The sequence below is a fragment of the Macrosteles quadrilineatus genome, unplaced genomic scaffold (genome assembly GCF_028750875.1).
Source record: "Macrosteles quadrilineatus isolate MER2022 unplaced genomic scaffold, UCM_ALF_1.0 Scaffold_3__2_contigs__length_128488019, whole genome shotgun sequence".
NCBI classification, from domain to species: Eukaryota; Metazoa; Arthropoda; class Insecta; order Hemiptera; family Cicadellidae; genus Macrosteles; species Macrosteles quadrilineatus.
Genome location: NW_026542596.1, coordinates 92,921,676 through 92,993,764, shown reverse-complemented (window position 1 = coordinate 92,993,764; position 72,089 = coordinate 92,921,676). Strand labels below are relative to the sequence as shown.

The following is a 72,089-nucleotide window of genomic DNA, read 5'->3' as shown; positions in this document are numbered from 1 at the left end:
CCACTATAATTAACATGTAGATAATTTTTTAGATGATATAAAATATAATTTAGGTTATGTTTATTTTTCAAGATTGTGTTATTTGCTTACCGGTTGTTAACTAACGTAATATACCGGGTCCTTGTCTGTGGCTGGTGTAGAAATGACAACTGTGCTAATCAGCTGATTAGCGAGTGGGAATTATCCATTTCCACTCTAGAGCGGCAATGAGCTATTTTGGGTATCGTATTGTGTTCATTTCCATGCAATGGTAGGAATAATATGTTTTAAAATAGTAGGTTTTATCATAATACGTATAAAAATACAGAATGCTACAGTTATTTTATAACAAATTTGGTTCGCAATTTGAAATGTATGCACTGTAAATATAAATAAATATAAATATAAATTGTTTATTGAATTAAGATTACTGAAAAAACGCTTACTTTGAATTTTCCCTTTATACATACCATTGTATCGAGGAAGGTTTTCATTCTAATTAACAGAGTTTAATTTATCTTGAAACGTTTCATGATCATTAGAGCGTAATGTTTGATTATCATTGTATTTAGACTGTTAGAGGAAATAGTATTGTGTTAATTTAGGCAGCCTTAGTGCAGACAACATGTATCTTGAATTACAATATTCAACAATGACATTTTGAGTGAAGTCCTCGATATGCTAAAATAGCGTTTCATTGTCATTAAATAGTAAATATTTGATGAAAAAATTACCATTTCATGTATCTTATTACATTTTTAGTAAAGCAGGTTAGCAAAATTGCCATAATGGGTTTAGTTAAAAAATGCATATTTTATTAAATATTTAGAAGGGTGACCTACAGCTTTGGCTGGTCACCAATTACACCAAAGGTTCACACCCCGAGGCATAGTATTTACTCTTAACTAAGATCTGTTGGTATTTTGAGGTGTTATAACCTATGTCACTACGCCTAAAACTACACTCCGGGTAAGAAGTTATTTCAGTTTAGTACGTGTTTTTTCTAAAGTGATTTCTGTAAATAATTCTACTCGGATTGCTTGTTTAATATGTTACATAATTTGTTAAAAATAATTTTGAATGGTTGAATGGATTTAAGAATTGTGTTGATGTTAAAAAAGTATTTGTTTGAGTTTTATAGTATGGTCATTTAAATTTCTATTGGTTTCAATCCCATTTTTTTTATCTTACAAAAAGTTTCTCTGACATTTCATAGAAATATTACAATGATGATAAATTCTTACACATCGTAACAGCTTAACTACGAGGAATTAAGCTCTCCAACATAAACTTCCGTATGAAGGAATGTTTACGAGTTTATTAGTTTCCGATACAAGATAGCTTGATGTCAAATGGCTATATCAAAACTCATAAAACACAGTTATTGTTGCTTCTTTCAAGATTACAACCCAAGTTTAGACATTTCAGAAACATTGAACCATCCTGATATCAAAACGTAAACTGACGTAAAATACATTGAATGGAAACAGCTTCCAGTTTAACGATAATGTGATAATTCGAATAATTATATTGTAAATATATGATAAGTTATATATGATATTTTAAGTTATTTTCACTACTTTTATTACGTTTTACGATTTGTTTTGAATACAGATTTTCCAAACATACGTGTTACATCTCACTCAAGTTTTGGATTTAAAATATTAAACTTCACAGCTACCTACGTCGCCTAAATTGATCTAAATTGCACGTATAAAATCACAATAATTAATACCTGAAAGCACAAAAATAACACTTGTAAACACTTTGCAAGGGCCTATTTGACTTATTTTTGTGCTTTTAGGCAATTTTATAACACGTACAATGCTAGTGAAGTAGTTAGGATTTGTATTGTAATATTTATATAAATTAATTATTATTGAAGTTGATGCCGACTGTAAACCTACAATGTGTGCTTAAATCCAAAAAGGTCGACGTTAGGACCAAGACCAGGGTTTGGACCGTTCCCTTTTAAAACGTAAAAATGCCACTGGCGATAAAAAACACAAAATAAAAAAAATCTAAAAAACGCACATTTTCTTTAACCAGCCTAAACCAAAGAAGCTCATAGAAATTTGGTCTAAAGGGCTAAAAGCTATACATTTTGTTTTTTCTATTTCTCTATTAACATGATAAATTTATTTTTTGATGATAATATTAAAAAATTATATAACTTTTGTTTATACTTATACTTTTGTTTATTCTTTCTTCCTAAGCTATTTTAACTAATGCGTCAAGGATTTAACAATGTGTTTCTTTATCAGTATCGACTCACCACCGAATTCCTGAGTACTTCACACACATACTTTCATCGATCTTCGTGTCGGATAAGTGTCAGATGTGACAAACATTGTTACACTCCACGTGCATACTGCTATTGTGTTGGCCAAAAAATCCCGGTAAATCTAGTAAATATCTTGCAAAAAATATTACAATATTTCATTTTCTGATATTTTTTTATAATTTTTAATATGTATTGAAATTTAATATTTTTTTGGTTGGACTGAACGAAAAAAAATATGTATGCAGTCTTTAAGACATGCAATCTATCATAAATATTGTCTTTAAATATAGTGGAATTGTTATTTTCTTACGACTAATCTTTCAAACAATTAATTTACCATTTACAGTTAAGATAAGCTGTAGTATAGACAAAGGTTTTCCTCTAACTTCATTGAAATTACATAATGACCTTTAAAAATTTCACATAAAAATAAATATTTTCTCAAACCTCTTTTGGAATGTATAATAAACCTGTAAAAAACTATGATTAATTAACACAAGAGTTAGTTTATTTTTCAATTTTGAAATAAACTTTCAAAGCCAGACTTTTTAAAAGAAACTTGTATAAAATTCTGATAAAACATTTATGTTATATACGAGAATGGCCTCATGTCAGGCCTCACATTGTCGTTGGAGTGTTGTTCGTGATAAGAATCAATAATTGATCGGTTTCAATATTCAGTGATGCTTTCAGCAAAATAGTATATTACGTATGCCATACTGACAACACATTCATTCTGTATAAACATACCTATACGAGTTTTATACACAAAACATTATTACATTTATATTACAAATTATTTTCAATTTCTAAGAAAAGTAGGAAATTTTTACCATATGAAAGTCATATAAAAGAGTCTTAACCGTAAATAATCATTCCATTCAACATTTCTTTCAAGGGTTAATCTAGACACATCATCCTTTAGCTCTCTGGCTACACTAATTGGCTACACTACTTGCTATTATAATTTGGAAAAACCATATATAAATCCTAAAGTCCCCTTGAACTTTTGAGAAAGCTACAAGTCACACTCCCATAAACCATATACTTAAAATGTTCGTCATGGTGAGAAACCCTGCGCAAAACTATCCATTACTTCATAAATTGCCCTTTAAGGTCGTAGTTCCTTTCTAAAGGGAACTTTCCATTTTATAATATTAAAAATACCTCTGCTGTACTTATTTATATGTTATTCTTACAATTGATTACCTTATTTAAATCAGGTGTGATTATTTGTTTGTATTACCTACTGTATTCTGCTTTGTTTTATTCAGCATAACTTAAACAATCAATAGTTTTATTTATATTTTATAAAGTCAAACGGGGAGAAGCCCGTGGGTAACAGCATAGACAAAATAAAAAGAATTAAATAACAGCTAGTTAATATTTACAGCTTATTATTAGTTAATATTTATTTAATATTTACTAGTTAATATTTACTAATATTTGCTACAAGAGTGAAGACCAAGGATAACAGCTAGTTTTAGTTAAATGATTTTGTGTTTCTGTAAGTTTTTGTGACGACTATCATAGTGACTTTTTATACCTACAAATAATATATGTTTTAACTATTTGGTATTGTTTAACTATTAATAAATTAATATCAATGATGAAAAATATACATTTTCCAGTGCAATCATACATGTTCATACCTGTAATGTACAAAATAATAATAATCTTATTTTAATTATTTAATTTTATATTTTCTTTTAGCTATGGAACAAAATCTCAATTTGAGAAGTTAGCAAATTGTATGGTTTTCAATATATTACAGCTGTAATGAAACCTTTAAGCAATATTTTATTTCTCTTGAAGTTACCTGTCATATATCAAAGATAACAGCAATATATCTGGTGAAGAAGTGGCTTAGAGGTTCTATAAATTATTGTGCTGTCTGATATGTTAAAAATAATATTCAACATTACATTCTAGGTCCATTGTGATGATAAAATACTGATGCAAATGTTTGAGCAAATTTCAAAAGTAAGATTTATTGTTTATTTCTTTTAATTTTGTTTTTGCTCTGCAGGAAATACTTTAAACAGCGGACAAATAATTCTATTATACATTTTGATGACATCATTATGTCATACTGCAGCGAACAGCTGTTTTAGTGATGCTTTGTGAGTCTAAAATAGCTCTTTTACTACCTAGGGAGTAAAAAGCCTGTTAGTCCCTAGGAAGTAAAATTCAGCTACAGTTGTAAACCTCGATTGTAAGAAATCGCATTTATCGAAACTAGGTTCTAGCTTATTGATGAGATTTGTCAATAGTTTGACATTCGGTAGTAAAACACACACAAATTCTACACAAACACAGACACAATTACACATGCACACACAACACAATTCTAATAGACGAAACAATAGAATGACAGCTTTTTGATTCAATCAGAAAGATTATTAATGGCTTGGAAGTCATTTTGAGAAGTTTATTTTTACATGAAAAGTATTATTTGTTTTCTAGCTTAGTAACACAACATTTATTAACACAATCAATGTTGCAATATGACGTACAAACATAGTTCATACTATGGGCAAAAGTGTCCTTTCAACCCTCGCAAATTTTCCGACGTGAACCTTGATTTCAGGTAAAAAAGAGTCACTTACGTAGCGATGAATTACACTATTTTTGATTAAACATTCTGGATTCAACCTATTCTTACATAGACTCATAAAGATTCGAGTAGAACTTACCTCTATTTACATACATATTGCAGCACGTTCAAAGTCTTATTAGTTGTTCTAGACCCCAAACCAATAAACAAGATAACCAAAACACTTTTAAATGGGTTTGATCTTTATTGAACCTTGAACATTGGTTGAATGTAAAAAAGTTCAGTACAACTTTTACATCCCAATTAAATACGCTATGACGTAATATGATAAATCTTTAACAAAGAGTGATTTTAAATTGGTAAATAGTAAGCGAATCAAATGCATTATTTACTTATTTTATACATATTACAGGTTTTTTTTACTTCAACAGTTTAAACAAAAAACATCATATACAATTAATGACTTGTTTCGTAAAAAACAAACGGTAAAGTCTGTCTATGTATCACGGTATATTGAGTTTAACTGATGTTTTACGGTCTTTATATAACCACAGTCACAGTTAATATGTCTAAATCAGATTAATATCATGTTTTTGTAAAATTCTAAAATAACAGAAAGTCTCCTACCAGTCCATTACTAGTCTGCGTGCAACTGATACAGTCACTTCAGCCACAAAGGGTGACATCCTAAAAGCTTTTCATTAACGATAAGCAACAAGTGCGTTGATGGTGTGTAAGAGTGATATTTAACAGCACGTCCTATACTTTAGTACACAAATTTCATTCACTCCACCCCACCTATCATTACAAATGGTCAATAAAATGCCTTTAAGTTAGATATAACCATTGTAAGGATTTTGTGGAAGGAAGTTCTTTTAATTTAGAGAAGGTCCTTATCCTACTCACGCCACTCAGCCCTAAAATTTGCCATTACCATCATCAATTCATTTAGGGACTTCATCTTGGGATGTATTGAAAGCAATGGGTTGGAAATGTGTGTAGAATGGAGTGAGATGCCTTGTGTAGCTTTGTTACTGACTAAGATCAGATGTTTCATTAGCCAGGACCATTTATTAGAAGCCCAATGATCAAGGACACCTGGGTTAAGTTTTCAACCATCAATTAAAGCTACAATCCTTTATCAGGACCAGATCGGCGAATATTCTAACTAGCAATACACTGTTATGATCATAAGTCTAAATCTCTTAGATAAACGCTCAGCCCATTGGTATTTCATAATTTTTTTAACAGAGTTTTAACATTTCAAAAGTTTTAATTTCATTTAAGTCAACAGTATAAATCATCAACTAAACTTTACCAATAAATCGACGACTCATGTAACATACCATATTACATACAGCATAGAAAACTCTCTCTCTCTTTCTATTGGTGTTTGTTTTTTCCTGCTTTTAGTAAACTGATGAGATGAAAAATAATCGTATGCTCCAACTCCCAATAGTATTTACTCCCATAAAGTCAAGTGTCCCTCAACACCACTGTTGGGATGACAATACACTAATGTTATGTGTGTATACGCAGTAGCTCGATGATTTCCTTGGAGTCGGGACACTTCAAATTATCTTAGTAACAAGTATTAATGTTTGGTTGCAAATTGTAATTTTAGTACTCATAATATTTTTTGACATTACAAGGTGATTTTCTCCATACATTATTTCAATCCCTTACAGTTTAATTGACATTCAATTAACAATCAAAATATATTAGAATAAAATTTATACATGTATTTCCACCCTTGAACGATTACTCTAATTAATTACTAATTGATTAATAGTTTTTTTCAGCTTTGATGGACTAAAATTTAAGTGCAAACAATAATAATGACTTCACTTAGTACCAAGATTAGGGAGTTTTAACAAGAAATGTATTAATTAGCTCATTGTAACACTGTCTATACCAATAAAATTACTAAGAAAGTTTCTACTGGTAATCCAATTTATATTGAAGTTGAGACAACACAATTTAGGTGATTGATGATGCATTTCTAGTGATAATAAAGAACTGTTAGTCGTGTGAATTACCTGTAAAATAAATTAGTTTAACTATATAAATGAATGTTTACTAGTATGTTTAGCTTGAAACTATGGGACATAACTCAATGTTTTCCTCTTAAATTATTAAATACTATATACATTTAGGGTAAGTAAGTATTGTTGTCTAAAATAAAACTGTATATATGATTTATAGTTAAACAAATCATTTTTAAACAACTTTCAAAACCTTTCCAATAAACCGCATTGACAGATTTAGTCGCACTTGAACACTTTATATGGATGGAATATTTGATGCGAGTGTGACGTGGTCCAGATGAGAGTTTGTTATTTACAATCACCAAACATGTGTTTATTTGTTGTCAATAAGTGACAGTTTTATCAAACCGACCTGTAATTGAAATTCTATTTTCTACTCGTTTGTTGCAAACCAACAATGAATAGCCGTAAGCCAATAATTACTGTAACTGCACTTAATTAATTTTACCGTTCTAATACTGTGGTAATTACTTTATGTGTATGTAATAACTTTATGTAATACACTTATGTGCGTATTTTAACCCAAATATGAGTGCAGAATGAGGGTAGAATGTTGTGAGACGATCCGTGTAGCTTTGTTACTGACTAAAATCAGCTGTTTCATTAGTCAGGACCGTTTATTGAAAGCCCAATGATCAAGGACAGCTGGGTCCAGTTTCGAGCCATCAAAGAGCTACAGACTTTTGTCAGGATCGAACCGGTGACCTTTTGATTACCAGGCCAGCACTAAAACCACTGAGCTATCCAGCTGTAATTCAACTGTTTGATTCAACTGTAAATGGGAACATTAAACGGTTCTTGAGATAGTACTTGGGCTAATATAAAATCATAAATTACTAATTTTTAGCCTCACAGTATTTTTTTCTAAACCATAAGAAATATATTAATTTGAAAATAGAATAAAAGTCACCTTTTAAAAAAATCTTTACAAATCTCTTATTAATAAAATCAATTTTTTATACCAAACTATGCAGTCAAAGATGTTGAGACCAATATGCTACCAAGAGCCCCGTGACCAGGAATGGGTAGGAATACATTTTCAACCACAACAAACCGGCTTTTCTCAGCAAAGCATTTCTCTAGATGTTGTTTCGTTACGCTTGAGTTCATTAATTATTATTTCACGTAAGGGTTGAGATTTCATATATTCTATTTGTATTTATATTCGTGCACAATTACTTTGATTAACTGTTTGGAATTTGTCTCAAAGGAGGATTGTTACAACACTGCCAAGTTCGATTACTTGTTCTTAGAAAACTTTTGGCAAGGTGTTTTAGTTACCTGAAGTGAACTATTTACAAGCATATTTTGGCAATTCATTATTATGGCTATTTGTGTACACTAACCTTTTGTGCTCGTGATCACAAATTTTTCAAACCGCTAGAATTAATTAACATTATATTAACACGTAGATTAACTTTTCATATGTATATAAGATATAATTTAGGTTATGTTTATTTTTTTAGATTATATTATTTGCTTACCGGTTGATGAATAACGTAATATACCGAATCCTTGCCTTTGGCTGGTGTAGAAATGACAATTGTGAAATCAGCTGATTAGCGACTGGGAATTATCCATTTCCACTCTAGAGCGGCATTGAGCTATTTTGGGTAGCGTATTGTGTTCATTTCCTTGCAATGGTAGGAGTAATATATTTAAAGTAGTAGGTTTTATTATAATACGTATAACAATACAGAATGCTACAATTATTTGATGACGAATTTGGTTCGCAATTTGAAATGTATGCACTGTAAATATATACGCTTACTTTGAATTTTCCCTCTATATATTCCATTGTATCGAGGAAGGTTTTCAGTCTAATTAACCGAGTTTATTTTATCTTGAAACGTGTTATGATCATTAGAGCGTAATGCTTGATTATCATTGTATTTAGACTGTTAGAGGAAATAGTATTGTGTTAATTTAGGCAGCCTTAGTGCAGATTAAATCTTGAATTGCAATATTCAACAATGACATTTTAGCGTTCCATTGTCATTAAATAGTAAATATATAATGAAAAAAGTTCCAGTTAATGTATCTTATTACATTTTTTGTAAAGAAGGTTAGCAAAATTTCCATAATGGTTATTCTTAAAAAAATATATATTTTATTAAATATTTAGCAGGGTGACCTACAGCTTTGGCTGGTAACCAATTACACAAAAGGTTCACACATCGAGGCACAGTATTTTTCTTAACTAAGATCCGTTGGTATTTTGATGTGTTATAACCGATTCCACTACTTCAAAAACGCACTCTGGGTAAGAAGTTATTTCAGTTTAGTACGTGTTTTTTCAGAAGTGATTTTTTTTTAAAATGATTCTACTCAGATTGCTTGTTTAATATGTTACTTAATTTGTTTAAAATAATTTTGAATGGTTGAATTGTGTTAAGAATTGTGTTGATGTTAAAAAAAGTATTTGTCTGAGTTTTATAGTATGGTACAATTTAAATTTCTATTTGTTCCATCCCATTTTTTTATCTTACAAAAAGTTTCTCTGACGTTTCATAGAAATATTACAATGATGATAAATTCTTGCACATCGTAACAACTTAACTACGAGGAATTAAGCTCTCCAACATAAACTTCCGTATGAAGGAATGTTTACGAGATTATTACTTTCCGATACAAGATAGCTCGATGTCTAATGGCTATATCAAAACTCATAAAACACAGCTATTGTTGCTTCTTTCAAGATTACAACCCAAGTTTATACATTTCAGAAACATTGAACCATCCTGATATCAAAACGTAAACTGACGTAAAGTACATTGGATACAGCTGCCAGTTTACTGATTATGGAAGAATGCGAATTATATTGGAAATATATGGCAGGGTAATATTTTTAGTTATTTTTACTATTTTTATTACGATTTACGATTTGTTTTGAATACAGATTTTCCAAACATACGTGTTACATCTCACTCAAGTTTTGGATTTAAAATATTAAACTTCACAGCTACCTACGTCACCAAAATTGATCTAAATTGCACGTATAAAATCACAATAATTAATACCTGAAAGCACAAAAATAACACTTGTAAACACTTTGCAAGGTGTTATTTGACTTATTTTTGTGCTTTCAGGCAATTTAATAACACGTACGACGCTAGTAAAGTAGTAATTATTTGTATTGTAATATTTATATAAATTAACTATTATTGAAGTTGATTCCGACTGTAAACCCACAATGTGTGCTTAAATCCAAAAAGGCCGACGTTAGGACCAAGACCAGTGTTTGTACCATTCCCTTCCAAAACTTAAAAATGCCACTGGCGTAAAAACAAAAAATTAAAATTAAAAAAAAACACAATATCTCCAACCAGCCTAAACATAAAAAGCTCATAGAAATTTGGTCTAAATGGCTAAAAGCTATACGTTTTGGTTTTGCATTTCTCTGTTACCATGATAAATTTATTGAAGAGTATATTTAAAAATTACTTATAATTTTGTATATTCTTTCTTCCTAAGCTATTTTAATAATGCGTCAAGGATTTAACAATGTGTTTATTTATCAGTATCGACTCACCACCGAATTCCTGAGTACTTCACACAAAAAAAAACACCAAGACTGTGTTTAAAGTATGCAACTTGTGAATACTTTCATCGATCTTCGTGTCGGATAAGTGTCAGATGTGACAAACATTGTTACACTCCACGTGCAAGCGGCTTTTGTGTTGGCCAAAAATACTACGGTAAATCTAGTAAATATCTTGCAAAAACCAATTACAATATTGCATTTACTGATTTTTTTTTAATCTTTAATATTTATTGGAATTTAATATTTTTTTGGTTGGACTGAACGAAAAGAAAAATATGTATGCAGTCTTTAAGACATGCAATCTATCATAAATATTGTCTTTAAATATAGTGGAATTGTTATTTCCTTACGACTAATCTTTCAAACAATGAAATTACCGTTTACAGTTAAGATGTCTTGCTGTTTAAAGTATAGACTAATGTTTTTCTCTAACTTCATTGAAATTATTTAATGACGTTATAAAATTGCCATATAAAAATAAATATTTTCTCAACACTCTTTTGGAATGTATAATAAACTTGTAAATGTAGGAAGAAGAACTGAAATAGAACAATTAGTGTACTGGGTGTCCATAAGAAACTTTTCAGGACATTAGTTTATGTAGGGCCTATTATCATGCCAAAATAAAAAAAACAGTTTATGTGAAGGAATGTCTAGTATTTTTATGACTTCTTTCATTTGTAATATTCACACCAAGTTTCTACATAATGATGCAGATAAAGACTTTTACGTATAAAAACAAAATGGCGGATATCTGGGTAAATATGAATTTTCAGACATGCCTTCAAATGAACTGTTTTCTTTCTTTAAGTATGATAATGTATTGCAGAATATGGTATGAGAATACTTTACCAGAGTCCTGAAATTTTGAATGGACACTCTGTATAATGGAAGGGCTTAAAAAAACTACTCGTTACAAAGCTAACACTTTATTTAGTATATAAATAGACTTACGAACAATCATGTGTAAACAGTTAGGCCCAATAAGGACTTAGACACAGTCCGTAACATGGAGGCAACAACACAATCTCTCTCGAGGACTTTTATAACATTCATACCTCCTCAAAGGACCGTCTCTTTGATTTTCTTCGGGCTTTTCCATTTCATCGTGATGCTGTGCATTTTTACCCCGATTTTTGTGATTTCCTCTGGAACAGAGAACACCTATACATCACTGTATATTTAAAACTCAAAGTAAGTTATAAACAATCCAATTTACGGTTTTAAACTAAACGATGTATATATAAATAAGTTGTTTTTTAGCTCTAGATTACCATATTTTGAAAACAATCTCTTACACGATTTTGTTCGATAGCCAATGTATAAAGAACCTCACAAAATGTCATTTAAGAAATTCTACATACTGTAATTATTTCTAAAGATTTTTTATCACAACCGATTGAATATTTATTTCTAGTATGCAAAGATAATAGTGATACCAAAACTATATTCAAACATATTTCATAGAAAAAGTAACTAATAATTTATTAATTTATTTTTTTTTATTTTTTTTTTACTAAACAGGTCTATTCTGAAAATGGCCATTGCAACTTAGAAGATTTAAATTGAATTGACTAATTTAACTTGTTGATATTATACTGTAACTATAGTTAAATGATAACGAATGTTTCAGATGAATATTTTATACTAACATCATTCTCAAAACAGGAAATATATGTCCCTTACTTATAAGTTCACAGTGAGTTACTTTCATATTTTCTTAAGATAATACATTTAGCATTTGCACTTGAAAATTTATTATTTTATTCGGTTGTACTCATTTGCAGAGTTTATTGAGACATACATACATAAGTAAATTAAACAATTACTCTAACAATATTAAAAGTTGAATTACTTAAGTCACTTAATTTAACATTCTAATACATCTATAAAACATCATTATAAAAGTTTCTAAAACAATAACCTCAATACATCACTAAATATCACATGAATTTCAATAGGTACAGCATTAAACATATAGTTTTGTCACACATAGTCTTATTTAAGCAATAATTATTTCTATATTACTTAATTTTAATTTTTACTTACCTGAATAACAATCACATAATTGCTAAATTATACATAGATATACCTTGTAAATGACAATAAATTACATTATCTATTAACATTTTACCATTAATACTTAAAAACTCTTTAAAACCCAAAACTGTAATGTAATAATTAATGTTTAATGTTGTCACTGGTGAGCCTAATGCAAATAAATATTAAACTGTACTGATGATAGAGACAAACGAATATTTCAATAACTTTAACGTTATTAACTTAAATAATTAATTTTTGGCCACAAAGTTAAGCCGCTGAGCTTCGAAGCTTTAAACAATAGGCTTATTCAATCTGTAATTATAGCTACATACGTACAAAATAGCTTACGAATAAGGTTCAATATTCTTGAAAACTGATTCACAATGAAAGTATTGATTAGTTGCGGGTTTATCAGTTTGTTTGTGTTAAAAATTCAGTACTAGTTTTTTCTTAAATATGCAAAAAATCTTTGCATAAAATTCGCTACAATGATCACGTAAAAACATTAAGATTAGTTAATTTTTTACGTATATTCATTTCTATAAAAAATCTTAGCTACTTCACTTTTGACTAGGAATAGGAAATAGTCTAGTCAACAATCTCTGCCTGTGGGATGTAGAGTATCACATTCCCATGTTTACAGTTACAGACAATTTAGAGTGCAAAAGTAGTTGAGTTGAGCCCCCCATAGAGTACACTAATGTCAATTCTATGTTCAAGTCCATGTGGACGGGCAGCAAGGTTAAAAGAGGCCACCAACTTCTTTCTAAAACAATAAAAAAAATATAGATTACTGATTTAAAGTTGAGTTCACAAACCAAATTGAATGGTGAACTTCTTGTATACAGCATCGACAAAAAATGAAAATATCGTAGTGCCAAAAGAAAATAAAGGAGGAACTTGAATTTTTACATCAACGTTCTCTGCAATTGGCTCAATATGCTCTCTTTGAATAGAAAACCTCTTACAGCTGGTTTATATAGATGGGAAATCTTCGTAAGAAAAAGTGTGTGGTTACTATATATTCAGTGGAGCACCAAGCACGGCACAGTAAAGGACTTGTGAACATATCTGAGCGGATCCTGGTCGACAGGATGGAACTTGCTCTTCTCAGGACGGATGACAGAGCAGGACTTGCTGGAGTCCTTGTGTCGCTTAACCGACCTTTGTATCTTCAGTTGGCACTCCTGGAAGATCTCGATGTCCTCTATGCGGGGGTTGCGGGGGACAGGGGTGGAGGTGAGGCGAGGACACGGCACAGGACACTGGCTGTCGTCCCCTGAGCTTACACTGAGTTCTGGGACGTTCAGAAGATACGGAGGTGCCGGTTGGGTGGTCGGTGGTAGAGAGCTCGTTGAGGTTCTGACACTTCTTCTTCGGAAGCTCACCACGAGTGGCCTCTTACTGAGGTCCGTCCCGGGGTCAACGTAGCTGCTGTTGCCGCTGCTCAGGCTGTTGTTGTTGTTGTGGTTCCTGGAAGAACACCGACCAAAGTGGAACCTACCTGCGCCGAGACTGCCACCTCCACCGCCTCCGCTGCTAGCCAACTCCCCGGACCTGTGGAGGCGGTCGCGACCCAGGCACTTGGTCAGGGAGCTCTGCAACAAACGATCGTGGTTATTATCTTACAAATATTACAGTTAAAAAAGTTATAAGGAGGATTAGCTTTGATGTGAGTGAAATAAATGAATATTCTTGACTGAATAGTATAGCCTTTCATTTAGCTAAATTTCTTTGATTGGACATGCCTTGGGGAAAGAGGTTAATATACCAACTACGGAATAATTAAGAAGTTACTGTGTGCCCTTCGGCTACCTTCGTGAGTAGATAATATTACTTCGTACTTGCATAGTATTTTTATGTTTGGCAAATTTTGTTGGATATAGTTATTGCTACCATCAAATTAGTACTGTAAGTTACTTTTTAAATAGGTTTTATGAATTTTGCTTCGTTCTATACAGTATAGCACAAAACTACACTAAAATTGGCTAATTATATTTTATTATAAATAGACCTAAATTACTTTTTGATCAGCATTTTAGTGCTATAATAAGATGTGCTGAAAACCACCATTAATGTACACTCTGACTTTAACTTTATAGTCTGTCCTTAACATGAATTCAGATACATATATACTACCATTTGAGAGAAAAAACAATAAATTAGCTATATAAATATTTGCATAAACTCTCTGTTTTTTTTAATAAATCTGGAGTTTAATAGTTATAAACTAACAGTCCCTAATTTTAATTTTAATAATAATTTAACTATCATTATATTAATAGAGGTCAGGTAGGAAAATTCTCATTCAATATAACACTGCAACAATTTGCAGCTTTCACTTCTCAACGACTGTTGCAGTGGCTGTGCTAATCGACAATCAGTTTCCATTCATAAAACGCGATAAAAGAAATCAATATTCTACTGGAGGTGATTCTTTCAGTATTTTTTTGTCGTCAACTTTTTTCTTAAACGATTTAAAAAAAATTCGCTGACTCGTGAGTTTGGACTGTGTAACATTGTCTAGCCATGAAAATGACCATTCGCTCGTTGTCAATTTACGTTAGTTTTGATTATTACTAAATCATTTTCTAGAAGAGAAAATAATAAGCTATTTGTGTTTCTACGCCAAGAAAAGTAAATAAGCTATTTCATTTCCTATAAATGTGTCATATGCTTTGCTTGACAGTTACATCTTATAATGATAACCTAAGTTCTGCAGTTTGGACGGTTTTAAAATCCTACAAAGGCAACAAATAAGTCATAAGTAGTTTATTCGGCGAAAACTAACAAAAAAAGCATTAACTAAGTCAAAAACATAATGAAATATTTTATTATGTTTTTAGACTCCTATAAAATAAATCCAATCAAATACTCTCCTATCAACTTATGCACTTAAAAACGGGAAACAGGACGATATATGTCTTGATTTCTGAATTCATAAATTGCTTTTTGAAAGGAACAAGGAACATGCTTGGGGGTGACCGTGTACAGTTTTTAATTAGTTTTATTGATTTAAAAATCAAAATCAAACTCTGCATTAAAATAATTTTCATTTAAATACATTAGCTTTATAAAAAAAAACCTCAAGTATTACAGTGGTTTAGTTAACATAATTAATTTTTAGCCTTATTATTAAGAAAACTGAAGACCTGAAATCTGCCGAAAATAATAACAACACTGCATATTAACATCACTTAATCTTAATCTTAACAGTATATGTGACACCCAATATTTACACCAATAAAACTAATGTTTATGACAAAATTAAATATAAATCAACCCATTATTGAACAAATATAACACAAAATTATGCAGTGTCAAGTTGAAAATTTTGAATATCATTTTACATTACTCCAGCACTGGAATCTTCCCTTGATGTAATATCCAATGTTGAATTCATACACATATTCTATTAATATAGCCACATTTCAAAATCCCGTTTGATGAATAGTCATAAGTGCCCACTAGAGCTTTCCATTAACGTGATTCGCCAATCTACAAATAGAACGATTTGCCAACCACGAAAGATTCATCTTCTACTATCGAGTATTTTTGTCCCTTCACAACTTTAGGTTGTAATATTATTTGGAAATCGTTATGCCAATTATTGTTGCTTAACCATTACTACGTAAAGCTTTTATATTTATCAAATAAATTCTGAATATAATATTTTTCAAGTGGCATTTGTTAAAAACAATTTGTTTACGAAATTTAGTAAGTTTATGTACCTATATAATCTTGAATTTGAAGTGATTCAATGACCTATTGCTTTAACTTCAAACAATATTTGGGAGATAAATTGATTATTTAATATATAGGCTTTTATTTTTGCCCTGATATTAACGTTAAACTTTTACATTTCGAACAATTACTTTTGCATATTTTGATAGCAAATTTAGGCTACTAATTCTCTTATGTTCTCGGATATTTTGTAAAATAAGAAGAAAACGGTGAATGAATGAGGTTGAGTTAGTTAATAGGCTGATCAATGACTAAGACAATATGGTTTAATGTGTAATTTATTTGTTGATTTACAGATTATTATCTACTTCATAAATCCTTCTGTAACAATAACTCAGCTATGTTGATTTAAGTGATGTAAAATGACCTTGACAATCATCATAAAGCTTAAAACTAATATTGCGATATTTTATATGATTTATAGTTGTTATGATACATTGAGTGGGTGTTTAGTTCAAATGTGGCAGTTTCCATTGAATATGATTCCAGCCTTATTATGTCCATTCCCATTCCATGCGACATTCTTTCACTCTGTATTAAGTATGGTTTATTTAAAAACAAAAGTATAGACCCTATAGGTAGCGTAAAATGATCAAAAGTAAGAAACAATGAGAGCAAGTAAAAAAAAAAATTGATATTAATCATTACAATTCAATTTTTAAAATCGTGTAAAGGCCTCGACATTCCAACACAATACCCTATGACATTTTAACAGACTGACCTTGAAAGCTTGACGGAACTTGAGCGACATTATGTTGTAGAGAATGGGATTTATAGTTGTGGAGAGGTAATACAGGAGGCCACTGGCGTAGGTCATGATCTTATAGACGAGGATCTCGGTGGCTGTGGTGTCTTCTCCCGCAAACCCGTAGATGGCGTAAAGTCGCTGCACTTGGAATGGTGCCCAGCAGATGAAAAAAGCCACTACCACTGCCACTGTGAATAAACATATCATGATAGCTACAGACATTATCTTATATACGAGGATCTCGGTGGCTGTGGTATCTTCTCCCGCAAACCCGTAGATGGCGTACAGTCGCTGCACTTGGAATGGTGCCCAGCAGATGAAAAAAGCCACTACCACTGCCACTGTGAATAAACATCATGATAGCTACAGACATTATCTTATAGACGAGGATCTCGGAAGCTGTGGTGTCTCCTCTCGTATGGCGTACAGTCTCTGCACTTGGAATGGTGCCCAGCAGATGAAGAACGCACTCAACAGCCACTGTATACAAATATTGCATGACATCAACAAACTGACAGCAGACCCAAAAGAGCGGAAACTACAGAAAATAAAAGCATGTCTCCAGAATAAACTGTTGCATTAAAAATAGAAATTGAGTGATGCAAGATTATAAACCTACTTGTTTAGTTAACCTTTCAATAGTATTTATCTAATTATAAAAGTCATAAAACGCATTATAAAGAAGAGAAAACGATTGCATTTGCAACCATTGCTAGGGATTATAATAGTTTAAGGTTTTCGTTGTGATAACAATAAATTGATTTTACTATCTTCTCATTTATTTCGCATCTACAGTATCTTTATATCTTACTTTTTTTACTTTTTTTTATTTGGATTGGTAAAAAAAATTTAAAAATCCAAAAAACAATATAAGCAGTCAACAATACTCCGACCCATTAAAGACATCTGACTAGAACGTTGTTCTTAATTAATTATCGCCATGTTGCTTTTAAACATGACGATAAATCAAAACATTTTACTGACATTGTAAATGTTTTTCTCGTGTTCATTACATCTGCAGTTGATGGTTCAATGCTGCTCTTAAAAACATGGGCTACCAGTCAGTAGTACTAACATGCTTGAATTAGTATTATGTTAGGCAGGATACTAAAAAGGTATTTCGAACAAAATATGACATACTACTGCCGAGGTTTGTTCACAATTCCGGAAGTAATTATCTAATTTATTTATCCCCACAAGATGACGTAGCTGTTTGAACTCGTATCGTCAACAAGAAGCTTATGCTGTGGGCTGATGACACAGACTGAGGGCTGGAACCACACCAACTGGTGAGTAACTACTTCGCTGTCGTCTTGTGGCAAAACATTATGTCACACAAACTGTCAACTAGGATGTTTTACTGGCTGTGAACATTTATTTTTTGACCTTGGTGAGTTTTGATCAACTGAAATCTTTTGCTGATGCTGGGAGTGTGTAGTGTTCTTGGTATTGCTTACGAATAATGAATACTCAATAAGTTGTTCTTGAACCTGATCAAATACCGTAATACAATGTAGGATAATTTTTCGTATATTAAAATTGGTATACGTTTAAAAATATAAATATTAACTAAGTTTATGTAAACTCCAGATTTAAAATAGGCCGCTTCTTCCCATTATTTTTCTCAAAAACAAGTAAGGCCAAGCTACGTAAGAGAATCGTTTCCCAGTTAATACTTATTGCCACTCATTATATTTTCCAGTTGTTGCTATTTAGATTTCAGTTATTCAATTTTTTTAAATATATAGTGCAGGCATCTAATTATATTTGCAACATGGATTATATAATTCTAAAGTTGTCTTTTTGCGTGCTAAAAATATTACTACCAGGTATAAGTTACAAGTATAATCTTTACGATAATAACATTGACCACGTTTACCTTTATAATATATCACAATGTTGGGTCAACCGATAGATTTTTGAAGATGACCACTTTCTGATTCTTTAAGTACGATAAGTTGCCAAGTGGAAATGCACATCAGCCTTCATATGTTACTTCAAGTTTCTGGCAGCCATAAGGTGGACTTACATAAATAATTGCTCCTCAGCGTGGAAATAGCACAAAAATTAATATAGTCACGGTATCGACCATTGATTCATTAAGATACACTAACCTAGCATTTTGACTACTCTCTTGGTGCTCTTGGAGTGCTGCCCGTTGCGTTGGCTGCCCCTCACGATGACATGGGTCTCCTTGTCAACCACCAGAGTTCTGCGACGTCGCTGGGAGCTGTCGTGGGTGATCTGGTTGGAGCTGTGCAGACGGACTCCTATCAGCACGTACAACACGGTGATCAGTGTCATCGGCGTCAGGAAGAACAGGACGGTGGAGATGAAGAAGGAGTAGGGGATGATGGAGTGTTTGATGGTGCACGAGGTGTACTCTTCACTGACTATGTGGCCATCCTCGTCTCTCAGGTAGACCAGGCCCATCTGGATAGCCTGCAAACAAAGTTCAGCATGTTGTAGATGAGCACCATTGATCCAACCATACATCGGTGAAATAGCACTGCACTGTTTTTAGTAGTGTTTTATGGTAGTTCACATTTTAAATTGAGAGTTTCTTTAGTTTTAATTGGTGTAGTATTAATCTATTTACGTGGTTTATTTTTGTAGACAAAAATATAAAATCTTTAAGTTCAACCCCTTAAACTAATTTGACTACAATGTTGTTCTTTCAAAAGTAAACGATAGATTATATCCGGTAAAAACTAAATATTTGCTACTATAATTTAATTCTACTATCACATAGCACTGTTTTACTTCGATAATAACTCGTCTTTCATCGTTTTGGTGTTATTTTGTTTGTTTATTATCAAGAATAAAAACCATATAAGATATCATTAAGACTCAATTTGATTAATATTTGGTACATTTGATAGCATTCGTAGTCCAGCACAGGCTCAAACATGTGTTGGAAAAGTAAATATTAGTTTTCATAACAAACAATTTCAAAATAGGCTACCCTACCTCGAATCATTGCCAAAGCTTGCATCTTGTTAAAACGTAAAAATAAATAAATAGAATCTACCAAAAATGTTACGAGAAATGAAAAAATAACAGTACTATAAACAGAGAAAACTATAACTATATAATTATTAACGATAACTATGTTGTTACACATCAACGAATCTTCGTTAGCGTATTAGTTTAGTTATCCATCAGATTTCTTTTGATGAAACCTTTACCTACATTAGATTATGAAGACATTTTTATTATAAAAGAAGTCAAGGAACTATAAAAAATATAATTAATGACTATTATTATTAAACTGTATACTTTAACTTTATAGGCTTCAGTGGTGCAAACTTAATGTGTATAAAATGCATAATATTATATAGTTTTACATTCATCAGCTTACAATAGCCAAAAACATAAAATAATTCTAATTTTTAATTTGTTTTTAATCTTTGTTTGATTTCGTAGGACCACGTAAAGATTGTTTGATGAATAAAAAATAAACTATCACTAACCTCTTTTAGTTTCACAGGAATATGATGTATCTTAACTGTAACTAAATTTTTTGCAGGATTGTGAAGCTTAATTAGAGCACATATTTAAATTCGCCTCGTCAACACAATTACAAAGACATAAAATCTGTTCCAGAGGAAACTATGAGAATGTACTCTTCATCTGCATTCATTACATTAGTATTCAAATGCACTCTAACTTCTACAGTTGGTTCTGAGTCTCTGAACACTTACATTATCTTTTACGGCATCCCTTTACACGCTCAAGAATCTGAAGGTCTTCATTAAGATCTGACTGATAAAACCCATATCGCAAATCAGATTCGTCTTCAGGAAGCCGTGATTCTTGAGTAATGTATACATGTTAGGGTTCCTTGTGAGCTATATCTTACTTGGGTGTGCAATATGGCTTCCCAAAGATGTAGGTATAATAACGTGCTAATTCAATTTTGTTTGAGAAGAAGGTGTTCTTTAAGTCAACTTCTTTTCCATACAGTGTTTCATCTGGTAACTTTAACTTTTAAACGTACAACTTTTACTATGGGAAATTAATGACCAAAACCATAAAGCATGATATTTTATGACAAAAGCAACGTGTCAACTTAATTTTACATCTCTCTACAATCACTCAAATGAAATCTGTTTTAAGGGAGTTATGATACGTAATTCTGGATTGAAACATGTTCCAGGAAAACACTTATCCGAGCCATACTTAAGTAATGGAGGGGCATATATTTAATCTGAGCTGCAATTTTTTACTGCGGTAAACCCTAATTCAATCGTAATCGAAACTATCTGTGACCAATTATATTTTTAGTCGAAACGCCACTTTATTTCTAGTACCGAGTTGGGCCTAGTGATTTTCAACTACTACTGTCAATGCCTGTCTGTTTTGCCAAATTTGGGATAAACATTTACATGATTGTCTTGTAAACTTCACGATATCTTTCCAATCTATTGAGCCGTGTCAGAAGATGTATTTAATTTATAGTAGCACCGGCCATAAGTACCATAATATCTTTTTTTTCTGTCCGTGTTTTTTTTTTTTCAGGGAAGTGGAGCCAGTGCCGTCCTATTTTTTGCCGTGTTGTTCATAAGATGTATGGTCAGTGCTGTCCTAATACCGATTCAATTAGTAATCCTTCAATAGTTTTTTTTCTTTATGAGCATGTTAGGTTAGGTTAGGTTAGGTTATAACAGTTTCATTTTATTCGACTATTCGGTCTAATTAAGGAGTTGTTTTTACAGATGCATACCTGAGGCACAGCAAGGAGCATCGAGAAGATCCAGATGGCCATGATGAACTTGACGGCTCTGGACAGTTTGCTGACCGTGTGAGACAGGAAGGGATGGCAGATGGCCACGTATCGCTCTACAGTGAAGGCGGTGATGGTGAGGACAGTCGCGTTGGTGGAGGTTTCCGAGGCGAACCCCGTCAGCACACAGAACGTCTCGCCAAACACGTACGGGTAGCTGGAACGTGTAAATGTATTGGATGGAAGAAATATATCAGAAGGTGGTTGGGGGGAACGTACTTTTGAATGTATAATTTTATGTTAAGTCCATCAACTTAAACTACCTAGTAATTACTTAAGGAAGTAATACTAGTTGGTGTTTTAGTTTTTTATTTGTTTCAACAGGTTGCTAAACAATAAAACTACTTCTCATAAAAATAGCACAGACACAGTATTAAAGCATTGCTGGGTACATTATTAGATACATTAGCGGATTTGGTAATGTTTTTGTAATAAGGTGAATTCACTCATGTAGCCTATTTGTGAAACCTACACATAACATAAGTAATTAATTTAATTACTACTTAGATTTGAATCTATAAGATCGGAAAATTCTTTTAAATTAGCTCAAATTCGCATGCTGAAGGCCTACAGTAAAATAAATAGTCTTTAAAAATAGCTAGGCCAATCTAAAAAAAAAATGCTTAAACCCTTGATACTGAAAACTCTTGGTTAATGATTGTGCGTGGAATAACATTAAGTTACAACAAATTCGTTAACGAATCACAAAATGACTCTTCATTACTTATTAATCAAGATTGTTTAACGGTCTTATTTCATTTATAACCAGCTTTTAAAATGCTTACTTGGACCAAATGTGATACATCTCTGGTGGTAGACCAGACAACAGCAGTAGTAGGTCCGAGATAGCCAGGCTGAACAGATAGTAGTTGGTGGCGGTGTGCATGTGTTTACTACGAGCGATGACGACACATGTGCTGACATTGCCGACTACGCCACTGATGAAGATGATGACGTAATATACTGTCACAGGCACCACTACCCACAGTGGGTCCCGCTTGGGGCCCCACAGGTTCTGGGTCCCCCCTCCTTCGGTGGACTCCCTGCCTGTTGCTGAGTGACTGGAAAAATATGACTATATCATTGATGTGAAATTGGGATGCTAAAAATATATATTTTAACCTTAATATTACTGATAGATGATTGTGAAATAGTAAGACAATGGTCGTAGCTTTGGCTCTAACTTATTACAGGAAGATTTACTGAATATAACATTTTTGTCCCACCTTCACATCTTGGGACGCTATATCTATCCCGGAACTGCTGTAACCACTTAAGGCTAGTCTTAGAGGGTTTCGACATTACCACGTGGATAAAATCCATTAGTGATTGGCGGAATTTGAACTCAGGACCTCGGACACCGAAGCCCAACGCTCTACCACTAGACCAGCTCGCCCCCCACTGAGTATACAATAGAGCGGGAAAGTAACGTCGCTGAGATATAAATAGGGCTGCAGAATTCGTGTGACACGCTGATCTGAGATTCGAGAGGATTAAGGTTCGTTAAGTTGAGAGGTAATAACATCTTTTGTTGGAATATTGAAACCGCAATTTTTCGTGAAAAACATAATGTAGGGAATGACAGCGTCATGCCAGGTCATTGGGTTTTAATTGTACATAACAAAGAAAGAAATAAGTGCTGTATTCTAGGACATTTGTGTACAGTAAAAACACATATTAGATAAAAATAAAACACACAAAACAATATTTACAAGTAATAAAACATTTTCTGAGGCACTTACTATGGAAACCTAATATTAATAATTTTTTCATAAAATATAGAACATACATACTTATCAGATTTAATTCACGCATTTAAAACACGCTTCCACGAAAAATGAATGGATTAGGCTTACATTCTAATGAAGTCAACTATTTAGAAATTAATGTATATTTTTTCGAGAATCTCATGAGTTTAAACCGTAAATTAGAAAAATATTGGGTTTCCATTGTCCAGACACATAATGGTATTTGGTTCTTTAGTTTGACAACCTACATTCATTAGTATTTTATTAAGTTATTTTAAATTGAAGTATATTTGGTAACACATTGTTATAAAAACACGTTATTACAACGCAAAATACACACATTTCCCTTAGGTATGTGATTTTTATATTCCATGTATTCATATACTTTAAATTATCCAATTTTGTTAATAAAAAATGGGCTCTGGATTACGTTTTTATGGTGATGTGGAGACGGCATTTAAAATTCAAATTTAACTCTCCAATCTCGATTACATTAAGGTTTACTAAAGCAAAATTACCCTTTTGTACTTGAAAATTATAATATCCTTAAATTTATACTTTAAACCTTTTGTATTACCAATTAATTATTTATGACACATTTAAGACCGAGAAGGTTAATAATGAACAAACAGAATAAAGAAATACTGAATGAAAATTACAAATAATAATGTCAGCATTTACTACAAATTGTTACATAGATAACTATGCCAAAGATATTCTTGTAAATCGTCAAAATGTTTGCAACATGAATTTTCCTTTAGAACTCTTGGCGGCATCCACCTGTGAGATTGAACACGTTTACAAAGAAACTCATTGCCATTTCAACTTTACACTCAACATATTATGATTATATTTTTCCTCTTTGCTGTTCTATCTACGTTAACATTATTGCAAATCACTGTTCGTAATTTACAGTATTACTTTTACTTTTTTACCGTTTAAACTATTTCTGTCAATACTTAACATTTTAGTTCAAACTAAAACAACTTATCTAGAACAATATGTCTGGTGTATTAAGCAGACAGGATACGTTTTTAAGTTATAAAATGTATTCCATTTTTAAAGAATCAATAAAGCAATGCAATATTTAATCGGCCAAAAAACAGTAACAAGAAAATTGTGAACACTTCCCTAATTACACAAAGGTGTAAACATAAAAAAAAACAGATTTCTGAGTTGAAAATGAATCCCTGACTGCATGAGTACTTTCCCTGTCAATAGGTAGTAGATGATATTATTAGTATAACATTGAAGCCCAAAGCAACATTTTCCCTAGAATTATTGACCTTTCTTATTCTGGTATTATCTTTTAAATCAATCGTCATTTAATACAAAGTAACAACACTAACTATTTCAAATTTAAACACTTTGGTTCGAAGTCATTTGACGTTAATTCAACCATCAATCGGGCATGGTAATGTTGGATTGTAAAGTTAAAGGGAAGCGAATCTCTAATCATCTTAAACGTTTAGTCATTTACTCACAGCTGTTAAGTGAAACTAGAACTCGAAGCTCTAAACGAGTTTAGTGGATGTTTAGTGCAACGCCCCTAAAAGCGTTGTTTTCCTTGCACTTTATGATGATGGCCAACTTTGCTTTACTGGTAAGTATAAAGACTCTAATAGAATTTAAAAAGAAAGAAAAACAATCTGTGCCCAAACAGAATGATTACGTAAAGCTACGACAATACATACTAATTGTTTTTTTTTCTTACCTGTAGAAAATTATTGAGCTACCCTATACATGTTATCTTTACCATACTGTTAGTTTAAATAATATTTAACTTCAGATTAACTTAAACTATTTAAATTGCCGAGTAAAAAGGAATATAGATTAAGTTACACCTGTTAAAAGTTGTTAAAGAAAAATGTGTTCGGTTCACTTTGTAAACTGGTTCAGGAAACTTTGGCAAGGATAGATTGCAGCTTCACGTGATTTTCCATCTCAGCTTGTGTTTTATTTAAATGGCTTGGTTATTAGTACTAACGCGTTTATTGTATAAATCAGGAAAATAGTCTTAATTTAAAGTATTTTCAATGCCATAATCTAATAAAACAGAGCAATTTCATTTGTTTATTCAACGTAAAACACTGTGTCAAACTCCAAATTCATCGAATAAAATTTAATTCTATTAACCTTAATATTTTTTAGTAAAACAGTGTACTACCAGCGTCAATCTCTTCAGTATTGCAATTCTTACTACTGTATACAGCTTTCACAAAACCAATGAATTTAGGATTTTGTTTGGAAAATTATGATATTATCTATTAAAAGATCCTATCTGGTTGTTTTAAAAGTAATTTGCAGAGTTAACCTTATATTATTACTTATTCTACTATGATTATTCTTACCTTGGTAAAGATGATGTTATATTTGTGCTGTTTCCCAACAGAAACACTGCAATCGGGACCTCAGCCATTGGGGAAGGTTAACACACACGTGTCGCTATCGATTGAATCCATCCCAGGTTCTGTCTGAAACAAAAATCAAATATTAAGTTTTCGCTACAATTTTGTAAAGGAGTAAAGGTAATACAAAATTTGGTAAAGCTAAAATAAAAATTTGAACTAACTAAGCCATTTTTTGAACAATGGGTTTAAACATTCAGGTATTTAGGTTTGTACGATCACAGATGAAAAGTACACCTTTTTGATATTTTGAAATATTTGGAAATATTTGTGTTTGGCTAAATGGAAATATAAGTGACCAGCGAATGTATTGGTTTCATACTAAGTAAAAAAACTAAAGTAATGCATAATGAGGTAAAAAGATTGGTTTTGTACAATGGTGAACAAAAACCTAATACTTCATTACCAAATTGCTCTAAACCCAAATCCAATGCAGGAAATTGGTTCTAATCCAGCAAAAAAAAAAACTTTATTTTTGATGCAATGACACAATTACTCCTTAGGTCGATATATCAGTTAAAGCGACCAAATAAAATTAAACTCACTTTCTAATATTATTTGGTAATTAAATCTCTCTTTGTAGGCCTATAAGCAATTAAGATTCATTACCTACTAAAAGCATATGGCGTAACGAAGTATTTTATTAATAGAACGAAGGTTCCTTGAAATATTTACTATGTGAAAGAGACCTTGAAGTCTTAACCTTGTCTTAAACAAGCTTATAACTCTTCTTCAGATGACTTTTTCAGATTGAATGAGTCTGAAACACCGCTTCCGCTGGTAATAAATCAGAACAGTTTAGGAGTTTCATAAATTCTGGAGCCACAACGTTGATACGACTTGAGATTTTAATCTTTGACTTTGAAGAATTATTTTTGACCTAATACACGTTTGCTTTTTGAAACTTTGCATTAAGAATTCAAATACTGTAATAAAGTTTAACAACAGCTTTTAAGAAGGTTGTGAACGGGATTCGTAACTAATTTAGCGAAACTACCTACTAACTTCTTGTTTTGAATTAAGCCAACAATAAAATAAATAAACTGGAAAAATGTTTAGAATCTGTATTAAAGAAAAGCAAATAATTCATCTATAACTAGTAAAGAATGGGAAAAAATGCTTCGTACTTTTAATATTTAAAAGTGCATATGCGTTTATAGGAATAGTATTGTAATAATTTATTTAACAACTGTAACCGTATAATTATCTATGAACCATTAATTCCATAATCAAGGCGAATTTGTTTGTAAGCTTATTAGAATGTTGGAAATCTGTTAGTTATATATGAACTTAGTTATAATTTAAATAATAATATAATATATATAACTAACATATTATTACATACACTAACATATCATTATAATTATAATATAAAATATATTACAGAAAAAGAATATAATCAGGCATTCAATAGAATGCCTAGTCATTCTATGCAATGACTAAAATGCACCAAGCAGAGTATGAAATGGAGCTCATTATACTTTGCCTAGTCATATTCTATAGAATGCCTGTCGGCACTATAAGAAAAGTATTAAATCCATTGTGGTTGGTCTTTCTTAGACTTTTGTACAATTATTTGGCATTAATTTATCGAATGTAAAATAATCTAACCTAACCTATCCATATACACAATATTTCATTATTCTAAAGGATTTTTTAGACATATTTTTCCTTTTTTGGTACTAGCCAAAACTTAAATTATTTTATTTTTATTTTTATTTTACTAATGTAAAATAAAGTCAAATTAACAAACCTGAACCAACCATGTGCAAAATAAATCAATCCAGTAAAATAAATGTTTTTTAACAAATATATTTAAATTATACTTTACCTGACACACCTACGAGCATTCTTTAAAATGACGATGCATTATATACAATGCCTAGTCAAAGATTATAAAATCCTACCGTTATTATTCTATTTACTACTTTCCCTAAGAGCTTCAGGCATTCTATAGAATTCCCAGTCATTCTGCATTATAAACTTTGCCTGTAACATATACACAAACGAATTTTAAACGCATGGTGCTTTTTAATGTCCTGGCACAGTGATAACTAGGTTACATCATTAAGAACATATAGATGCTTCGCTATAGGGAAATCTGCTAAGAGGTTTCAATTTATATTAAATTGCGTTGCACTGTTGCATGTTTTGAAAATCTACTTTCCCCAGTTGCCAAGGGAACCGAGAAAGTGTTTGTGTGTTCTGCTGGACCTGATTGCCAATAGTCGCACCTGCGCGTGTCTTAAAATGTAAACACAGTAATCCATTCCCAACCGACTCATAGATGGTCGAGGTGGATATACTGTATATCTACTAACATGAACTAAGCGCATAACTGTGGACATGATTGTTTGAATGTTTTCTACACATAGGAAATATCCAAGATGGTTAACCCACAAAAAATAACCACACATGGTTAACTATTTGAGTTTTACATTGAACATTTAGTCAGATAGAATATCAACATAATCCTTCATTGCTCAAACATTCATAAGAGATAATTTAATGTAGTTCTGCAATTTAAATGGGTGAAATCATCTTTTAAACAGCAACACAGTCTAGTAAACATAAAATGAGAGCCTCGATTTTATACAGCAATGGTTATAGAATCTTACTTATTTCCGAGTAAATAATAAACTAATCTCATGATTATATATAATATTTGTATTTTCAACCAGGTGTTAGTTAGCAAAAAATATATTGCACTAAAACAAACTTAAGATTTTATAGACTGCTCTAAAAAATAAATTAGACTATCCAAAGTTTTACTATGTATATTTAAATAATTAATATGTCATCCTATTAACGAATAAGTAAACGTATCAATTATTATAACATTACACATATTATAACATTACACATACAAAAGTTGAAATAAGTCATACTTTCGTATCATTTTATCCAAATGCGAAATTTGTGTCACATACGCTGAATGTTTACAGCTGTTACGTTGAGCAAATGATATTATGCCAAAAGCTATAGTGTAGAATGTTAGCGTCAGCTGCTAGACAAAAAATTAAAACTTAATTATTTAAAACCTGAAACCCTAAACTGAAATTATGGTTTCAATATTCCCTAGTTCTCAAAATTATCTCTGTCTTTCAACGCAAAGATCATGAAAATCCGTCAAGTGGTTAATTCAGAATCGTGAAATAAAAAAACCCCTGTCACGTTTTAATATAGGGCCTATATGATGATGATATTATACAATTACTTCCTCATAAAGTGAATTGAATAAAAAGTTCTTTGAAATAAAAAAAAACGATAAAACCAAGGCTTTGCCAAGCTTTGCCTTCAGAAAAGGAAAGATGCTTTGAACTAGTTAAGACCTGTCAATTGCCACGAGCACACACGCTCCACAAACAGATTTAAAGATAAAGGTTATAACATGTCTGACACCTCCTAGTTCTGCAATACATTCTTCTCTTAGCTGTACAGAACCAATAGTTGAAGGGAATTAGTCTAATAAATTGTTTACTTTTATACAGGTGTTCAAAAAATGTACAGAAATATTTACCGTAGTGATTTCGGGTGTCAAATTAAAGAGAAAATCTAAAATAAATTTTTTTTCTGAAGCCTGTTCTTTAACTAGAAATCCGCTATATTGTATTTTTTTACGTAAGCATTTTTATCTTTGATCTAACGGATCTTGGTATGTATGTTAAGGTAGAAACGACTCATGTTAGAAGAAATTTAACCTTGATTAAATTCAGAATGTAAAAATAAATTATATGATTTTATTTTCAGGGATTATTCAGATTTCAAGGTCACTTTTATTTAGTATTTAAAAAGCCCTAGGCATTATGCAACGAAACCAAGATAAAAAAATGATTACAAAATAGCTTAAAAATTACGATTTTTGGTCGTAAAATGATGTTGAATGGACCTTAGCCAGTCAGAATTGCCTTATTTTCAACCTTAACATACATACCAAGTTTAATAAGGATCGGTTGGATCAATTCAAAGATAAAAATTTGTATGTAAAAATGGAAATGTCAGATATCTGGTTAACGAAGTAATTTAGGAAAAAAATTGTATTCAATTTTTTTTATTTTGACCCAAAAAATCGTAATGAAAACAATGTCCCTACCTCTTTTGAACCTGTATATCCATTATCTACGTTTAAAATTGTTGTAAGCTAATGCAAAGTATTTATTGCTTGGTAATGTGTGGCATGGTGCTAATATGATATCATTATACAAATTATTGTACTTGACGCTTTACAATAAGTTTTGTAATGTGTTTAGTAAAAATAATATGACAATAATTAAGGCTTGTTAATATTTATTCAACGATAGCTCTATTTGGAAACCAGTCATTCGAATCAACAATATTAATGTTACCAAAGTGGTACCATATCAGTGCTAATATCGTTTCTATATTTACAAAAATGTCATGTCATCAAGTGGGTCCAGGCTTCAGACATATTTTATATTTTATTTTTGGGTTAATTTGTTTTTTAACATGTTTATTACATTGATAGGGTTTAAAGAGTATAGTTTTCATCATTATAGCCATTTAATATACTATGCATACTATTTTATTTATGTTTATGCAGTAAAATGTAACAGTTTTGAAAATTTTATATATTCCTAAAGTGATTGATAAATTTTTTTACTGGATGTCATTTTGTTCCTGTAACAGCTGACTGAAATTCTAGGTATTTTTTTATATTAAGGAGAATTATTTTGCATTTTATGGTAGTTTAAAAATAAACAAAAAATAATTTTAATTCTTGTAAAATAAATTAAAAATAAAATAAAACACTTTTTAACCTATATTGATAATTATACCCAACGCTTTTATAAATACAATGAAAAACATCTAGTAAATATTTCACTAGATAGTAAAATATTTGGCTGAGATGTCTCAATGTTTCTGTTACAAAACACTAAAAGAAAGGATTGTGGATAATTGTGATAGAAGTGCCTACTATTCATGCTGCCGTAGGTCTGCAGTATCATAGAAAAATTTCTTTTTAAACATGAAAACGTTATCAGATTGCTACAAAACTTATAATTTGTAATCAGAAATTACCAATTAATATATAAATAAAATTATAATAAAATACTATTTTTGGCCATTTTTCATTTTCTGAAGCCTGAATCCCCTCAACATTGGTGACAAAAAACCCTCTCTTTCTTTTGGTCTGGTTTGGATTTTCCTTAACAATAATACAATATGGAGGTGAAATATACAATTAGATTACATTAGTACACAAATCCCCAACATCAAACACAATGTTAAAATGCTTTTAAGCAAAAGTGAGCTGGAATAGTCTACATGTTTAGCTCTATAAGTACTCATAAGACAGATGCCGTGTTCTGGGGCCGTATAGGAATGTTTATGTGAAACCTTATGGTGTAAGCAATAGCTTAGAGTTGATTCTCACGAGGTAGCGTATCATAACACACGATATAAACAATTTACGTTGATCTATAGAACTCTTGTTGGAACGAAAATAGTTTCAAACCTAGCATTTAGTTTTAAGCTCAAAACGTAATACGCACTCACATAGGTCGTCTAAATTTGAAGTGTAAGAGATTGTTGGCAGTATGGCATTGATATAGAATTTTACTTTTTTATTTTTGTCAAATGAAATTAATTATAATCACACTATTTGCTGTTGCGTTTAAGTATATGAACTTATTTAACAATACTGAAATTGTAAGAAATACATATTTTATTCATGGGAAAACAATTTTAAAAACCTAAATGTAAAAGCATTTTCAAATTCTATGGCAGTCCAATATTATCCTCTGTGCTGAAAATGTTAAGTCTAAAAAGGAAAATAAGATGATTATAAAAATCCCCTCTGGAGCAAACCTGCAAAAGTGCATTTCCATTTGCCTTATTTCATGTTCACTGAAATATTTCCTGAACTTATGGAATTTATTCTCCTATTTAACTAACATTAGGTTAATAGAGTTCTTAGGTATGCTGCTACAAGGAAAGTAGTACAATTTATTTTCAAAAGCTCGGTATTAAATAGATACATTTACCAAATTTGATCAAAATATATCCATAAACAAGCAAATTATAGCAGTTAATACATCCTTTACAAGAGAAAGATAAGAATTTAAATTAATAATAGTATTTTTCTTATTTGTTTATTTATTTTGTAATTCCACCCGCACTATTAATCATACAATAACCTATTTATAACACCAACTAAACTTATTACACAAGTGTTGTGATGACGTTTTTAAAATAATTGCAGGAATAAAATATTTACTTCAGTGACTACATAATTTCAAAAGTGTATTAATTTATTGTAAACCCCTCTACGGACATATGGTAAGGGAAAGAAGAAAGCAAAAAATTACACTTTAAAAGAACGCGTATGATTTCTTTTTGGGAGAAATTCCTACTTTGCCAAATTTGTCGTTCATAAAAAAAATACTGCTTATTTTACATCTATATTTGAGAACTCACGTATAAACATATTCAACAGTGTAATAATTCAATGTGAAAAAGTGGTTTGTCAACACCAATTGTTGTCAATAACGTGAAATACATTTTAAATGCAGGTTTGTACATAATAATATAAGGGAATTCAAGGAAATATCATACTATGTTTAACCTTACCATTTATACACTAATTGAGGAAACCTTTGAAGGTAGCAAGGGGCCGTCAACAACAAAGTACAAACAAAGATAAAGGATTGACAGGTATAACACCTACGGTTTTCTTTGGTGGTAGTTTGTACCTACCTAAAAATTGCTGTAATTTTCTTCCCTATGTAGACAATTTTAAGTTGTCGTTTTAAACGTAGAGTGGACACATGTGAGGCAAAATAAATCTTTTCTTGGCTATGACAGAGTACTTGCTATATCACAGCTTTTAAGTTTATTCTGACAAAAGATTATATTTTATTTACATTCGGATACAAATTAATACAAGAAACTAGTGTTAAACTGAGAAATCACGATGTGCTACGGTACATCAACCCAGAATGTTTGGGTTTAAAGGGTATTAAAAGCTATGTTCAAGAACCAAACACATTCATATACAATGTTCCTTACAAACCATACAATGTTCATTTGAATAGTTTAGGGTGTAAACAAAAGCTTTGAATTTAAATTATCTAGTTAGTGTATCATATCATTGTAAAAACTATTCGTTCTCACAAGTAATGTGGATTATATAACGAAAACAGTTGTACGAATTAGCTTTGAAAATAAATGATATTTAAAATCGGTTATGAAGAAGAGTTTTGTAGTATTTTAGGTTATAATTATTATACATTTGTACCTTTGTACAAATCCTCACTGCCCTTAAAAAATCAATATTGAAGCACGATTAACATTAAGGGGGCTTTCAAAGGAAAGTAAATGTATTTTTAAATCTGTGTAAACAATTTATTCAGTATTTTCGTATCGGAAAAAGTTTTATTCATCATTCCTGTCAAAGAAATTTTTTTAAATCACAACATCTTTCCGGTTAAGCAGGTTGTAATACTAACGTAAAAGGGACAAAATCTTAACAATCACAAAATTTTGAAAATTGAACCAAAAGTAACAGTTAACAATATTATTTACCAAATTCTGTGTCAATTATTCGTAAGCTGATAAAAACCCAAAAATTGAACAATTTTGAGGCCAGTAGAGATCGATGGAATGTCGGGTGTGTCTAAAATGAATAGGCAGATTTGAGCTTTCATCGACCTCACTCAGTGCATGAACCCTTGACCTTGAACTTGTTGATGGGAACAACTTAACTTGTAAACACTGAACACTGTAAACAACGTCCAATCATCAGTCATATTTAGATTGGAGCTGCGCCTTTCAGCTGTTTCTACCCATATTTTATCTCCTTTAGGATGAAGATGTGAAAAATAATATACTGTAACATTAATTTATTTCTTTATTCTAATTTCAGGAGAGGAGGTGCTTTTACACACAAACACCTGAATTGCTTTAACCATTCCCTAAAACCCCTTGTACCCTGTTGGAAAGAGACCTGAGATTGTTTGTGACATGCTTTTATGTTACACGTTGAGGTGGGTTATAAAAATAGCCTCAATAGCAGTTTCTATTGACATTGTTTTTAAAATGTTTTAGATGTGTATAAACATGTTAAGTAAACGGGTATAATTAATTTTACGATTAATTATTGTAAAAATTGTTTATAATACGATGTGTTAAAAATATCCAACTTCATAATGTGTCGATTTTACGAAATAATTCTAAGTCGAAGAAAATAGGGTGATCAATTAAGTGATCGGTGCCTTAAATGTTTGGTCACTATATTTCTGTTTGTTCTGTGGACATCCCCAACTAATGGGTACTAATGGAGTTGCAACTGACCCAGTTATAGACCATTACAATTAATCTTGTAACATTACGATGTAAGATTTGTACAAATAGTGCTTTTCCTAGCTAACAGAGATTTTCCAACTTACAAAATAATGTTGGATAAATATAAAACTAATTTTCCTTGCCTATAGACCTTTTCTATGATTTGCAAGTTTGCTTTAATCATTAGGATTGACAGTATTTTCATGATAAATAAATATCATTGAATTGATGCCTAGTCTTCAGGAAACAAACTAGTATCGCTAACAACAGTGAATTTTGATATTTAAGTAAAAACTTCGTAACCTATGAAAAACGAGGGCATCGTTTAAACAACCCACAATAGGCTTTAATTAAATATAATTTTGAAAGAAGAATTTAGTGGAATTTTCAATCATAACATATTTTACTGTCCACAAAGAGGTGTAAATAAGCACATAGCAGTGCAGTCATTTCACGAAAGTATCAATTAACCTAGTTCCTAACCTAACCAAACAGCTATGTCCCATTGAATCTGTACGATCTGGAAGGGGATGGACCTACTTAGTTTGATTGTTTGGGTGGGGTCAACTGGTAAGGGTGGATTCAGTTTTAAAAACTATATCAGTGGCAATTTGGATTTCAAAATATGTAATTAAGCCTAGAAGGACTAACATTATTAGTAAATATAAAAATGATTTCAATCCTAGTAAACGTTTACTTGTAACATAAGTTTTTTTTATTAGGGATCTGGTTACATTATAAAGCAAAAGATGTTCGTAATTTTGGAGTGGTTTTTAGAACATGCCTGATTTTATTAATTTTTTTTTTGTGGACCTTTTAACCAACAATACGAGTATTTGTGAGGAAGTGTTTTATTTCCATAAGTATTTTAAAACCAAATTAATTATTTCTAGTTTATTGTAATTAATATCTTTACTGAATCTAAGTGCAAAATGGAATAGTATATCAGTGTTAATATTGGCACAGATATTTCCCTTTGGTGATATAAATGTTGTTACAATTAATACAATTTATAAACGAGTTGGATGCAATTTTGGAAGATCGTGTGAACGGATTTTAAGCTCAATAACTGTGTAAGGAAATAGAAAATGTTATAAAAAACATAGCGCAATCAAACACTTTGAAGAATTGTAAATGAAGTCTTCAAACATTCGTTTTAAATTCAACAAACCTTAGCATTTGCTTCTAGTTTATTGTTACAACAAGGGAATATTTTTTTGTTTATTCACCTATCGCACAATAAACAAATGCTGTCTTGTACTTCGAAGGGTTAACTGAAATCACATAGGATTACACGAATTTACTGTAATTTATTAACCAAACTTAATATCTAAAAAGAAAATGTATGATATTATTGACAGTATGACTTTAATATAAAATTTGACTTTTAATTTTTTTTTTATTTGACATTAATTTTACTCTTATAATTTGTTATTGCGTTTGATGTGATTCACTTATTTTACTGTATTTTTCAAAAATGCTTATAACAATACTCAAATTGTAAGAAATACATCTCAGATTTTAGAGTGGTAAAAAACTAAAATGTTATAGGCTTTTTTAAATTCAATGGCAAATGTTAACCTCCGTGCTGATAATCTTGCCTAAGTCCAAAATGTAAAATCCTAAAAGCTTTTAAAATCTCTAAGAAAAAGAATAAATGGTTTTCACACCTGGGAGTGCGTTATTATGTTTTATGTGCTGAAGTGATGTCTGAATAATGTTTACAGTTAATCATAGTATAGCCTTTTGTTGTATATTTTCTAAATAGATCCAACGTGTTTTATGAATAATTTGCCTTTTCTTAAATTATACGCAAAGCAAAAAAAAAACACACAATCGGTTTTAGTATAATCAATAAAATATCATTTAAATATGAAAACTCAATTGCTAATTTATATTTTAAACACCATTCCAGACGACGAATTTTCTCAAAATAATTATATCAAAAGGAAAATATTCAGAGATATAAACAAAATATACCGTTGCCATAAAGAGTATAATGTCTAGCCAGGCAAAGCCCTAAATCTTATAAAACTTATCTGATTATTTTTCAAATCTTTTAAACGGAGAAATATAATGGAACATTGTAACTTTTCCCATACTAAAACAAGCAAAGAAATCCCATCATAGATTTTTCTTCTATGAACAAGCAAATGCATGCAATAACATGCAAATAAGGGAAATTAAAATGTTCAACTACTCGTGCATTGGTGTCTCTACTGTTTTGTCATGTAATACATAACATACTGTTGATAGTGTAATACATGAAGTGTGAATAAATAAAGTGAATACATTTTATGATTCCATGAATAACCTATTTATTCTCATTGATATTTATAATCTGTCTTTTAAAGGGAGGGGAGGAATTTAAGTACCCAGGTGGTTAGGTTATAGTGCAAGTCTCCTGCATTGATCAGAATGTATCTCAAACAAAACCCTGTATACTGCTGTATTCACACCTGGAATCGTTCATCACATTTTTTCAGGACAATTCAATAAGTGACCTATACTCTTAGGGGTCGCACATCGATGTATACGATGGGATACCACAGCCTTTGGTATTATAATGTCTCTTAAGGTATTCGAATATTTATCGATATAAATACTCATCTCAATCTGGAAATATTGACGTAAAAGGAATATTTTCACGTATTTAGATTTTAAACACAAAATTAAAGGAAATCCTTTTTATTAATCCTCATTTCAGACATTAAATTAAAACCACTTTAAAACCTAATTAAATTAAATTAAAACCTTATTAAAACCACTTTTTGTGATCAATATACTGCAGATATATTAATGGCCCGTCAATAATATATCTTGATAATTTAAACGTTACAAAACATCAAGTGATAACATTCAACTGAACACATCCTTCAGACCGTAGAAGAGAAACACAATTTGTATTTTAATCCAATGTGTACATTAGAAAATATTACGATTACTTCAACAACAACACGAGCTAATCATGCTTTATTATATTGCAGTCATAGTGTCCTGTACACACAGTGTAGCACTATAGGGGTTAACGTTATTGTGCAGACATAAAAGACATAACACCCTCATCCAAAACTTACTAGCATGGGCTACCTAATTAAAAAATATGTAAATGCATGTCAAGGGAAAATCAAGTAAATATTACGAGGTAGTGAGCAATTTGCCACATGCATGTTGCTTCGAAAATAGTGCAGCATGTTCATTGAAACCCTTACAATGTGGTTATCTGTTTCAAATTGACAACATTTCAAAATTAACATATTTGTTTATTTGTGATTTACAAATAAGCAATGACATAAGATTTACAGTAGGCTAGTAGGCAGTAAAATATACGAAGTGATGGCATATTTTGATGTCGTTATAGCAAGTAACTAAATTAACATGAACCATAAAAACATATAACTTGCTATAACACCATACTTGTCTTTATGACCTTTTGTACCACAACTTAAGAGTATACGTTTATGTTAAAATAAAATGATAAAAACTGTTTATGCAAATTTGATTCGTGGCATCAAATCACATAATTTTATGCATATAATTGAATAATCAAATTTGAGATTATATTTATATCATAAGAGTTTATCATTTGTATTTAACAGTGAAATGCACCCTGTTGATGTCACCTTTTCGTTAACCAGTCGAATAAAATAATTTATACATTTATCAACGTTTCATTCACTGTAAATCTTGATATTGTTTGACTGTTTGTTCGTTGAATGGATTTTCTGATGGAACTAGGCTTAAGCAACTGGATTTCGTGCCGATACTGCCAATCTCCAAGCTTAACCTCGTTGTTGCTAATTTTGTATTGGTGTACATGCTGTTACTTAAACAACTTACCCCATTGGTAGAATTATTACTCCATGTAGTTTTTCCTTTTGTATGAAAACAGCATGAATTTTGGATCTGAGTTTTGTTTTCACCCAACTTTCTTTAAAGTGTAATACAATTCCCATCGATTTGAGCAAACTTATGTGTTTTACTGAGTAGTGGTTGTGATTTTATTGCATAAAACCACAACACTAATTCCCTCATAATAGTTACTATTTCAAAGAATACAATAAAGTAATAGTATAAAACGGATGATATCCACGCAACCATTTATGAAAAAAATATTCTTTTTTATTTGTTAACTATTTGTTCTCACTTATAAAAATATTCCTGTTATTCAACAAATTATTGAGCAAATTTGATTTCAAGCTATGCTACCCCTGTCCCTATGCTATTTTGTTTACCTTAAATGTGATAAGTGCAATACTTCATATAACCATATAAACCATTTCACCAATTAAATATCCTTGGTCTGTATCATAATATGGTCGTATCAATGTACTCGATATGCTAATTAGTTTTGTGTTCTTTTGTTCGTTCTTATTGCAGAATTTAGAAAATACTTCGAACCAGTTTGATGGTAGTTAAACATTACTCAGCTCCACCTCAAAGGTCCAGAAGGATAAGTACATCTCGCAGAGGTAAAGTTAGTCTCCTCCCAGATCAATCTTTGGGCTCATGGCCTTCAACCATTTATTTATTCACATCAACGGATCCGAAATGTAATATTATTACCTGTTTGCTATACACATGATCCAACTAATAAGTCCTTTTTACTGCACATTTACAACAACAGTAAATACAGGGTGACAAAAAAGTCTGGAAACGGCTTGATATATTTTTAACTAAATTCGTTAGAAAATTCAAACCCTTCACATCAACTTATATGTATGAAAACTACTTTTTGCAAGTATTACCATTTTTTTACCTTCACCAGGGAACGGCCCACGAGGAGTAGGTACATAATCTTTAAAGTAAGCATAGGTTGATATGCACATCATTTTAAAGGTCTGGTCAAGTGGAGTTTATTGCCGGAAACCGCGTCAAAAAAGGTTCATTCGTTACAAAATGGCGGCATTTCAAAGTTCTTGCGGAATATACCTGCACAGGCCTTAGTAATGGTAAATACTCATAGTCAAAATTAGCCGGGAAATCTGAAACCCGTTTAAATTTGTTTTGAAGATTGAATAAACTTAGTCTATGGGCTAGTTGACTTTAAAATACAATTTCAGCTCTCAAGATAATGTTTAATACGCGTATTTACCAATATTAAGGCCTGTAAAGGTATATTCCACAAGAACTTTGAAATGCCACCATTTTGTAACGAATGAACCTTTTGAGATGCGGTTTCCGGCAATGAACTCCACTTGACCAGACCTTTAAAATGGTGTGCATATCAACCTATGCTTACATTAAAGATTTTGTACCTACTCCTTACGGGTCGTCCCCTGGTGGAGGTAAAAACATGAAAATGCTTGGAAAAAGTAGTTTTTATACATGTAAGTTGATGTTAAAAGTTTGACTTTTCTAACGGATTTAGTTAAAAAGATATTAAGCCGTTTCCAGACTTTTTTGTCACCCTGTATAAGTATAGATAAGAAACTGCATTACAACAAAAATAACAAATATTAAGACAACAATGAAATAAAATATACCGCAATAATATAATAACAATAAAGTATTAAATTCCTAACAATAAAATATTTAATATTGAATTGGAGTTCAGAATAAGTGTAAACAAATGAATTTGAAAGCAACAACAAAATAACAAATCTTAACGAAATGTGTGCATACTAATCTTATAACAACAATAATTATGAAAATGATTATTCAGCGGGGCAGATTGAGTGTAATGAATATAGGTATAAAGACTACTGTCAGTCTTCACAATCCTGATTAATTAAACACACTTGCATAATTAATCAGGTTTTTGAAAACTGTAAGTAGACTTTATATAATTATAAAAAGTAGCTTAGCGTCAAGAATGGGAGAGCATAAAGTCCAACTAACCCCATTATCTAGTAATAATTTTTACCATTATCATTTGATAACGTATTATGAAATTATGTAATTTCATGTTATCCCATTTCTAGGATATAGGATTGAGTACATCACCAATAACGTTATACAGGGTGTCCCGGAACTCTCTACCAATATTATAGGGCATTGCTCCTGGGTAAGAAACATACCTAAATATCATATTTAAATTGTCCGGAAGTCCTTAGTTACTCACACAGCCGCCATTTTGTTTTTTTCAGTTATTAATTTTTTTCTAAAGAATGGTTAAACATACGAAATGGAAACTTTGCACAAACATTTATGACTACTAGACAAAGCTAAAAAAAAATTATGAAGATTTTTCAAATTCATAAAACAAAATGGCGACCATTTAAAATTTTGTTTCTTAAATAGCTCAACAACCGTTGATTTTTTGAAAATTTTAAATGGCCGCCATTTTGTTTTATGAATTTGAAAAATCTTCATAATTTTTTTGTAGCTTTGACTAGTTGTCATAAATGTTTGTGCAAAGTTTCCATTTCGTATGTTTAACCATTCTTTAGAAAAAAATTAATAACTGAAAAAAACTAAATGGCGGCTGTGTGAGTAACTAAGAACTTCCGGACAATTTAAATATGATATTTAGGTATGTTTTTTACCCAGGAGCAATGCCCTAAAATATTGGTAGAGAGTTCCGGGACACCCTGTATAATACAACATTACACGAGCATTAATTTAAATTACAGATGCTGATCAATTGTAAACACGAATAGTAAATTAAATGTAGAATACTTCAAAAATATAGACGTACAATAAGTATATAAATAACCATATCAAAGAGGATAATAGTTACATTTTACCTGGAATTCACAGTTTCTGTGGAATGAACTGTGTATTATGTCAAAGGAAATAAATTAAATTATGATAAATGTTTAAAGCAATTCTAAGATAAATAACTCATTCTTGCATCATCGTCAACTACTTATTACAGTATTTGTATTCCATTACGTATATTTTATTAGTGCTTCAGCCTGGTTTATACATTTTAAAACTACATTTTCGCAGATTTTGTATACAGATTTCTACAAAATATTACTTTGTTAGTATTTTGAAAAACAAAAAAACCCCAATTCTTTCTAACCTTTAGAAAGGAAATTGTTTTACCTCAAATGGTTGTGAAGATCTAATAAAAAAAAAAACTGTCAACAAATTTCTCACCTATTGTGAGGAACAATAACTACAAAATAACTGGTCATGAAATACTTTTATGACAACTTTTCATAATTTGTAAGTGAAATGTGAAAAGAGAGTAATCACGTCTCAAGTCGGTTGAAACTGGAGATCATGGAAGTCGGTTGAAACTGGAGATCATGGAAGTCGGTTGAAACTGGAGATCATGGAAGTCGGTTGAAACTGGAGATCATGGAAGTCGGTTGAAACTGGAGATCATGGAAGTCGGTTGAAACTGGAGATCATGGAAGTCGGTTGAAAGCAATTCATTGTAGGGGAGAACGCTTAAGTTCCTCTGTGCATCCAAACATACTTAAATCAATTTGAACTGCGCAAAGACACAATTCTTGTTTAGCCATAACAAGAGTGAAATATAATTAATAAATTAAGATGGATATGTGTTATCAATATTTATTTAATAGCTTGTGTAACAGATTTATCTTTTAATGATGGCTTGATTGTTTTTAATTAATGTTTAATATGTTTAGTTCTTCGGTTGTTGCATTTGGTGTCACACAATTTACCATTCAAATGATCAAATATCTTTAGAAAAGTGGATTTGTGTATGAATATTATATCAAGAACACAGCCCTCTGATAAAATAAACTGTTTTTGTAAATTTTAAAATTATTATAAATTTCGGAATCGCAAAAGTTCATTTTAAAGACCTACAAATCTATTATCCGATGCAATCCATATTTCCAGAGCTGTTTATGTAAGCAAACATTCGAATTCAGAATGTATTATTCAGCTTAGTTATACATTGTATTATTAGATCTTAATGCTGCACCTACATGAATATACAGAGTGTCCCAGAACTCTCTGCCAATATTTTAATGCATTGTTCCTTGGTAAGAAAAATATCTAAATATCATATTTAAACTGTCCAGAAGTCCTTCGTTACTCACACAGCTGCCATTTTGTGTTATGAATTTGGCAAATTGTCATAGTTTTTGTCTAATTGTCATAAATGTTTCTACAAAGTTTCAATTTCATATGTTTAACCACTTTTAAAAAACATTTATAAGTGAATAAGACACAATTGCGGCTATGTGAGTAACTAAGGACTTCCGAACAATTTAAATATGATATTTAGATATGTTTCTTACCCAGAAATAATGCTCTAAAATATTGGTTGTAAGTTCAGAGACACCCTGTATAGTTAAAAGTATTTATACGTGTCGGCATAATTGTTTATCCCATCACTTACTAAACTGAACATCCAGAGATCCTGTTAATTTTTTTATTATATGACAAAAAGGTTGTTGATCTTGGTCCTCATCAATTGGTCCTTCTAATTCCGAGCTTTTTTACTTTATTAATTTTTTCCACCGTTTATTTATTCTAAAGTGATTTTATTGGTTATTATAACCCGAGAAAACCAAGGCATATTTATATTGCTTATCTGCATATTCGGTGTGTGCAGGTAATATGCCGGGTTTCACAGTCGTCCCAAAACAGTTTTTCAATAGAATTATAAATAAAACTAATTCAACTCTAAGACGCGAGAAATCTTCATCACCCCCACCCCCACAATCATCTAAGCTAGAGGTCACAAAATATTATTATATTGTATATTATATTATGCCACCTTTTAAAGCTATTACTTTCCAACACAATAACTGTTATCTCATTCAACAAACTATTAATTATTTATTTTCAGCTACAAAGCAGTTAGATGGTTTATAGAAGCTCACGTGGCATTACATTGTTAAAGTTATTAATAATATAAAGTTTGAAATCAAGTCTAATAAGATAAGTAATTTATTCCTGTATCATTGTCAACTATTTTTATCGATACATCATTAAGTATACTCTATTTGTCCTTCAGCCTTGTAAAGGTATAATCTTGCTAGTTATACGATTTATTTTATTTTTATGTACAAGGGGAACAACTTTACTTTGCCACCATAGGTATCTTAGAAAATATTTGATTTAGAGAAAACTTTAAATGAAAAAACTCCAACTAATTTTAAATGACATTAACTATATAAATTCCAAAGTTTTAATAGCCGCTATTTTCCAATATGGTGGTGAACTTTAAAGTGTCTCATAGTAATTTCTGTATTTGTTATCGCTATATACTTTAAATGTTCTTTTAAGACTTTTTATACTTAGAATTTCCTCTCCAAACTTACTCATTTAAGTATTAGGATTCCGAATATAAAAGATATTGAGTGTACGTTCTAACTGTGCCGCCATCTCAAAAACGATTAGATTTTAGAGATAACATTAAATGGAGATAACGTCAACTAATTTTAGGAAATTTGGTACAAAAGTTGCTTTTATTCGAAGTACCAGAATGATCGGACCATAGGAAAGGCGTTTTATGGGGGTAGAAATGGGGTTTTCTCATTTTTGAACCTCAAAACATAAAATTTCCCAACGTCTCTAAACCATTTTGAAGATCTTAAGAAATGAAAATAATTTTAGTACTTTTAAGGGTTCTTGTACGGTTATTGGTTACGGAGAGAAAAGAAATAAAATTGTAAATTTAAAATTTCTATATTATTTTTATGGATAATATTTAAACTGCTGTAGCTTCCTGTACTATATGTACAAGGAAGCCCACTTTGTCGGGTGGCTGTAGGAAAATGTATTTATTTCTTACCAAGCGACAAGTATTGCTGTACCATTTTACTAAATACAAGATTTACCATCCCTGTAGCAGCGATTAAAACCTAGTGCTATTTAAATGTATGAAAAAATATTTAAATTGCAATACAAATCCCATGTCTGCACATTGCCTGAGGAGAACAGGAGAAGCCAAAGAGTTTACGGCGTGTAAAGTATATTATTACGTCCAGTTTCCAATGAGAATGGCAATAAGGCTTCCAACTTCTATTCAACTCAGTACAATAGAAAATTGAATACCGTCTTTTACAACCAAGTACAATCCTAACTACACCAAGAAGTTGTTTTAAACCTTGTCTAAGTTAAATTACACGTTTAATTATTGGAACAACTTCAGTAACGGTAGATTCTTAAAGAAGGCAAGTAAGTTATTATTCCGTAAAATACGGTAAATATTTTTATTGGTTTATTGAAACAAATATTTGAAATTTGCACACAATTTATGTTTTTTAAACAGGATTTCCTTTTAAAGAATAAGAATATCTGTAGTTAACACGTTAAATTTAATATAATTAAAATAAATATTGGCTATGGGACCAAAGAGTAAATAAACTAAAATGTACAATGGAGCATAATTACATTATAATAATGCTGGAAAATATAAACAAACCAATAAATAATAACTGAACATTCTGAATAAATTACACCACAAAAAAACACCAGTTTTAAATAATTTATTCAGTTAATTTGCATTTGGAAGATAATTTTATGTTTGTCAATGAGTTTATATTAATGCTTTTAAGCTTTTACTATATTAATAATAGTAGGATCACAATATATGAATAAGTTTGTAATGTCTTAAACAAAAATCTATCTTTACATAGAATTACAAAAATAAACAACTTTTGCAGTTTGTTTTTGAATTTAGACTTTGCCAAGCTGAACATAATCTGTTACATAAAGTTCAGAAGACTTTGCTAGCTTTTAAAACTGTCGAGGGTGAAAAACGGATATCACTTTACTTCGTGTACGTGTCTTATTCAACACCTTAATGGAATTTCCCATTGATGTTAATACATTTTCTTATTTAATCGTGAAACGAATTAAATACTTGTGTACTTGTTTTTCAACTTAATGTAAATTCTGAGAAACTTTATTGTAAACTCGAAGAGAAATGTTTAATATACATTTTTTTTAAGATGTTGTAATATAATCATTGCGAAATACATTTTATTGCAATTAAATCTTCTCAATTAAATTAGTTTTTAATAACATATCTCAAGCAAGAGCCCTGGTGATTCAGGAATACTGACTTAAGTTATAGGATGCTTCACAGGAATGGAAAGAGCAAAGCTATTTTAATACATTAGGAGAATATTATTATAGACTTCATAATTAAAAATAGATTATAGATAATCCAAATTGTATACTTTGGTTTTACGTACAATTATGATATCAAGTAATGTTTAACTAAACATGTTCTTTTAATAACATCTATAATTTTTTTCCCCACATACACTTTTTATAAATGTATCTCTGCTTTTAACTTTTTATATAGGTTCTCAATTTTGGATGCGGTGACGATTAGGAGTAGGAATCTACGTTATGACTACTTACTATAAGCAATACACAATTAACAATCAAAAATAATGTGAGTTCTTGCACATGTAGAAACAACAGTAATTTCTTGCACAGATAAAACAATGATAAAGTAGAATTTATACATAAGGTTTCTTCAGCTCAATAGCATGGAGGGTGTTTGACATTGTAAAGAATTCACGAAGCAAATGTCGTGCCTTAGGACCGTACAGGAATGTTTATGTGAAACCTTATGGTGTAAACAATGGCTTGGAAATGGAACTTTTAAGCTAGAGTATCATAACACTACATACACAATCTAAGCTTACAAGTTACGTTGGTCATAATGAAACAGAGAATGGTAGTGACTGGTGAAGCATTTAACATTAACCACGGAAAATTGATATTAATTTTGTACTATGAATGTTATTGTAGCGGAAAAAGTTAAGTCCATAATATATAATACGTGTTGAGGAGGCTTATTAAATCAAATTATTGTGATGTTTCAAAAGGTTTAATATAAGGACAGTTACATAATGTTACAGTGCGTTGATAGTGTTGATTTAGTAATCTAAATAGTTAAATCATTGTTTAATTTCCTATAAAATAATTAAGTAACTAATTTTAAGCTGATACAAAACTTGGTCCATAGGGCAGATAAGTTATTAGTCAGATAATATAAAGAGAAATAAGGCATGGTACAAACTTTTACCGGTGACCCACATTTTTGACTCTCAATCCAACATTCGACTTTTATACATATTTTAAATAGTAATAACATGTTTTGATTCATTGTGTTGCTCTGATACTAAAATATCATTTCTTTGTATTTTACAAAGTTATACTTTGCATTAAACACATATTTTACTTTTACTTTATGAATTAAATTAAAAACGAAAAATGAGCTTTGAGGGTGTTGAAGTGTAAAAAAGTAGTTCAAATGTGTAATTTATTGTATATTTTATAGAATCAACATATTATTCCCCAAGTTCTCAGAAAGATATGAGTTTTCCTAGATGAGCCAAGGGATCTCTGAGGAGGTTTGGAAGATCACGCTTTGATTGGTTCATAGTAATTACTCCTCAGTCCACGTGGCAACTGATATTACAAACTTCAAAGCTGCGCTCAAAAACATGTACTGTATTTCATGTATTGAGGAAAAGGTACCATAACCAAGGAACGTGGTAACACTAACTACTAACGATTGGTTAAAGCTGTGTTTAATTTGTACACATATTTGTAACAGTTTTACTAACTTAGTTAAAATATTGTTAAAAATAATGAGTTTCAATTATAAGTGTATTTCATAAGCATAGGTATTTTTTTTTTGTAAAATTGAAAAAGTTTCATTCGTGATGTTTTAAGATTATCAAAACCAACCAATGAAATAAAAATAATGTATGGACATGTAGAAAACAAGCCTTGAGCTACGTCGAGGGATGAATCTTGAAGATTTATGCTTCGTAGTTGTTAAACCCTTAAAATTAGGGATTTTTTTACTGCATTGCAAAAGAAACAACAGAAATCAATTAAGAAAAATTGTAGCCTCAAAGACTTTCTAAACACCATAGAAATTCATATGCTAATGTTACATTGTGTAATGTTAACTTGTTACTTTCCCAAATACAATTTAATTACATTTCGTATAAACCACCAATAACTTAAGTAATCGTATGTTACAGTCAACTTATTAAAATGTATACGAAATAATTTATCATATTGAACTAAATAATACACAAATCTGTATGAGTATAACATTTAATTAAGGCTGGATACGGTATATATCTCTACGTAATAAAGCCAGGAGTCATATTTAAATTTAAACAACTTCCTGGAGGGCAAAGGGTGAAAATAAAAAACTTTAGTTTTAATCCGAGAGTGCTCAATCAATTCACGAAGTCACTAAAATATAAAAAAGAGAAAATCCAATACTATTTATACCAGATAAAACATTGATATCACCAGTGAGAATTGATGCTCAATTTATGGAACGGTACTGTGAATGTTTGAACACTTGAGTGGTGTTGTTCATGGGACAGTTACAGTAACTAATGGGTTTTAAGTAACCCAATTTCGTGCCATAGCAATATATCGTGAGGCTTAACTCCATTAACGTTGTAACAATCGTAAGAGCGATGCTTCTGTTGGTCTCGTATTGGTTTTGCTGTTTTAAAAAGTTATGGGAAAAATAATTTAAATTCATTAATATCATTCCCATAAGCCACACATCAAACTGAAGATTGAAAATGTTTATCATCATCATTAAGCAGTTAGTGGGATGATAAGGGTTCCTTTAAATTAAAAATATTTAAATTTGGCAAAAATATGACGCTTTTGAATATATGTTGTTATTTTTAATGCAGCTTTTTAGTTTACTGTTGAATCTAGCTTAAGTCGGAAGAGAATTTCTAAGTACCTAAAGCTATCTGACAATCTTTATGGAAAGTTGTTACAACCACTGCATGAGCTGTCCTTTTCCAAGTCGATGGATTTTGGTGTTATAGATAATTACTTACCAAAATTCTTCTAAACCCCTTTAATAAGCAAATAAAATAAGGAAAGGGGAGTAACCTTAGATTGATTGTCAAAAACTCCTACAGTTGAACTGGATGATTGGAGGTAACTAAACCATTATAAGTGCGTACATTTACTATTGTTATTGCTTTTTCATATTCCATTTCGACTTCATTGTTATATTATAGCTTTCCTAGCAAAAGATTCACCTTGCTTTTGCTGATCGATTGTTTTAACTGTATTGCCGGACCAACTTATTACCTTTGTTATTGCATTTTCTAAATTATTTTGTACTTCATTGTTAAATTATTGCTTTTCTAGTCAAGATTATATTTCATGTTACCAATGTTGCTCTGCTCCTGCCATAGATTTAAGTTAGTTTTTACGTTTTCTGTTAAAATGCATGTCGTTAACACATAGACTTCTCGTATCCAGATTGTAAATTGGTGATCTTGCCGTTGGAATAAATAAATAAATAAGTCTTTTAACCAGATCAGGAGCAGTATCCGTATATCTTAATGACAAAAATAACAGTAATGTGTTTTAACTTATTTCTTGAAATGGAATGGTAAATGTAATCTATACGTTGTAAAACCAAGCTGTTACCTATGAACACTAATATTATGGAGCGATAGACTTATTTATTTTCCATGTTTTCAACACAATCATCTCAAAAACTATTTATATAAATACGTTGCATATGTGAAGCCAATATTTTTATAATACGCCGAATACCATTTAAACCGTTCAACTACTCAGTATAAAAATTGGCTTCTTGGTTTAGCGTTAGTTGAAAAAGTTTTTTTACAGGGCAAGGTTTTTTATTGAAAGATAAAACATATTCTACAGCATTTTTCAAATCTGCCCGCATCCTTTGCAAAGATAAATGACAGCCACTTGTCACGTGCCCAAAGCCGACGTTACCATTATAGATTTTTACCAATTTTCTTGGAAAGAAAAAACATTGGTAAACCTATTTCCCTCAAAGGTTTTAATACACAAATAAGTTTTAAGGTGTAGGTACCAACGTATTATAATTAAATTATTACTATGCCTTCATTTTTATGGACTAACCATAAAAAAATATTAATGTTTTAGATTTATGGCAATAATACATTTGACACAGTAGCTGGTAATCCAAGAGGAGAAATCAGTTCCTCTCCAGCCAATCATTGAAACATGGCCTCTGATCCTAAGCATTGGACGACACATTGAAAATATGTGAAAATACTTCAAATGATATCTGGATAAACGTAAATATATGAGTAAATGGAATTAATGTACTCACGTATAATGCATTAGTTTTTTTTATTGTAAAGTAATACCACGATAAATATAATAACAATTTGTGGTATTACCAAATAAATATTGCATAGTTTTGAATTAATTACACTAATTTTAGGTGAGGGAAAAATCTGTTAAATAGATATGAAAAGTGAAAAAGACATGCATTTTGAATAACTATATGAGTTTCAAAACAAAGTTTAAGTGTTCTAGGTTGAAGATGTAAATCTTATAAGAGAAAGATGATAATTTACGATTTTTTCATCAAACCGTTAGGTTTTTAAAAAAGTCTGTTAGAATTTCAAACTAAACGGCGGAATTAAATGGACACGACAGGGTGAAACTTGACACTATAAAATTAGTTTGAGGCAATTTCACAGCAAAGTAAGATTAAGCTTCACTTTAGCTAAGGTTTGATTCGGTAGACTTACTATCACACTTTCAGTTAAAGGCACAAAAGATTGGTCAGGCATGTAGAAATAAATATTTAAAAATATTTTTTTGTAAAATGTTTAGTATACCAGACGAAACCCCACTTAACAAGTTTAAACACGAACTACCCTGATTGCAAATGACACCAAAATCCAATATAAATATAAGCAAACTATAAATGCTAGATAAATTATATACGTAATACAAAAAAGTACTACCACTTTGTTAGTTTTAATGTTAGTTATCTTTTTTCAATTGCAGAGTTTTAAATTTATTATTGGTATTTATGATTTGCTTATTGAAAGAATTTTTAAATTTTTGTGAGAACGAAACTGCCGTTAATTTAGGCACATTTTCTATACGTGTACAGCAAAGTGCAAAATGAGTAGAGGTTCAAGCACATAGGTTCAAAGCGTTATTGACATTACATTTTTTATGTGTTGATACCTTTTTAACCTAAAAGTAAGATCGCCTCAAAACGAAAGCTTAGGGATTTTAAACGATTTAATTTGTTCTAAAGTATTGTCCGTTTTCATTCATCTCTTTTTTTATTTATATTGAGCTAGATATCCTGGGCTACCTGGCTGGACCTATAATTGAAAGCAGACTCTGGACCTATTGTTTATAACATTATCATATTGATTAGAGCCCTAAATGGAATCTTAGCAAGGCCCTACAGGTCACAATTCCATTGTCCCACTATATTATCCTGGACTGGTATATATTTGCAGAAAATATTTTTATGTGTATTACTTTATTACAGTGTATTATTTTATTATAAAACTGTAGTACTTTTTGATTAAACTTTAAAATATTGAAAACAAATATTTAGTTACTGTTGTATATAAATTATACACTTTAAGGTTAGTTGTAATGTATAACACGAGAACTAATCGCTGTAATAGTGTTTTATCATCTAATCATGAGCTATCTATGTAAGTGTAATGCTGGGTGTCAAGACAGGAATGTTTATGGTAATGCTGCGTGTGTGCACACAGTAGCTTGGTGATTTCCATAGGGAATTAACGCTTTAGATTATCTGATCAAAACACGAATATGCTCGAGTTTAAATTAGAGTTTGTTTAATTGTTTGTTTGGATTTGAAGTTAAACTTAGGGTCAATACTGAGATAAAGAAGTTAATATTATACCCAATGAAGAAATATTCAACCAGTGATGGATATGTTAATAGTTTAAAATATTGATCTAAGCTGCTAACGAGGTTTAACCATATGTTCTTGTATATACTATCAATCATCAGCCTACTTCATGAATTTCTTGGTTTAAAACTCTTAAATCGATTACATTGACCAAAGGAACAGGTACATATAATAAACATCGTGTTTTTGCTAAAATCTCCGTTCCAATGTACTATATAATGAATATAATTTCGACATCATATGATGTGGGATTGCCTAAGAACTGGTTAGCAACTAAAAGAATGGTTTTAAATACCTTCAGTCGCCAGTTCAAATTAAGTCGGCTGTTGCGACCTAGGTTTTGGCACGAAGTTGTGCCATCTGCCAGGCCAGCTATGAAATATTCAGTCCAATGGACGTCATTTTGTTTAAACTTATATAATTTTGTATTTGAATAAATAGCCTATGGGTCGTTATTAAACATTGTTTGATCTAAGGTTGTACCTTGATTGCTTACCTTGTATCAATTGGATCGTAAGGCAAGCCTTAGATTATAACAATGATAAATATCCCCTACATTAAATGAACATGAATAAGCTGCATATATAGTTTTTAAATGTATTGTACCCGTTAAACCCTCATCGTATATTCGATCATTTAAAGGAGGTAGGTTAAAAAGTAAATTCAGTTTACGTATGCCTACCTAATTTTCTAATTAAATACAATATTTAAAGGAAAGTAAAAAAATACACTGTGCAATATGAATACACAAAGTTGTCATTGCAGTAAAATATATAGTATTGTTCACAACTAGCTATGTAATTTACTTTCCGTATACCCTTAAATTAGTTTTAGTTTAATACAAGGAAATATCACAAATGTTTCAAAAATAATTTTTTAAAGCAATATTATTTTTCTAAAACTTCGAAATAAAAATCAATAGCTTGCCTTAAGAAGACCAAAAGTTACGTCAGATCCTCATGCTTTAAACTTTGTTAAACAGACTATTAGATCCGTGTCATTCGAAAATAGACAACTTTCTCATGGCAATAAACCAGTATGAAAGGAAACGTCTATTGATGTTTAGTGAAGGATATTAATACATGGATGTGGGATGTATCAAAGATTATGATTATGTTTGTACCTTCATTTGTGTATTGATCATTTACTTGTACACAAATGGATACTCAATTATGTTTCAAATTGGGATTTTATGATTATTTGAATAGGTGAATTTTAATTTTAACTTCTTTCTCATATCTATTATTACCTTTAATTGTGATATGTATATCAACTAAGAATATACGAAACGCAGTTTATTTAAAATTTCGTTTACTTTGTTCTTAAATTATTTTAGTTTTCATGCTTGCTGCAACATAAAAAATTATAAAAACGAAAAAAATATTAAATAATACATAAATCAATAGTCCATGAATTGGCGATGAATTGATTAACACTATTTTAGACGTTCATAAACATTTTTAATGTCATAACCTATTTATTGAATTATTTTACAGAATATGAAGGTACCATAAGCATTAACTACTATCATCGTAATGTATGCTGATGCTTACACCCTGAAGGCGTGGTCGTTAAAAGCCACACTACATCGTTAACTATAAACTATACCATCATAGCGTGCCACCTTCGAACATGCTTACATGGTCACCTAAACATAATGGCGTGTCCTTATACATTTGCATCATACTTACTTACAGTTTGAGTGACTATGATTTGCAAATCAACTACACAGTTTAGGTTTTTAGATTGTTGGTTAAGAACATTGTAGTAAAGAATATAGGCTCAAATAATTGCGAAAGGGATTATTTATTACAGCCTACTAGATTAAATTTTTTTGGGCTTAGATAAAAAATGTTCTGAGCGTAAAAAATCAATTAAAAACTTTTATATAGTTATTTTTTACATTCTTTTTTAGGGTTTATCCAAAGTACTTGCATTTTTACGTGTTCTTAGGAATAAGGGCATTATACTGACTTACCCTCCATTTTGTTAGGTTATCGTTGACCAAATGCATCTGGTCCAGAAATCAACTCACTTGGAGTCGAACCAGTGACCATACAATTCTATAGTGTACAGACATATTGGTAGCCTGGACAGTTATGAAGCATTCAAAATTGTTTAAAAATGACATTGCCAATAAATTATGGACCTTGTTATTCATAAATTTACCGAGGGTTCAAAACATATTACATACTTTTGCAATTTTCACTCAAAACTTTATTGCCTTGAACTCTAAATCAGCAAATTTTAATAAATTTCATTTTTATAATGCACATTCGCCGACTAATTTTGCAAAAAGATATTTTGCACACTTGTAACTGAACTTATTCATTTATAAACGTTTGTATTCTTCAACTCATGGAATACAACTTTTGGCAAAATGTGGACAAAAAACGTTGCCTGAAAGCCTAACAGTTTGATTGTGTTATTGTGTTGATTGCATAATTTATTCTCTACATGGAAAGGATTTTATTTGCAGGCTTTCCATTCATGCATTGCTTATATAACCGAATTTGTTATTTGTTTGTTCCTGAAACAAACATCTATATTTACCTTTTACAAATTGTTGAATCTATATATAAAATAACATTTTTAAAGTTTAGCATTTTATTTAGTTTTTGTATAAGATGATTCAGACATATACTAGTATTTAGGCGTTAATCGAAGAATAAATAATTACGAAAATAATCAGTTTGTTTATGACTTTTTTTTATAGATAGCTTATTGTTTAAGGTTAGTTCAATAATCCTGTGTTAAAATATTACTTTTGTTACTCAATTATAATTATGTCATTTTGATTAGTGTTCATCCATGTTAATCTAAAGCTAAAAATGTATTAAAATATTCACACTTAAGTAATATTTACTAACAATTATGAATAGCAGAATATATTTATTGAGCCCGAGCCTTCAGACACTACAATATTTTAACTACAATTTTAACACTACAATACAACCTTTTTAATTATATATTAAATACCATATCGATTACTAAAGCAATAATTATGCTACAGTATCTATAACTTCGAAGTAGTTAGATGATCTGGAACTTGTGGTTTAATCACTTAAGGCACTGAGCTTATTACTTTGAGAAACACGTGGCTAATAGAATAGTAATAGTAAATTACTTATATCGAGCTAGGACCCAATTACCAAGATTTTAATAATTGTTTCGAGAACATTGTCAAAGAACAAAGTCAATTATTTTTTATATCATCGCAAAAACTTCAAAAGAGCATCAGCTTTGCTAATTAGTTTGAATTTATTATTTTATTACATTAAAATCTCTTTTTGGTCATGAATTTTTAAGGGTAATGAAAACTCTAAGATATTTTACTTTTAGACAGAGCAGTTTAGATTTTACTAAATAAATTAAAGGGTGTATTCAATTATAAAAAAAAAAAAAAAAATACTTGAATAAACATAGGTATCCATCATCATTTTAATCACTTTAAAGAAGAAGAACTGTAATTTTACTATCAAATTGCATTTCGAACATGATTTAAATTGCATTATACAGATTTGTTTTAATGTTGTGTTTTATAAATTAATTTTATAAAGGTAACTTAATTAATACCTAAGTTTAATGTAAAGCGTAAAGGGGTGTACCACGAAGGGGTTGCTGCTATTAATTTATATACCATACATATTGACCACTTTACAATTTTGAAAATCTACAGTCATTGTGAATTCATATTAAAAGAAATAATCCTGACCCTCATTGGATGCGGATTAATCAGAACAAAAAGGAGGGAGAACAAAATAGCACAATGAGCAGAAAAGGTTTGCTTGAGCAATTCTTAAAATTGCAAAGCTATTTATAGACTTCATATTTTTATTATAAATGATGGTTTGTTAATCTAATTAGTCAAATTTTTTATTTACTCCTGTTCTCTGCCTTTGATTACTTTGATATAGTTACTTAAATAATAATATAAAACTATCAAGAATCAATTTAAATTAGTATTCCAAATAAAATTACTTAAACTAAACTGCTCCATTATTTTGATGTTCCACCCTATTGTTCTGGTTGGTTGAAATCAAGTGGGACTCTAAAATTATTTTAAGACTAGCTGGCCCGACAGACGTCGTCCTGTCCTAATGTGGTGTTATGTCAAATGCTCGTTTATTTTCAAGATGAGCTCATTCGCATGGCTCAATCACGTCCTGGTTGAAGTTCGTTCGCTACGCTCACTCACCTTTAGGTTGGGGCTCGTTCCCTGCGCTCACTTGCCTTCAGGTTAGCTCGTTCGCTAAAGCTAACTCGCCTCCAAGTTGAAGTTTGTTCGCTACGCTCACTCACCTTTTGGTTGCAAATTAGATGTTGTCATAAATATTTTAAAAAAATAGTGCCGCACCCTGTTGGTAAACCTATTAACTTTGTAATGTTAGTGAACATCATAGAATGAAATTGTTTAGTTGAACCAGCTGTTAAGATTCCTTTAATTCCATTTAAATATGAGTACTCATAAGGTTAACATGGGAAACTCCAGAGCCACTGGGGCGGAGCCCTTCTGACGGATCTTCACACAAACCATCCTTGAATAATGCTTAATAATGCCTAAAAGTTTCATTACAATCTGTTGAGCGGTTTCGGTGTCCATAAAGGACAAACAAACAAACAAACATACATACATTGGATTTTATATATATATATATATATATATATATATATATATATATATAGATTATTTATTTGTTGCAGCTGCGGGATTTCAAATTATTGTATGTGATGCGTGTGTTGTATATTTTCAAAATAGCAACCTTTTCGTTTTACAGCCAATAAACCAATAATGCAAAGCTAAACTCTATACATGGTAATATTGATGGCATAACAGCGTTGTTATCGGTGCACAATTTTAAATAACTCCCCGAATCAAAATACTTCTCATATTCGATATAGTCAACATTAGAATTTTTATGAATTTTTAAGTTGATGCATGTAGTTTCACAAAAGAACAAAAAAACTATAGATGTGTAACACTTGTAAATTAGGCCTATGAGGTTTTCGGCTGGTTCTTACGCGGCAAAATGATACTAATAGCATGGATGCACAAATAAAACGCATTTAATGGTTAATACTGTTGAAAGATTCATGTGACCACGCAACTGAAGAGTAAGTTTAGATGTAATTTTAAATAAGAATCCCTAGCAACGTACATCGTTTACAACATAAGAAGCATATTATGTCTGTTTCCAAGGTAACTGCTACTTACTCCCCCAACTCCAACTGACCCAAGAGTACAAGAGAAAATTGGATTTCTCTATTACACGAACGTATTACGAATTTAGAAGTGTATATATAAGTTTTAGTTGGACAAAATACCTAATGGTTTTTTTTTTTGAATTTTCTACTGCTTTGAAATGTGATTTAATGGTTTTGTTTTGTTAGGTTAGGTTATTTTAGACAGCTTATCATAATTGGACCAAAACTAACCGCTGTAGAAGAGTGATGCCCCTCTTCTTCAAAGGACTTTACCTAATAAAGAAGTTAATAAACAGCTGAGAAGGAATATTTTGTTTGAGAGAAGCCAATTATGATCATTATTTTCCTGGTGTATTAGGGATACAACGAGTCAAAGCTACTTTCCCTGGAAAATTTGAATTTAAAACAGTTTCATGCGGGGTGGTATTTAAGTGGCCAATAAGATTATTCTGTATTTAGCTCTTTCTTCCTTCAGGTCCCCAGTAAAATAATTAATTTTTACAGCAGAATGCTTTGTTAGCAAGTAAAGTGCTATTCCGCTTAAGCATCCTTGCTTTAGAATCTTACCTTTAGAGCCAGTTAACCTTTTATAGTCAGGTAGATGCTCTTGAAACGTAAAGGTAAAATAATACTAAAACAAAAATAAACCCTTAGCTAGAGGAAAATACTAATTATTTGATAAACACAATTAGTTGTATAACATTACACATGGTTCAATATGGAAGCCAAATTTTACAATATTAACGTAAGCTGAGAAGTAAAGAAGGTAAAGCTATCTTATAAAACTGTCAGAGCAGAAAATCCGATATCGCTTTACCTCTTGAAACTTTTCACCTCAACTCGGTATTGGAATTTCTTCATTTTAACTTAATTATATACCTTTTAGGAGCTTTATTAATTTTTGAAACACTCTATAATTCCTAATTATTACTCGTAACGTATTTAAGAGTTGATTAAGTTTCAAAACTATTGGTGTTTAAAAAGCGTGTATAAAAAATTCGTAAATATGATAAATGAAGGGATTTAAATATTGTGCCAACAGTAATACGAAAAGAATGAGTTTTTTGTGTAAGATTAAAAAAATACAGGCATACAATAATAAGACACCCCATTAACAAGGGCATTCAAAAATATTTTATATAAATTACGAGTTTATATTGTAGATTAAAATATTAATAGATTTTTTTTTTTTTTTGGTTTGATATTTTACGATTCTTAAAACATTTGAATACTAAAATAAGTTCATAACAATTTGCAAATATATATAATTAAAAAAATTGTATTGCAACTAAAATACCCCTAAAGAGAATTGACTATTATTACAACTAATTATTAAACATCAACTAGATTTAGTATTAAATGGTCAATGCTACAAGAAACTGAAAAAGTTACATGTCCAGGTTTACTTTGAGTAAATTACAACTATTTCCGCGGGGACATTTTTATGTAAAAATTATGCTTTGAGACTAACGAGGAGATATTTGATCAGTTATTCTCGGGGAGTTGTACTACGATGTCGAGTTGGTTGGAGGGGGGTTATAAGGGGGGAGTTATAAGGGGGGGGGGGTATAAGGGGGGGGGTCGAAAGAGTACATGTCTCACGGTGGTTGAACTTTGGTGACGACTCAGACAGTATCAAACATGCCATTGGATGTTCTTTCTGTCGCCTAGTAAACGAGAACCCTGCACTTTGTAAAGAGTTTATGTAGTTTGTAAGTCAACAACACCGTAATATTTAAGGGGGTAGCCTGTATCAAAATTGAGATTGATGTATTCGTATTTGAAAAGATAACACCTAAAAATATAAGGTTATGTGTATCTACGTTATTTGGTGGTTTGGTATTTAATAAGTAGTTGTGTGATGTTTTATGATAGCTATGGTGTTTACGTACACTAACATGTGTTTAGCACACTGTCTAAGGCAAAACTAAAACCGTTAAAACGTGTTTCTGTCATTCTGTTCACTCAAGGTTGTTAAGACCGCTGGAAATATTTGGATCAAACAAAAATTTTAATACATAACATATTGTAATAATTTGTAGTCAGTTTAGAAATTATTATAATCAATAAATCGAACTAGGAGTTGGTGTTGAATTGTATGTTATCATTTTTTGTATATCACTTTAGTACATAGTACTTGGGGACCGAGCCATGGCTCGGTAGTTTATTTCCATTTATTGTAATGGAAATTTATTGTAATTAATTGTACCCCTATATTGAGTAATCTTCAGTGCAATTGTTTGTCAAACGTGACAACTGATGTTTTATTTTTTTTTACTTTGTATTTTTTCTGTATATTTTGTAATTTGCTAGTATACTATGGATAGCATGTTATAAACACATGAAACACGTCTTTTGATTACTTTCCTTGTTATTTTGTTCAACCAACATGGTTACTTAGCAGCCCATAAGGAAAATGTAATTTTTTACGAAATTTGATTTTTGTTGGTAGTTTTAACTGCAGTAAACGCGTTTTTAGATCATACATAAATTATTTACAACATTTTGAAGGAAAGCGTCGAAGCCGTTTTCGAGATCATTGTGCAATCATACATACAAGCAAACATTGTTCACATACGAGTATAGGAGCAAAGCATTACAATTAGAATATATTTAAATGTTTGTTTTAAAGACAAGATATGTGATATGTGGATTACAATATACATTTATTTATCTGTACACTTTAAATCGTAAAATTATTTAATACGGCGATGCACCTTTTTTAGGAAAAGATTAAACTAATAAAAGTACATTTTACTTTCCCTACTTCAAGTAAAACCTTTAAAACCCAAACTTCATGCAGCGGGAAAAACGATTAAATTAGGTTCATCCCTCCAACAGAGATAAACAAGAATGAAGAGGATAAAGGTGGTTAAGAGGATAAAGATAGTAGAAAAGGTCAAAAACATTCTGTCCGCAAACGTTGTCATTTGTATGGAGGTGAGACGAAGTTCATTTCCATATTTTAATAACATTGGAAAATTCCTGCCATCAAATGAACCGTCAAATTTTTCTCCTAATTGTAACCCTGTGATATTCTGATGAAACAACGTCAAAACAACTTTCGCTAACTTTTTCAATTCAGTAAAACCTTCTCATAATTACTCCATTATATCGCGTTAATTTAATTATTTCTAGATTACCGTCATACCAAAACTACGACACTTATTTATAATTATGATTAACCTTCAGGAGAGACGTTTTAATTTAGAAATAACTATTTAAAAAATGGTTAAACTTCACTTTTCACGTTATTGATATTAAAATTGGTTATTTCAACGAAATTATATTTTGTTTTAAATTAGTTTCTTTACAAAATTAATTTTTTACATTGACTTAAAATGCTAACGTTGATGTAATCAACTGTTTGGATAAGGAATTGTTTACAAATCATTCGCGTGGATTGTGTCAATGTTAACACTGAACATAGATGTTAAACGTCTTCCAGGAATTTTATTTCTCTAGAGTTTCCCACTTTTACTTAAAGTATTCAAATTATAATTACTGATTTAAAATTATTCCAACCAACTTTACTTATTTCGTTCAACATCGTTGTGTTCTCATAATATTAAATCATAACGAAACAACTTAATATAAATAATTCTATAATATCTTAATAATTGTAACCTATAAGGTTATCATAAGTAAACGTATTCTTTTTCGCTCATTGACTGGTCTTCATATTTGCTTTATAACTCATAATTACTCATAATTATCAATTAATATAAAAATGTTAACTATACTTTTAATGTGTAATGACAAAGATCAGCTGTTCATTCATTAGTAATGCAGACGTGACATAGAATAAAACACATATAAAGTTAAAATTAATTAAAATGAAGAGACCCATAAAAACTTACTAACTTTTATTTAAGTAGGTACTTTCTATACTTAAACTCTTAACATATTCAAAGTTGCCATGCTATAAACTCCAACATTATTAACTTCATTAGCTTCTAAAGTCGGGGCTCAAAAATAATTTAAAATGTCCGTTCAGTTAATATTTGTGTTTTAAGGTAGCGATTACTGTTTTTGTTTTGAATGAAGTTTGGATAAAGAACCACTTTAAACCGGGAAATCTTATCATCTGGTTCTCGATAAGCGAAAAATCTATTAGGTATGTTTGTCAATTTTTTACACCGTTGTTTATTTTATATAAAATAAACGAAGAGTCAACGGGAAAAACGTGTTAAATTACTTTTTACTCATTTCTGGGTTGTGCTGCATTTTGGCAGATTTTTTGGGGTAATAGGCCTAGTGTTCTGTTTGACCAGACAGATGATCTATTGTTTTGTTTGCCTGTCATTGTATTCCGGGAAGACCAATACGGAAAAAAAGATTTTTAAGTTCTTAATAAAAAGGAAAGAACGTGTTAAGTCAGTGAGTTACATAACACATTTTTTGCTGCTGCAAGAGGAATAAGCACTTTTCCCCCGAATAAACATTGTGCTGAGGCCAATAAAATATGTCTAGCTTAAAAATTCATTGTTGTTTTGTGTTTTTGATATTTTTACATTTTACAAAGTGTTTTCTCCACACTTGTGCCAAATTTCAATTTGTTACTACTTTTACTTATTTTTACTACACAAAATTCAAACCTTAAAAACCCTCTTTTGTAAAATTCACAAAAATTGACTTAACACATTTTTCCCGTTGACTCTTCTCAGTTCATAGATCTAGTTCAAGTTTAATTGACATTCTAGGAGGCCAAGTGGATATAGAGTTGTTCTTCAATCGAACCAACATAGGCTGATTCTGGATCCAGATGATACTTGCGATAGGGATACAAATAAATGGCGTTTAATGGCCTACCAAGTATGGTATGAGTATAAGGCAAGGGTTTTTACCGTTCCCTGCACAAAGGTAACGGAAGTCAATAGTGTAAAAAAGTAATTTCTTACCATTTGAATGGTTTTACCTTGCTAGACAAAATATTATATTACAGTATATTCTATGACGATTTATGCTATCACTTTGCACTCATTTATCTTTATGGTAAATTACTTGCTGTATCCTAATTTTCTCAACCATTATATTTCAAAATAATGAAAGTTTCTAAGTCTTCAGTAGATGTGGTTAAATTGTATTACAAATTAGGCAAATAGAAAAAATAGGTTCAATTTACGTTAGCGAATAACTGTGTAGGACCCGAGTAACACAAATTAATTAATTTTCTTTTTATATCAACCCAAATGAATGAAATCGTTAACTATAAATCTTTAACATGGTAAACCTGAAAAAAATCCCATCAATTACCGGAAACATGAGTACCTAATCAAAACACAAGATCTTTGTCAAAGATGCAGTTTTTGCTGACCAAACTATTTCCCGTACCTTGAAAACTCTTTACCCTTACTTGGTAAACAGAAGTATGTAGGATAATACTTCGACTAGACAGTCGCCAATATCTGATGCTGACTCTGAACTCTCCAGTATAAAATGTGCTTTGTCATGCAGCTCGTCCTTGCATGTCCACTCTGCAGTAACCATTGTTCAAAGTTCACCCTGAACTATCGTCAACTGAACGACGCTTCCAAAATACTCAAATCTTCATCTGAATATCGTAAATGTTATATGTATGAACTTCCTGTAATCGTTTTTGTTTTAAGTATTGATTGGCGAATTGGCAATTATATCAAAAATGAAATGTACAATTACAGGTTTATAAATTTGTATACGCAGTGTTTTTATTTTCTTGACTTATTTTATAGTTACAAACAAGATATTAAGTATGCGCATTTCGATACGGCTAATTGTTATTGCTTACTATTTCTTACTTTTGAACACAAGTTTTAAGAAATGTGAGATTTGAATATTTTAGAAGAATATGCGTTTTTTTTTAAATATTTTTAAATTATTTTTTAGTTACAATTGTTACTTGGGTATTTTACAGTGTAATTTGTTAAGCTTTAGTTTTTTACACAATCCCTTTGGGGTTGATTTTTTGCTCTGCATTCCATTAACTGTGAATTCTAGCAAAACCCAGGAAAATTCTGATCCTTAAAATTGGTACATTTAAAAACAAAATATGGAGTCGTCGGGGTTTCTTTAAACAACTTACCCTAGCGAATTAAATGAATAAACTTAAACTAGGTCCAAAGAATACTACATATATTTTTTGCTTCAAAGACTATAATATTAAATAGTTTATTAAGGTGAAAAATGGTCGAAAGAATACCTAGCAGTGTGGGATTTTTAGCACATTCTTTTTTGATTAAATTACTTAAGAATTTATCAATTGTTATCTAGATTTGGTTACTGGTATCGTTATTTTTCTAAAAATGTTTATGCATGTTTACAATTGTCTAGCAAGATGAAACTGTATCTGGCATATATATATTTATAAATATTTATCTTGTAACTTGCCTCTCATGTATTATTGACTGTAAAAATTGTGTTTACCGTATAAATAAATAAATAAATAAATAAATTGCAATCCACTTCAATCCAGTCTTTGACATTGTTTGTTTTAATTCTTTATAGGCCTAACTCATATTTTTGATATTTAACACTATCGAACCAAAATTTTTTTGTAACTTTACATATTTAAATATTAGATTTGGTGCTATATGTATTTCAACAGGTATTTTTACTGACTTAGAGTATATTTTGTTAGCTTGATTACGAGTTTAAAAACATTCATTGGTAAAAAGGTGCTTGGACTGTGACTAGCTTACTTTTATTTTAAAATACTTTTTTAAAACATATTTCTTAGCAAGTGAGTCACATATACACTGTAGGCTTACATTGATTAATGTGAGTCAAAGTTTCCTCTACACGTATTAACCAATAGGTTAGCTACTAGATAAACCACCTCTATTTGTATTGCTGGAACTTCTGTGTAGTGTTTCGCAAGTTCAGTTGAATATCATCCAGATTCATGCTAATGTACCTAAACTAGTTTTGACATAATGTTTTGGTCATTACATATTGATTAGCTTAAGTAGAAAGTGGTTGGGTGGTGAAAGAGGGGGTTTTCGTTATAGAAAAAAATGTTAATTTTTTTAATATTCTTGTTTGCTGAGTTAAATTCTGTTAAGAAGAAATCGCAAAGGTGTAAGTATTTTAATTTTCGTGAATACCATCTAATCGGCTAAGCCAATGATTTAACTTTACATGTCAATAGTCAATCCTGTTAAAGAAATACTACGTAATATTGGATGAAGTGTTTAATTGTTAGTTATGTGAAAACCTTATAACTTAACGTTGTAAATGTGAAAGATAAAAATTTAGAGCCAATAAGATTTAATATTGCGCAGTTAGTCACACCTGTTCCGGAATTTTATTTTCAGCACCTTTCCCTAATTCAATATGTGTTGCTAAATATGCACTTTATTTTTAATTGATTTGTCGTGATTAATTTTAATTAGTTGTCATATTAGATTGAAATTAATTTCGTTACTGATAGTTGTCGATTTGTTAATACATATACGTTATAGCTTAAGAGCATGTCAATGCGTAATCAAGTTTGTAAAATAATATTAAGATGGGTAGGGGAATATATCTACTGCATAAGAAAGTCGCTTATCCTCCTTAAACTAAAATTGAGAAATGTATAAAAAAATTTCTGGAAAAGGCTTATGTATTACAGCCCATAGTGTGAAAGTAGGATACATCCTAACGTACCCTCAAACAATGCCAAACAAGTTTTGAGTAATTGTGTTAAGTCAAGGCCCTAGTGCGGCCTTGGTTAAGTGCTTCGCTCATAAGTAAATAAAATATAACCAAAGGATATGTAAAGGAAACATCTATTTTATTATCAAGATAAAGGCGACTCAGTTCACTGTAAAACTGATTCAACCATAAACTTCATATATTTATAAAGTGAGTTATCCAATACAGAAAAATTGTCCTCGCTTAAGATGACTACAATTAGTGTTGTCATAGGCGTGCCACAGCTAAAGGTCGGTCCCGAACCACAGGGACACAAAATTAGCACAAAACTAAGCATCACAGGGGATTTGTGGGTTATTTACCAACGTTCCTGGCACAGAAAGAAGTCTAACAACTGTACCAGCACTATCCTCAAATGCATGTATTGTTTTGACGCTATATGCCTTTTTCTACGATCTTCATTCTCCTACATTATATAGTTTCTCACCAACCAACGTTTAGGTAATTAGGTATCAAAGTAGTTAAAGACTTGATTTCATAACAATGGGTGCACATTATGTTAGACGACATGTCCGAGAAAGGTATTAAAAAATGCACAACTTATATTTTTGGCTACCGAATAAATTGTAGCTTTAAGCAATCGCACTCAATTACCTCAACTGTGTTTTGCTTAAATATTATGTTACACACTTCAATCTAAGGTTGAGTTTACTTTGGGTGAAAAAACTTTCCTCCGTCGAGAGAACATCCACACTTTCCGTTTAGATCGACCAGCTGAAATGAAAGTACAACACGCCAATCGTACCAACCTGCTCGATTACAAATACCAATCTGCGATAGAAATACAAGCGTTTCGTTCGATGAATTGCGTTTCTATTAAAATGCAATTTCAAAAGTTACTAGCCAATATTATTACTACTATTGAATTGCAATAATATATTTACATTTTTAAATAGCTATGTAATTATAATTATTATTTCTACTTTATTTTAATTTTATATTATGCGTCGTTAAAAAGATACGTTTGTAAACAAGAATTTAGTCTTGGTTATCTCCTTTTACTAAAAAGAAAGTTAAATTTCTTGCTTATAGTAGTGTACATAAAGCTGAAGTTGAAAAACTTTAGAAAAAATTATTTTTTACAATAATAATTTTATTTTTTTATCTTAGTTAACTAAATTTCGTATATTTTTTACCCAACTTTATTCATCCATACAAAATTCAAAGTATAGTTATTTTTCTATCCTGTAACGAAATTGTAAACACATTAACCATGGTCTATTTTAATAATAGTCCCATTAAAATTTACTACTCTATGAGTAGTTTAGTCCAATCATTACTTCACATATATATATATATATATATATATTTATATTTATATATATATAAACAAAATTATTGTGTTTATAATAAATAAAACCAACAACTAATCTTTTTCTTAATCATCCTTTAAAATGTTTCAAAACTTACTTTCTATGACTAATTTAATTTGTTTTATAAATACTAAATGAGCTCACACGGCATTCTAATTAATGCGTTGGTTTTATTAGTAAAGGTTTTTGATTGCATAAATTATTACGTAATAATGTATGTTTTAAAATTTCAAAAGTTTTTGTAATTGATCGAAGGGGAGGAGCGACGATCTTACAGTTCTGAAAATTAAAACAACAAAAATTACTTAATATAATATTGCGGATTTTTAAATTGATGAAACCATAAGGCAGAGTCTGTTATCCTTTGAAGAAACAATTCGTCTTAAATGTTGCACTTTGCGTTAAACATTCCATTATGTGCTCATTGTAACTAATGTATACACTATAGGCCAACGCACATGATCCATAATACATTTCCCGAACTATCTTGATAGGAACTTAAAACACGCGTGTTCACGCATCATTCATCCATATTTTTGAATCCCCTATAGAAAGCATTGACAATCGACGAATCAGTCCATATTAGTGAAATTGTGGAAGTCTTTGATTCAATTTTTTAACCATACAACAAAAAAGTACTATTAGTTTTTGTAAGTACAGTAACTCCTAACCCGTAAACTAACATAGTTTGAAAACAAATGTCTTACCTTTCAAAGTCATTTTCCCGTAGCTCAATCCTAACGGTTTATCCCAAATCGTCCCCATTGCACAGTTTTTGAACGCAACACAATTTACGAATTACAGTTAACCACTTAATTCATACATTTTTTTATTATGTGGAATATCAAAACATTTATTAGTAAACACAGATGAAAGTTTAAAATTAAATTCTAATATTTATTGATAGTTCTAAGATGACGAAGAATTTAGAGACGAGACGTGCGATAGTGGTTGGACGAAAGCGACGCCGATACTGAAGTGTGCGCGTCGTCACGTGTTGGCGCGTGCGTGCGTCGCGACGCCAGGCGTCATCATCGTCATCAATCACCACCTCTCTACGCGGTGGCGTCGCTGATCAACAGCTGATCACCAGCTGATCATTAAAAGGTCACGTGTAAAGTGCGTGAGTCATCAATAAGATAAATATATAGAGTAGCCTGCGTGTTTAAACATTGTGCCGCAAGGTGTAAATGGTTGATTTTATAATAATTGTTCTTTTATGAACCGAAAAAAATAAACAAAAAGTTAGCATAGATAGCTAAACTTACGTTTGTCAGCAGGTGTCACATAAAGTTATGTTTTAAAGATTCTTACTGCTCATCTTCAACAGCATTCATTGATTTAAAATCAATACAGTTAGGTTGTTAAAATAATCTGATAAACTTTCAGCTGCCTGAAAAGTCTTCAAAATGGGTGTAAACTTAACTTTCTTTGCTATTTTCTTCTTATAAAAGTTACTTTTACGAGTTATTGCCTGATATGTTTACTGCGGGGCAGTTTTTACACACAGTGTTCAAGAGCCACAATTATAGAATTTTGTTTGAGCCATAAAACTATATCCTACCCTTCTTCTTGAAGTTTTAATGAAACTGAAGTTTAATAAATAATTGTTTTTAATGTAAAAGTATAATCTTTAAGTAGGCGATTTGCTTTTGGTGATGTAAGAGAATCACTTGGACCTATTTTTGGTTCTTATTATTTGATAAAATTTTCTAGAGATTAATATTTCAAAATTAAAAAAAAAAGTACATAATCCATATATCACGCAACTATTAAAATGAGACTCTATAATAATATCATGTGGCCTTGACCAAACATTAACCCTAAGTGTTGATTGTCTCCAATAAAAATTAATATTTAAAAACAGAAACAATCTAATAAGTTTAATTTGTTTGAACACCAACACATTTTGCAATTTGACTGAAACAAATAATAATATTGATAGAGGAAGATGGATCACTAGGGACGAGACAACGTAAATATTTCTTCCCTTGAGAATTAATCGGATCTGGACAAAACTAAGTCCATTCGGAGGTCAGCCACCTCTCTCAGCTTGATCAACTTAGAGATTTTCGTATATTTTTAGGATCCGACGGAACAAACTAAAACTACATGCAGAACTTTGCTTTTACGTATATTTGTAACGTCCAACTTCTATGTATACAACAATAGTAATCTGTAAATTTATAGTTGTGAGAGTAGCCTACATTATGACTAGTAGTAGATCATTTTCAAGGCAGTGATTTAGTGAGGGCTTACAGCGGGTGACGATTGTCATCAGGACCCGGGTTTGTATCCTGCTAAAGCCCGATGGCGACCAATGGTGGTCAAAATTTCAACTTTAACTAATAGTCTATCTAATTACTACACAAACAACTATATGTTCTAGAGATATTGAGAAGTATCTTGGTAATATATGTAGATCTGTCTCAAACAAAAATTTAACTATAATTAATATGTTACTTAGAAACTGATCATAGTTTTTTTTAGGATTTAATACTGTAAAGTTGTTGCATTCAAGGGAAAACTCATAATCACCATCCGTTAAAGTTTTAATAAAACATTGCGTGATCAGATCACTTTAGTTTACTTCATTTCTGAGGTGTTGTCACCCGGATTACTTAACAATTATTAATCAAGACGTTAAAAACATTTTTGCCAACGTAATCCTTGGTAGTCTTACGGATACAGGGTTTGGCCCACTGGTGTAATTATCAAGCTCAGACGTGGTTGTCGCTCCTAGGAGGTCGTCAGAAGTTCTTCAAACCACATAACGAGACAAATAAATAGCTAAAACGAACACAAACATTTTTACAAGCGAATAAAACTGTATGGCCATACAACTCTCGCCAAGGGTTGGGTCTAGACACCCTTAATGGGGTTTCGGTTAATTGTCACTTTATTTTAGTTTCCAAATTTTTGAAATTATGAAAAGGTGTTCGTATCAATTTTGATGTGCCGGTATCTAGGTTAGTTTGCGTCATCACTTATTCGTAATCATTGATATCCTTACCAAGTCCAAAGTTACACTTTTGTCTTTAGCAATAAAATATGAAGGTATTGCCATAGAAAGGTATTATGCTAGAAAGCCCTTGAATGAGAAGTTTACTTTCTCTTAAAATGAACACATCCCAACAAATCTGTCAAATTGAACCCTTTGGGAATATTTTATTTAAATGCTAAAATTAAAAAAAAATCATTAGATGAGTTGAAAATAATAACACATTTTAACACATAGCTAGCTGTAACTTGCCAGTAATACTGCTGATAAAGTTCAACTGAAGTAATATTTTTATCGAGATACAGGATGACCAACTTCAACTAAGGCAGACCTTAAGTTACCAAATTATTCGGGAGGTCAAAACAGGCAAAAACTGTAATGCATCATGCATCTCAAATGGTTTGGCGTCTGTATGTGTGTTTTTACAAAGAAAATCATAACTCCATAAAAGTGTGAGCTACAGCGTTAAAGTTCTGCAAAAATGTTTATCAACTGGCCAAATCTTTGTGCAAAATAAGAGTAAAATATTCTAAAAAACCGTTTTAAAACGACAGTTTTTAAAATATTTTAAGCCAAATTCCACGAAAACTGTTAAGTTTACGAAAAGATTTCGTAAACTTTGTGTATGTAAAATGTAGTAAATTTTATGCGGATTCCGTTGATATCTCATAAGCTTAGTTTGTACAAATAATACCTGATAAATCAATTGTTTTCTATATCTACAGTTATCTCCATTTAAAGAATGTTAAATAAATAAGTTCTTCATTGTTTCTCCATATGAATAACAAAAGATATTTTAAACCTTTATTTTTACACAATGCATTATACACAAAAAGTCTTTAAGCTCTACTCGATAGTTGTAAAGAAAATTGGGGAGAAATTGAAAAAAACCGATTTTATTTTATTTTATTGCCATGTACTCATAATTCGATCTTCAAGTTTGACCAGTTCTGCACTTTCGTACCAATTTGTATATGAATTGGACCAAAATTACTCGAGTTATTGTGTTTAGGAATATACATATGTGCCTCTGGGGAAATTAAAATGGAAAAGATAATCGGTCCCGGGTTCTTCCACTCTAGGTGCTGGCAACGGAAATATAAATTAGCATTCCCTACAAAGAAATTTTCTAAAAAGAGGGAATTCCCAAATTATTGAGGAAAACTTTTGAAATATATGGTTTTATAAATTGCATTCAATATTTCCAATACATGACTTTTACAACAGTGAAAGTGGCATCGAAAACGACCACTCACTGTGTTTGAAGTCACAGTCAAATACAAATGATTCAAATCAAATAGCGATGTTTACTATGACAAATATGAAACTTGATCAAACATAAAAGTAGCGAACGCTTTCATTCGCTTTTCGTCAGTATTGTTCAAAAGTGTTGTAATACTTTCACAATGATCATAAATATTTTATTGAATTGGTAGAGTTGAATAGTTAAATAATAAATATTTTAGGGTTAAATATTTTAATTGTATTTTGTTACGGGACACATTATACGATGTTTTTTTTTTATCATGATTGCCAAATATATATATATAACTTATACAGGGTGAATTTTAAATGAATTCCCCCCCTACTTTTTTCTACATTTCTTAAAATATCAACGTCGGACCACGTCAGATCATTGTAGTGTAGTAAGTACTTTATTTTGACTGGATAAACATTTTTGGCCGCCATCTTGGATCCGCCATATTGGATACAAAATTTTTTTTCAAATGTAAAGGTAGGGTTGTGACCCATTGTTTCAAACTAGAATTTTACGCTGATTACAATGCCGCAATTAGTTTTAAAAAATCTTAATCCGTTCTAAAGTTATGAGGACTTTTTATAACTTTATTTTTAGCCCATTTTAACATTGTGCATTTACAAACTAAGACCATAATCTCAAAATAGTGCTAGATAAAGATAAGTATACACCACCATTTATTGTCGACCTATTATCACTTGGTTATGACGGATGTATTTTTTTGGCCGCCATCTTGGATCTGCCATTTTGAAATGTGATAAATTAATTTAAATATGAAGGTGATGTTGTGACCCATCATTTCAGACTAATTTTTATGCTGAATTCAATGCCGCAATCCGTTTTCGTTTCTCAGGCTTTCTTGATGAAATATTAAAATTATCTTACTTAAATTTCCAATATTAAAAAAAAATATGAAAATGCAAAACGGATTGCGGCATTAAATTCAGCATAAAAAAGTAGTCTGAAATGATGGGTCACAACACCACCTTCATATTTAAATTAATTTATCACATTTCAAAATGGCAGATCCAAGATGGCGGCCAAAAAAATACATCCGTCATAACCAAGTGATAATAGGTCGACAATAAATGGTGGTGTATACTTATCTTTATCTAGCACTATTTTGAGATTATGGTCTTAGTTTGTAAATGCACAATGTTAAAATGGGCTAAAAATAAAGTTATAAAAAGTCCTCATAACTTTAGAACGGATTAAGATTTTGTTAAACTAATTGCGGCATTGTAATCAGCGTAAAATTCTAGTTTGAAACAATGGGTCACAACCCTACCTTTACTTTTGAAAAAAAATTTTGTATCCAATATGGCGGATCCAAGATGGCGGCCAAAAATGTTTATCCAGTCAAAATAAAGTACTTACTACACTACAATGATCTGACGTGGTCCGAAGTTGATATCTTAAGAAATATAGAAAAAAGTAGGGGGGGAACTCATTTAAAATTCACCCTGTATAGATTTACTACTTATATATAACTACTTTCTTAGATTTCTTCAGATAACATAGTGTTTTTACATTAATTCACATTATTTATTATGTTTGTAACTAGTTACGATAGTATTTCCAATTCACCGTCAAGATGATAACTTTAGTAACATTTAATGTGTACCAAGAATTACTTATGTTTACTAAGTGACCTAAGAATATATGTCTATACACTTAACACTACTTAATATAAATAATTTCTTTAATACACATATTACCGATCGAGTAGGTAAATAGTTAGATTTATTCATAAATAAGTATTTAGTTATATATTAAAACATAAAATAAGAGACTCTCTAGTCAGAACTAATGCTTCTTACGCTGGCACATAGAATAGTTGCCCAGTCAGTGGCATGGCTCATGTTACATGCAGAAATACATGTTACAATTTGTATACAAATAGGTCATATACAGGCAAGTTATATTAAATTTTACAGTGCTTAAATTGTCACCCAGATGCAATGCGCAGTTATTTTAGGTAAATATGTTTTACTAATAATTGAGCATAGTAATAAATCACTTCTGCACTAAAAAATCAATCATTGGGTTTCAAATTACCCTTCGTATAGCATTTTACGACTGTACCTATTTGTTGTATCACAATACCTATACACTACAAGGTTTACATATGAGAGCTCTTAAGTTCTAAGTCTAGTTGTGTTAAATCAACAACCTCATTTTTTGCGAAAGAATATATACCTAGATAAATCAATGTACTAAATTGTGTTACTAATATTATTTTCGATAACAAAACCACAGTAAAATTAGAATGTAATTTTGAACCCTTTTACAATTTAGATGAAAAACAATATATTGTCCCTAATTTGATCAACCTAAGTTTCTGTGCAAATATTATCTCAATTATATAAATTTGCTGCAAGTTTGCTTTGCTTTTAAATTTCTAAAGCCTATCCCATAACGTTGAAAACTCATTGAAACAACTTTTCTCGATACTGTAATTTGTATTTTGACTTAACACTACTAAAAGAAATGGTTTATGGTTTCTTTTCCCAACTACTCTATAAAACAATTATGAATACGATTTTTTTTATATGATACATTTAATCAATGTTTTAAACAGCCTATTTATAGTCCCAAGAATTAAGCTTAAATATAAATAATAATAACACGACTATTCAACGTTAAACAAAAGGAGTAATTTTAACTGCTAAGAATACAAAAGTACTCTAAATATAAAATAGTTATACATAAAAAGTGTAAGGTTACATTATGCGATTTGCATGTTGACATGTAAAATTAAACGTGATTTAGACTGGAAACAAGCTTATTTCTGTTAATGTATTTAGTTTGAGCCGCGCAAAGGAAATAACTTAGAGGATTTTGT

General features: G+C 30.8%; 1 protein-coding gene across 1 annotated transcript; it reads right to left on the bottom strand.

Moving 5' to 3' along the window:
- Nucleotides 1-13,428: 13,428 nt before the first annotated feature.
- Nucleotides 13,429-65,929, bottom strand: LOC128988906 (pyrokinin-1 receptor-like). Its single transcript, XM_054410674.1, has 7 exons — nt 65,693-65,929; nt 25,833-25,955; nt 22,519-22,794; nt 21,674-21,890; nt 19,062-19,389; nt 16,921-17,135; nt 13,429-14,053 (listed from the first exon to the last, which is right to left on the bottom strand). Exons 2-7 carry the CDS (start codon nt 25,898-25,900, stop codon nt 13,481-13,483), a joined length of 1,677 nt encoding a protein of 558 aa, XP_054266649.1. The 5' UTR covers nt 25,901-25,955; nt 65,693-65,929; the 3' UTR covers nt 13,429-13,480.
- Between the last annotated feature and the right edge of the window lie 6,160 nt (nt 65,930-72,089).

What these genes read in the sequence shown, in the direction of transcription:
- LOC128988906 (XM_054410674.1), bottom strand. Translation starts at nt 25,900, where the DNA reads ATGGCTGAGGTCCCGATTGCAGTGTTTCTGTTGGGAAACAGCACAAAT. An exon ending in TGCTCCTTGCTGTGCCTCAG is followed by an intron (nt 19,390 to 21,673) that starts GTATGCATCTGT and finishes CTTTGTTTGCAG; the next exon opens with GCTATCCAGATGGGCCTGGT. An exon ending in AGTTCCGTCAAGCTTTCAAG is followed by an intron (nt 14,054 to 16,920) that starts GTCAGTCTGTTA and finishes CGTTTGTTGCAG; the next exon opens with AGCTCCCTGACCAAGTGCCT.